At 32.8% G+C, this 72,089-nt stretch overlaps 6 protein-coding genes and 1 pseudogene across 6 annotated transcripts; 1 reads left to right on the top strand and 6 right to left on the bottom strand.

Moving 5' to 3' along the window:
- Positions 1-18,198: 18,198 nt before the first annotated feature.
- LOC114716885 (probable S-adenosylmethionine-dependent methyltransferase At5g38100) lies at positions 18,199-19,120 on the bottom strand. Its single transcript, XM_028901953.1, has 2 exons — positions 18,953-19,120; positions 18,199-18,540 (listed from the first exon to the last, which is right to left on the bottom strand). The coding sequence occupies exons 1-2, from the start codon at positions 19,118-19,120 to the stop codon at positions 18,199-18,201; spliced, it is 510 nt and encodes a 169-aa protein (XP_028757786.1).
- Positions 19,121-19,129: 9 nt separating this feature from the next.
- LOC114716884 (farnesoic acid carboxyl-O-methyltransferase-like) lies at positions 19,130-20,188 on the bottom strand. Its single transcript, XM_028901951.1, has 2 exons — positions 20,153-20,188; positions 19,130-19,618 (listed from the first exon to the last, which is right to left on the bottom strand). The coding sequence occupies exons 1-2, from the start codon at positions 20,186-20,188 to the stop codon at positions 19,130-19,132; spliced, it is 525 nt and encodes a 174-aa protein (XP_028757784.1).
- Positions 20,189-31,564: 11,376 nt separating this feature from the next.
- Positions 31,565-34,115, bottom strand: LOC114716883 (probable S-adenosylmethionine-dependent methyltransferase At5g37970). Its single transcript, XM_028901950.1, has 4 exons — positions 34,023-34,115; positions 32,866-33,522; positions 32,573-32,614; positions 31,565-31,870 (listed from the first exon to the last, which is right to left on the bottom strand). The coding sequence occupies exons 1-4, from the start codon at positions 34,113-34,115 to the stop codon at positions 31,565-31,567; spliced, it is 1,098 nt and encodes a 365-aa protein (XP_028757783.1).
- A 7,488-nt stretch (positions 34,116-41,603) lies between these two features.
- On the bottom strand, positions 41,604-43,206 carry LOC114716882 (probable S-adenosylmethionine-dependent methyltransferase At5g38780). The gene is made up of 3 exons (XM_028901949.1): positions 43,196-43,206; positions 42,409-43,096; positions 41,604-41,882 (listed from the first exon to the last, which is right to left on the bottom strand). The coding sequence occupies exons 1-3, from the start codon at positions 43,204-43,206 to the stop codon at positions 41,604-41,606; spliced, it is 978 nt and encodes a 325-aa protein (XP_028757782.1).
- Positions 43,207-44,104: 898 nt separating this feature from the next.
- On the top strand, positions 44,105-44,999 carry LOC114716912 (F-box protein At5g39250-like; annotated as a pseudogene).
- A 913-nt stretch (positions 45,000-45,912) lies between these two features.
- LOC114716880 (probable S-adenosylmethionine-dependent methyltransferase At5g38100) lies at positions 45,913-56,030 on the bottom strand. Its single transcript, XM_028901948.1, has 4 exons — positions 55,825-56,030; positions 54,541-54,613; positions 47,189-47,848; positions 45,913-46,203 (listed from the first exon to the last, which is right to left on the bottom strand). The coding sequence occupies exons 1-4, from the start codon at positions 56,028-56,030 to the stop codon at positions 45,913-45,915; spliced, it is 1,230 nt and encodes a 409-aa protein (XP_028757781.1).
- A 14,326-nt stretch (positions 56,031-70,356) lies between these two features.
- Positions 70,357-71,327, bottom strand: LOC114716924 (farnesoic acid carboxyl-O-methyltransferase-like). Its single transcript, XM_028901994.1, has 2 exons — positions 71,235-71,327; positions 70,357-70,737 (listed from the first exon to the last, which is right to left on the bottom strand). The coding sequence occupies exons 1-2, from the start codon at positions 71,325-71,327 to the stop codon at positions 70,357-70,359; spliced, it is 474 nt and encodes a 157-aa protein (XP_028757827.1).
- Positions 71,328-72,089: the final 762 nt, after the last annotated feature.

Genomic DNA, 72,089 nt, shown 5'->3' with positions numbered 1-72,089 from the left:
GTCATATTTATGGGAAGAATCACGAATATAGGCCGCTGACCCCCATGGTCTTAGGATGCTTAGATCCGGTTTGCGGTTTGTCCATGATTCATAAGGGGTTGCGGTGACTGATTTAGAAGGCACTCGGTTAAGTATGAATGTGGCAGTTAAAAGAGCATCTCCCCAATATGACGTTGGAAGCTCAGCTTGTGCCATCATTGATCTAACCATATCGAGGAGAGTTCTATTTCTCCTTTCAGCAACTCCGTTCTGTTGAGGAGTGCCAGGGATTGTTAGTTGCCTAACAATGCCCCTTTCTTCACAGAGCTCCTTGAACTGATCAGAGAGGTATTCTCGGCCTCGGTCAGTTCTTAAGGCTTTGATTCTTGAACCTAGTTGATTTTCCACAAGATTGAGATATTTTCTAAAGCACTCTAATGCCTCGGATTTGTGGGAAATCAGGTAAGTATAGCCATATCGGGAAGAATCATCGATGAAGGTAATAAAATACCATGCTCCGTGACGTGCCCTAACACTCATTGGTCCGCAAATATCAGAGTGTACCAATTCAAGAGGATGGTTAGCCCTGGTTGCCTTTCCGAAAGGCTTCCTTGTGCTCTTGCCAGCAAGGCAATGTTCACACAGAGACATTTCCTTTTTGGACACGTTACCTAGCAAACCCTCTTTTGCCAATTTGGTCATGCGTTCTTGACCAATATGTCCTAATCTCGCGTGCCATATATTGTAAATGACATCGGAAGAAAGTGCATAGCAAGAACTAGAAAAATTATCATTGAAATTTTCTAAAACAAAAAAACCATCTGAAACATAACCAGAAACTGAAAAGTTGGTCCCATACGAAATGTCTACTGTGAAATCATGAAAAAAGACATTGAAATGAAATCTAACTAAGGAAATAACAGACACAAGATTTCATCGGATTTCCGGAGCGTAGAGGACATTTTGCAGGACTAGGGTCCTTCCTCCATGCAGGGTCAGCTCACAAGTACTGATCCCTTTGACTTCTACTCTCGCGTTGTTCCCAACATAAAGCCATCTGCTTCTTGCTGGTAACCGACAAAATTCTGTGAAGTTCCCACGATCCTTGCTCATGTGGTCTGTGGCCCCTGAGTCTATAACCCAAACAGGATTAGTTTCAGCAATAAACGCAGTGCTAGAAACATAAGAGAAATGTATTGAATCTGAATCCAATACCTTTTTCTGCCCAAGGCAGTCCTTGGCATAATGTCCCTTTTGTTGGCAAGCATAGCATTTGATGGTTGCTATGTTCCGCTTCTTTGCAGGTTTCTTGCCTTTCTTGAAGGAACTCTTTCCCTTCTTTACTTTAGGGCCGCCTTTCTTATTTTGAGAGCTTTTGCTTCTCTTAGACTGGTTTTGGGAGGTTGCCCCTCCCTTTCCTTCAGTTAAATATGCCTTACTGACAGGCTTCACAGTTTCCATCCGATCATCCTCTAGTTGGAGGTGGTGAGCTACATCAGCAAAGGTTTTTATACTCTCATTATGAGTAATGGTGTGCTTCATGGTATCCCAACTTGCTGGGAGAGATCTCATGACAGCTTGAATCTGTTGCTCATCAGATAAGGCGCCTCCGGCTTCCTTAAGCTCCCTGATTAAGTTCTGCATTGCCCTTAAGTGATGCCTTATGGGAGTGTTAGGACCCAGCTTGAAATTATCAAGTTTGACAGTGAGTCTCCTAAGCCTCACAGCAGAGGTACTGTCAAATTCGGATTTCAGTGCTGCCCACATGGCAGAGGCTGAAGGGTGTGTTTCGAATTGCACCAACACATCGTCAGTCATGGCACTCAACATGGTAATTCTGGCGATAGTGTCCCTTCTTTTCCAAGCCACGTAGCTGTCCTAGTCCCTTCGCGATGCATTCGCCTCAGGCTCTGGAAGAAAAGTAGTCAACACATCAGTGACTTCTTGTTCTTCGAGGACATACGATATCTTACGATGCCACATGCTGTAATTGTCTCCGTTCAGCTTGTCACCTCCTACGAGGTCAGCTATAATGGACTTGATTCCTCTTTGAGACATCGTGCTATCACATAGACAACAATGCATTTTAGTACGGTATGCAACACACACACTTTATTCAAGTAGGTCACAGGTCGTCCGGGTAAGAGTCTCACCATTTTCATGATCAGGAGACAACTAGATTGGCTCCCATCCCATTACTCCTGGTTAGTCTCTTACCTTTCTTATCTTTGACTTTCCTTGAACATATCCCCAATTGGAGTTTTCCTCATGAAACTCCCACTCAAATAAAGCATTTGAAATAAAAAAAAACTTTATTTATCGAAGCATAAATGTTTACAAAAAAAAATTGGATAATCCCAAAAATAAAGTCTCAAGAGTAAACATTAAATGAAAAGAAAAATAAATGTGAACAAAAACTCATTCGTTCATGATATATTTTATCATGGGTTCTCTCAAACTCTCTTTAACATCTTTCCAGCATCTACAGAGACTTTGTTTAAAAAATGCTTCACTAAATATGTGTCCCCTCCTTGCCAATTCCTCTCTGTATTGGATTGCAATATTTGAGAAAAAAAGAGTGCGTCTTGCTCATTGACAATTTGTTTAGCATAATAACTCAATTTTGAAAATAGGCACTTTTGATGCTTGTATTCATCAGCATGCTTTTCTGCTATCTGTTCTATTAAATTTATGTCCTTGGGTCTGCAGACTTCTTCCTCTTGTTGGTCAGGAACACATTTCCTTTTACCACTGCTCCCCTCAGGTACATTAGAGTTTACTTGTGATTGAGGCGCTTTTCTTTTATTTGTACTTTCGGCAGCATAATAATTTGAAGATTTCGGAGCATCAGAAAGAGGAGAATAAGTTGGATATTTTCCAAAAGAGGAGTTAGAATTTGAGTTTGAGTTGGCTATTTCCTAAACCTAGAAATAACAAGTTAAGAAAAATATAAAAATAAATATTCAAAACATTTATTTGCTATTTTTCGTACCCAAAAAGTCATAAAAAATCGGCACATAATATATTAATTTATAGCTCATGATTTTAGAAATATTTTAGGTCAAACAAGGCTCAAAAATAGCCCCTCACGTGCCCCCATAATCATTCCCCCTTTTTTTTTTATAATAAGGGGTAGGTTCGCCCACTCTCGGGACCGGCACGTGTCATACACACGCCGCCTTTCCGACCTCTCGCCGTTATCTGACCTATTCCATCTACTTCCTCGCGTCTCAAGGAGTCTATATATGTGTTTTTTATGACCAAAGGGTCCCTAGGTGGACCCCACGTGCCCACATGGCGCGTCCAAAAAAATTATTTAAATAAATTTTTTTAAAAAAAAAAAAATTCGGTCGGGTCGATCTACCGACCCGAATTCCAGGGAGGATCCGGGTCCACAGACCCGAAACGTAGCGTTTCACTTAAAGTGAAACGCTGCGTCCTGGCCAGCCCAAAACGACGCCGTTTTGGGCTGGTCAGGTCGTCCTTGACCTCCAGCCGGGTCGCTCCAGATCGGGCTGGAGCTTCGGCAGGTCCGTCGCGACCTGCCATTTTCGAACAGTGATTTCTTCCTCCTTCGAGCTCCGTTTTATGCATTTTAGGTGTCTATGAACTCGTATTTTCGTGATCTACAACTCTATGGGTTCATTTTCTTTAAAAAACATCATTTTTAAAGACCCAAAAAAATGGTTCGAACGGCTGACGTTGGAGGCTTTAGAAAGAAGATTTCGGTCACGTTTTTGAATCTTACGGAATAACAGGTAATGTTTTCGAACTTCACTTATATAAACGGAGTGTGTATTTGAGTTTAAAACACAAGCATATAGAGTTCGAATTGCATACGGCATATTCATGATGCAGCGGAAAAAAATGAGCGTGTATAATATATGCATACATATATTGAGAGCCTCAAGAACATCTCGGCTCTGATGCCAATGTAAGAAAAAAAATATCAGAATGGATCGAAAACATACTGGTCGGATCTCGGGTCGGGTCGGTCGGATCTTCTTAGCTCACGCTTAAGCTAGACTATAAAAGTCTAAGCTTTTAAGTGCACAGCAGAGCACCCTTTTGCAAGAAAGAAAATAAGAGAGAGAGAGAGAGATAGTAGGAAAGCTCTACTACTGGAGTGATTTGAACTGACGAGGGGAAGCCTCTATTTATAGCTTTTGTCAGGGATATTTTGGGTAGCATAAAAATATCCACTGAGCCCATCAGATAAAATCTAAGATAAGATATAATATATTCTTATCTCATAATATCATGATATTTGAATTTAAATCCAGAATCAATCACAATTAATTCTAAATATATATACTTAATATATATTTAATCTACACAATATAAATTAATTAATTTAATATAAATTAATTAGATTGATATCGTAACTGATTGGATATAATTCAGGGTGTTTGACCAAGTCAAACATATCACAATATTGCTTGGATATTTGACTGATATATTTTCTTTATATCCGGTCAAATAATCCGGCCCATCAAGGGCGGATCCAAGCCCAAAATCTAACATTTATAAATTAGTTATTTAACTATTACATTTAGGAGCGAGTGAAATACTATTTATAACCCATAAGCAATATAGATTATTTCTCAAAGTTAATGTCCCAAGCAAATCAAAGTCGCGTTACTTACCAATTTGGCCATGTACATTAGAGAGCTTCCCAATAGCTCAAAAAGGGTCTTATATTTAGGACCAGAGGAGTATATTAGAAAAAATTTCAGATAGTCCCCACTATACAGCCAATTAACTTTCATTTGTCCCCACAACAATCAGAAATTTTACCACATATCAAGAACCAAAATGAAAAATGTTGTTGCTGAAAAGACGTTGATTGCCATTACTTTTGTTAAATGATAGGGCGAAATTGCTACAACTTTAAACTTTCGGAGTAATATTGAACTGAAAAAAAAAAAAACTTCCAAGTACTTGGCGTTTCTGAGTAAAACCTTTAGGAGTAAATTTACATTTCAACCTTATATATAGGTGTGTTTGTTTAGGTGTGCTGCTTTTTCAAGGGCTGCTTGAAAAAAAGGTGATAATTATACAAGTAGCTTGGATATTTATTTCTTAAATTTAGTGCTGAGCTTAAACTCTTCAGGTCTTAAATTTTTTGTTTAAGGTGCAACCAACACCCTCATTTTATTTTTTAGATGCATCTAGTATGCGAATTTTTTATAGTGCGTTTAGCATTCTAATATATTTTCCTGTTACATTCAAAATGCTTTATGTTACTACTGACCTTGCACGTTTTAAATCAAAACAACGAAACCAATATTAAGCAAGTGAAAAGAAAAGGTTGTTGTAAAATGTGGGCCTTTGAGTATAACTTTTTATAAAAATGTTTCATATTAAAATTTTTTAATACTACCACTAATTCTGATATATTTTTGTAATAGAATAATTTCATTGATTATAATTTTTTCTCCACTAGTATAAGCTGAGCATAGATATACAAGAAGAATAAACCTTGAGACTATATGTGAAAAGAATTTAAGTAATTACAGAGCCCATAGGTAAGAAAACAAATTAAAGAAAAATCAACAGCGACGAGGCACCTGGATGCTCTAAAGAAGAAAGAGGAAACCCTAATATTCAAATTAACAATAAGTTCAGAATATCCATCCAGCATATAGAAATTTACTTAAGGGTCACTCTTATTGTAAGCATCACTCCGAGACTCACAATTACATGAGAAAATTGTGAGCATACCTATTTATGCTTTTACCCTGCGCTTAAGAACAGCAAAAAGCAAATGGAACTTAAGCTTGGGAACATCCATGATTTCTGGGAATTCTCTAACTTTCTTAGTGAAACGCTCGAAAGGTTCATCAACAATTCCCACTCCAAAGTGATTCTCAATCAATACTTCCAGCACAGCTCGTAATCGAGAAACAAAGGATTCAATGTTTGGTATGACAAAGCAGTTGTTATCCATTACCTCTGATTGTTCTATGCTGAAATCTTCATTAGTTTCTAGTATTTTCATCAAATCCTTCATGTAATATCCCACATAAAACTATGCCATACTTAAACATACAAGTAGTACATGCGTATGTTTACTAAGGTACATAAAAGAAGAATCCTAACTTTCTTTTTAGTTTGCTGAATAACCATGATATATAAAAAGAAATACCATACCCAAGCGCATATCATGGTTATAAAAAAAATATATCATACTTACTTCTTTGCCTTAACCATGTTAGGGGAAAAAAAAGGCTCAACCCCTAACATGGTTATTTAAATCCCCGACATACCCAGTTAACATAGACATTATATAAAATAAATCACAAGAAAAGCATTACTAAATGATCCACTTATTTAGATGCAATTGCCGCAATGTTCAATTGTGGGTCTAAGGCCCTTAGGGTAATTAATAAAAATATCCATAGTCAAAGAAGCAAAACAGCCTAGTAGTAATAACAAGTCCAAAATAAGCCACTAACAGTCTAAAGAACATCATGGCTCCTAGGTGGCAATTAAACGTAAACCAAACATAAATTCTAGAATCGAAGCGTAGTCACTAGTATAAGTGACCTCACGCTTACAGTGCCTTCCCCACTGCGTCTCCCCTGCTGCTCTCATTTGAAATTGATGAAGTAACGGAATGAGACCACTGTCTCAGTAACATAAATCCTACCCACCTTATCTACCAGTACCCTTACGAGATGCTAGGTAAGACTAACAGTTCAAAATCAATAGTTACCAATAGCATATGAATAGCACGCAGACAGGCATATCATTCAATATCACATTATGTCATAATATTCAAACTAAATAAAATGCATCATAATTGTCACATTATCACAATATATTAAATTTCCAGTTCCACCTTATAACCTCCTTATAACTACCGACTGAACCCATGGGCTAATTGCTACCCACATCATAATCGACTCTCACAAGCTTCCCACAAGTGTGATGCAGATCGGCCAAAGTCGACAGAGCAAACAAGGGCCATGGGTTCCTCCAGAAAGGGTTACTGCCCTGGGATACCTCTAGAGTGTCGCAAGCCAAGGGTTACTGCCCTGCTAATATGGGCCAGCCATAGAGTGCCATATGGCGGCCCACCACGTGGTCACAATGTCACACAATTTCCCATCAATCCTCCACCATATTTATTTTCCACAGTTATATTTCATAATCATAAAATATCACAACAACGGCATATAGTATAGTAGTTCATAGGATTAAATCTCATGAATGACAATTTGTAGCATTACTACGCAGCACCTAGCATGCATCAACAACAACCAATAAAACTAATTATAAAACAGTAAGACTCAAATATGGGTCGTTTGCAGAAATCATTCCACAAGGCTAGCTTTTGGATCTAGAAGAATTTTTCATGATTCCTAGCAAATCTTTTCTCAAAAAGATAAATGACATGTCTATAAAGATTCCATATTTATTAAAGGACTCATAGGAGTTACTAGCAAGCAAAGTAGGTAGAAATCTACGTTACCTGTTATCCTTTAGCCACAAGCAGTTAAACAGAAATTTTAACAACCAAGGCTCTCCGTGAGAGGCTACAAGAATCACATATATACAATAATATTAATATATCTATTTATATCAATAGCTTAGAACTAGTAAAAGTCTATCCTAAACCTACACTGAAATTTCTCCAAAGTTATCCTAGTGTCTTATAACTTATCCCCTGGAAACATAAATCTTCTTTTAAATTCATATTCCTTTATAATTTAATTAGTCCACTGTAATAGTAAATTATATGAAGGTCTTGAATTCTTTTTAGAAATTTCCAAACCTGCAGATTTTAGTTTATAAACTAGATTGATGTTGTATATATGTACACATATGTATTGGAGAAAGAAATGATGACCAGCTGAAAAGGAGTAAGTTATCTCTAATCCAAAACCATCAGTCATGTATTTTATTCCATTTGTTCACATTGTGAGTTTGAAAAACGTAATATGGCAAGGTAACTAAATTATCCTAAACATTCATATACATATGTAACTAGATACAAGGCCCAAAACTCTACTAACCTCAAGCCTTTTGATCATCACTCACGTCATGCACGTTTTATTTCATTCATGTGCAACTAAATTATTCACATATATACATGGGTACAATTTGATGATAGGACGGGTACGTAGTGATCAAGACATATCCAAATATATATATTAAAGATGGAAAATTGTGGAAAGGAAGAGAGGGAGCGGTGGGGAGACGCGCATGTGTGTGTGTGTGTGTAACGAGTGTGTGAGAAAGAAAATAATATATATGTTTATATACCTTTGAGAGAAGACCACGCCAGTGATTTGCTGATTGTAGAGAGGACAAGGAAAGCCGGTCAAGATTGCTGTGGGGGGAAAAAAAGAAAAAGAACAAGAGACAAGAGGACTGATGATTTGGCTCAAAAGGATGGAGTACAAAAGAAAAGGAAGGACAAAGGAGAAGGCACCTACAGAGAGATCAGGTTTGCATTGCGGCAGCCACAAATGAGATAGAAATTAGATTCTTGGATGTTTGTAGAATTTATAAAATTTAAACTCCATCCCCTTATCTGATCTTAACTTATTATTCTTATTATTATCAAAATCTTATCAGATATGGTAAATTTAAAATTTAAACCATTCTTTCCTAAATATATATATTTTTTAAATATTTGATCCCCATGTTATTTATCTTTAAATATTTATACATAGCTCTCTTTAATTATTTTAGACTCTTATTTTCTATTTAATATTTACATCTAAATATATTGTTTCCCTTCTCTTTTATTTTATAATAATTTTTATATATAGTACTACCCGTACTAAGTCCCCAAACAAATAAAAAAAAAAGGGATGTTACACTTCACATGTGGGTAAAATACAGGAACATTAAAAGTGTCCACTTTTTCTTCTTGAATCAGTCCCTGCAATGACAAGAAAATCATTTGCAAAATTTTATTATGTTATAGTAATCACAGTTAGTTAAAGGAGATATTTTAGGAAAACCGACATTTTTATAATAAAACAATTAATTTTAACTAATTTTTTTAATATTTTTAAATTAGTTATCTAACTCTTACATTTAGGAACGAGTAAGATACTATTTATAATCCATAAGCAATATAGATTATTTCTCAAAGTTAATGTAACAAGCAAATCAAAGTCTCGTACCAATTTGGCCATCTCTATTAGACAGCTTCCCAATAGCTCAAAATCTTTCCCAAGATACAAGTCCATTTTTAAAATCAATATCACTAACAACATTCATCAAACAAGCCATGATCCCATTGTCCACAAGCTCTTGTGCTCTGGCTTGTAGAAATGCCTCCCAATCCATCTTAAATTGTCTCTTATAAGCATCATAAACTTCACTTGGGGCATTAGTATAGAAAATCCTCCCCTTGTTCAAAGCACCGCAACTTCTATCTGTAAGTTCTTTGGGCAACTCAGATAGCCAAGACAATGCTGCAGAAGTGTGAACTAAATGCAGGCTTTGTTTTGGAAATAAACATCCATAGAAAGAGCCAGGAATTCCAGCTGCAAAGTAGTTTCTATTGGGAGGAAGGTTTTGAAAGAGAGTGTTAAATCGTTTGATGCTTGATCATTGAAGAAGAGTAGGATTTCTGGGGTAGATTGATTTTGACATTAGCATTTGAGTTGTATTGCTTCTATTATGTTTTGAACTGCAATGAAGGTGTTTGGCCCAGTGGAGCAACCTACGTCAGCTATCCAGATTAGGTTTTTAGAGGAAGCAGAAATGGCTTTTAAATCAAACTTTTTGGTAATGGCATTTTGAAGATGGTATTTGGCTGCTTCAATTGCTGATTTCTGCATGTATTTACATCTCTTATAGTATTTGGCCAAAGGGGGCAAAAAAAAACGGATGATAGATCAAGTAATACAAATACACAGTGAATTAGTGATGGAATTTGAAAATTCTTAAAAAGAAGAAGAAGAAGAAGACTGTAACTAATCGATTAGGGACGGAATTCTGTCACTAATTTTTGTGCGTTGTGCGTGTATTGAAAAAAAAAATGTACGCTTGTTGCTGATGGTAAACGTCATTATATATCAGTTTAAGTATTGACCACGCTGTCTGTGAGATACCAAAGGAAGCGAAGAGCTGGAGAGTGGCCGACGTCGTATCAGTTCCAGGTGACTGGGAGTGGGAGAAGTTTCACTCCTATCTTTCGCACTCAGCCTTAAGGCTCATTCGCGAATCAAGAGGTCCGAACAATGAGAGATGTGACCTCCCTGTCTGGTCTGCTTCTCCGGATGGCAACTTTTCTCTAAAATCTGCCTATAGCCTGCTCCCAAACGACGGGCATGAACCACGGTCTTTCTGGAGACATTTGTGGAAGATCAAGGTCCCTCAGAGGTGTCTCACCTTACTCTGGATGGGAGCTCGGAATAAGCTATTAACAAACGAGTCACACTTTAAGAAAGGTCTTCATAATACAGGAAGCTGTGAGATCTGTGGCATCGCTACGGAAACGACGCTGCATGTATTACGTGACTGTGTTACTGCCTCTATGGTTTGGCGACACTGTGTCCCGAGGCGATGGAGAGACCGCTTCTTTCGCACTAAAGAGGTAGATGAGTGGATCCGGCAGAACATATGTGTTACAGCTTCTGTGGAAGGCTTTGCTTGGAAACAATGGTTTGCAATCATATGCCGTAACTTGTGGCTCGCACGAAATGACAAAATCTTCAATGGAGCGACCCCAAACACCCAGGACATTCTAGCTCGATCGCGTGCCTATCTCCTATGGGTTCAGGCGAAACTTGATGCGTCAACAGTTGTGCAGTGCGTCCAATGGAAACCACCTAGAATGGGAACCGTCAAGTTCAATGTGGATGGATCTTTCGATGCTCAGAAGAACACCCGAGGATGCGGTGGACTGGCGAGAGATCATAACGGCAAGACCCTGTGTGGGTTCTTATTCTGCCCCACTCATGGTTCCAGCCTTACTGCTGAGATCTGGGCAATCTTATGGGCCTTGAAGATTGCATGGGATCAGGTTTCGAGAAGCTATCGTGGAAAGTGATTGCTCTGAAGCCGTCAACGCCGTCGCTGTAGGGGTGGAGGAACAGCACCCCGATGTTTATCTAGTTACGGAGGCACAGCAGATGCTGAGGAGAGAGTGGGTAGTCGATCTCACTGTTTGCGACAGAAACGTGAATCATACTGCTGATACGTTGGCAAAGTTTGCGAGCTCGATGACAACGGACCTGTCGGTATTCACTGAGGTTCCGGAACAGCTACGATCACGTGGTCAAATGGTTGCTACTTAGCCTCACGGCTACACCCATTCATAAAAAATAAAAAAAAGTATTGGTTTAAATTATAATAATAAACTTAACAGAAACAATGACACATGATTTTAAAAAAAAATAGAGAAATGTGTGATTGCTTGAATAGAAAGAAAATATGTACTCGGAAGTGACCGTTTATATATCAATCACGAAATAAAAAAAAATCCAAAATATCTTTTATACTGGAATTCTTTGTATTTTTCTTTTGAATAGTCATCGTTAATATAACTTGTAAAAAAATTCATTTTGTGAAAATTTATTTGTACAGTAAGAAAGTAAGTAATATCATCGACTGGACCAAAAATAAAAAAACAAGAGAAATATTGAGATCAAATACCTGACCACTTGAGTTTTGAGCATAGCTATGAGGACCTTCTCCTCCGTTCATCACATAAGATTTCGGAAACACGCTGCCAAATTCATTCTCCATCTAATTTCTCTTCTATTTCTCTGCATCGTTCAAATATGTATATTAAACTTATATAGGAACACACACACACACACACATGTAACAAAAAGGAAAAGAAAATAAATAAATGGATATTGACGACTTGCCCTTGATTCCATATGAAATATGATCGAAGGTAAGAAGAATTTGTTGGCGAGATGGAAGGGTAGAATTAGAAATTAAGGATTGAAGCAGAGAGAAAAGGTGATCGGAACTCTTATGTATATAATTGGAGTCATAGATAGATGAGGAGCCATTTGATACAACTATTAACTTGCACTCCACAATATTTAATTAATAAGTTCATTTATAGTTGGCATAAAAAAAGTGCATCTATAATTCTCATCATTTGATACGCCTACATTTATTATACTTCCTAAATCGTTTCAATTCTTTTTTTTTTATTTAATAATTTTGCACACATATTTATAAAGGGTTAAGCTGAATCTAGCATTCTAACTAGAGTTTTTTTTTTTTTTCCCTTCCTCATTTTGCAGAGAGAAATTTTCCTTCTTACTTTTAAAAGCAGTGAAATTTTAATATCCTCGTTATCTCCCAAGCAGTCAGTTAAATAAGGCCTCCCCAAATAGTCAGTTAAACAAGGCCTGTGAATTGAAGGTTAATCTGCATTTAGTAAGTATTTTTTTTCCAACAGCACTCAGCACCGTTTTGGTGCATTTTTACTCTTAAAGCATTTCTCGAGTTAATCTTTTTATTAATCTCTTTTTATATTTTCAATACTGATCTTCATATTTTTAATAATCATTTTTAACATTTTTAATGATCAGCTTCTCAATTTTTCTGTAGTCATCTTAAATGTTTTTTAGACTTATTTTCTATATTTTCAACCTTAATCTTTAATTATATTTTTAATACTAAAAATATGGAAGACAAGTACCAAAAACATTTAAAATTACTATTAAAAAAAATTTTAAAAAAAAGGAAAAAAATTCCCAGTGGTCATTTTAAAAGCTTTTAGCACTTAATTTTTTATGTTTTTTGTACTGAAAATAATTAATAATCGTAATTAAAATTATGGAAGATAAGTCCAGAAAATATATAAGATGGACGCTGAAAAATTTGAAAATTGATTACTAAAAATGTTAAAGATGATATTGAAAAAAAAATTGAAAGACGGGTACTAAAAATATAAAAAGAGAGTGATAAAAAAAAATTAACTCAGGAAATATATTAAGGCCAAATTGCAGCTTTACTTTGAAGGCGTGAAATGCTGTTGAAAAAATCCGTTAGAAACATTGAAACTAAATTTATGGGAGAAGGCTGATCACTGTGATGAAATCTGCACGATACCAAATTTCGTAATTTCATCTAAGACCCGACACCTTGCCTCCTGAAAAACAAGTGAGAATCGAAAATCCCATGGCTTCAACAGCATACATATACATATACATATATGTGTGTACGTGTGTGTGTGTGTGTGTGTATATATATATAATGCTCTTATGAACTTATTATAAGCATCCTCTATTCTCCGCTACTCTTAATCTGCAAAAAATTTCCACATGCACTAACTGATTCACACACGAATCATCATCGATCAGCTTTCTGATCTCCCTCGGCAACTGAATTAACTAACCAGATCAGATGAAGAAGATGAAGATGGGAGAAGGTTTAAGAGACTGACCTTAGTCCAAGATCAGTGTTGCATGTGGCGCGTAGAGCTCTCTTCCTCTCCTTCGCCTCACTCTGTTTCTCTCTTCCTTACTCTGTTCTGCATCGGATGAGAGAGGGGATGGGGGTCAATGACTATGGTTTTATTGAAGCCAAAGGACCGTTCGATCCTTCACTTAATCTTTGTTTTCAACTTCGTCCCTTGTTAAACAGTCCCAACAAAAGCTTTTCCCTCTTTGAAAATCTCCTCTTTCCCGAAATATTTTTGCATTTCGAACTTCTTGCTATGTTTTCGTTGGGATTGTTTCACAAACGTTTTTGTGATTTCAATTTCCAAAGTTAGTAATCATCTCGTGTTTGGATTCACGTTTTCAACAGGAAATGTGGCGCACGTTCTTCTTGGCAGGTAGAGGCTTCAACACATGTTGGGATCAGCCTTTCTTTTTTTTTTTGGATCAGCTTTAGGTAAAATGCCATTCCAACGCTGAGGTAAATCCAAGGAGCTTTTACCAACGCATCGTGGAGAGATAAAAGATGATCATGAGAAAAAGACAAAATTACTCCTAACAAATTTAATGGGAGAAATTGTAATCAATTCCCACCTAAGAGAATTAAATACAAAAATGTCATTTAAAATCATCAAATTATTCTAAAGTCATAAGGGACCTCGTTACAAGATATTCCATTTATTAATTACCAAATTGCCCTTATCCTTTCTTAAAGTATACATTGACAATTGAAAGTGCAATTGTTAACAATTTAACGTGTAAGGATTAACAACTATTACGGCAGTTATTGACAACTCATGCATTATATTTTTATGATGCGTTGAGAGAATGTGTTGTCAATACCTATTGCGATAGTCGTTAATTGTTACACCTTAAGTTGTTAATGACTGCTCTTGCAGTTGTCAATGCAAAATTAAAAAATAATAATAATAAGGGCAATTTAATAATTAAACAAATAAAATATTTTGCAATGAGGTTCCTTAGGATTTCAGAACAATTTGATGATTTTAAGGGATTTTTTTGCATTTAATTCTCTTGGGTAGGACTTTATTGCGATTTTCCCAATTTAATAATTTGATGCTTCTCTGATCCTGTTTATAAGGCACTTCTAGCATGTTTCACACAGATTAAGAAAAACCTTAAACTGTATTAACTCTTCATTAAAAAATATAACAACTTTATAACTTTATCCTATTTAATATATACATATTTAAAAAAATAACTCTCTACACTATAATAAATTAAAGACAAAATAGTATATTTATGCTAAAAATTTAATGAAATAACTTATAAATAGGACCAAAAAAAATCTTCTCTCTTTGCCTTATAAATAGGACTAGAGGAGTATTATCTATCCTTCATAAAAGAACTAAATATCTAATTTGAAGATATTAAAAAAATCAGTTAAGTTAGTTATTGGTAATAAATTGATGTTGTCTTGCCTAAAATATCATTGTTAATCGCATGCATTGAAACTACCCATTAATGAAACTTCCTTAATATGTGTAATCACTAAAAATTATTCAGGAATAAAATGGATAAATAGTCTAAACAAAATGGATTGAGACCTTTATATTGACTATTTTTGTAATTTTAATTTAATTTTTTCTTAGAATTATCACATTATATACATAATTATTTAACAAAACTTATACCGTTTTTAGTTATTTTATATCTAAACTTACTTTTTTTATTATCTATCTAAACAAGTTTCAACTTTTTAAATTACCTTTTTATAATCGTCAATCCAAATGTAAATTACATTACAATAACTGACTTTTACCCTAATTTAAGTTTGCAAAAATCAATTGGAATAAATATAAGTTTTATTATCGCTAATCCAAACACACTCTTATTAATTTATATTCTCTTCATTTTCTTGCTTTTGAAAGTACAAGATTTTGGAGCGTACCTAAAATTTGATGATTAATCTGTTATGCCCATACAATGTAAAATCAGTTTATGTACACTGCATGATTATACAGCAAATACCCGTCTTAAATGAAAGAGGAGAAAAGCCATTAGAGACGATTTGCGGGCGTCATTCTTCTGTGTCCAAAACTGGCTCTCTCAATCGTATATATTTCATGTCCCAAATACAAGTGGTTATTAGAATTGGAATTATAAAACATACGGGTGCAACTCTCTATTTGGATCTATGCTTTGTCCTTATTCACATGGTAGCCCATTTATATTGGGCTCGGGCTCTAATCCAGCAGTCGTGAACTAGGTATAACCCAGTGGAAAGATTTTTGATTTTGAATGTGTGAAATAGAGTAGAGTTAGAAAGGATTGAAGTGGATTAGAAACATAACCATACTTCCTCTGATTCACAATATAGAAGGAAATTATGGTCCAAAATATAAGAAATTGTTAGGATAATTGATTATATTTTTTCACTTTGCTCCCATTAATTACAACAGAGTATTTTAAATATAGGAGAGAGATGAGAGATAATAAAAACTATTTTTTTAAAAAAAATATACTTTATTACTTTCCAATCACATTCATTAAGTGTAAAATAAGAAATTTTATCATTTTAGAACACATTTAATGACTTAACTACCAATTCTCGATTTATGAAAAAATTTAACCAACTTTTTATATTATGGAGTATGCACAAGAGAGAGTATATAGATGAGGAAACACATCTAATACAACTCTTAACTTTCATGTAACATGTTTAATACCGATTTGATACTTATTATTTGTTACTTGTAAGAGTTTCTTATATGCTAATAAGAGCATTAAATAGATAAAATCTTTTACTTTTACGCTCACCAACGAGAGCATTAAATACTAGTATATTTTTTCTCACTCATTCTTCTCTCTTCACCTTTACTATAATTAATAGAGGCAAAATTAGAAATAAACCATTAAAAAAAGGTACAAATGATAAATAAAAAGGATCAAAATCCCTTCCTAGGACTAGAGTGTTGGATTCATTTTTAATCCTAATCATTTAATACACCTACGTTTATTATCCATCCTTGATAATTTCAATTCTTTGATTATTTAATAACACTCCTTCAAGTTGTTTTTTATAAAATACAAATAATCAAATTATGTCTTTATAAAATTCAAATTTATCTTTTTTTAAGTATGTCCTGGTTATAAGAGAATAAGTGAGAGCGAGAAATAATTTAAAAAAAAAGATGAAAAAATGTATTAAAACAGAAAATGAAAAATTAGTGATAAAATTGATAAAAATGTATTTAATATTGAGAGAACCACAAACTATATTATATAAAAATTACCAGATCTATTCAAAAATTTAAATCTTATAAAAAAATGAAAGGAATAATAATCAGTGACATTAAATATTATTCTCTTGGGTCTTAAGAGCAGCGATCTGAGAACCCAACCGAACATTGAGGTTGGTTTTAGTTAAATTAATAAGAGTAATGGGAAAGTTGTGATATACTATGATAATTGCAGCCATCATAGTTTAAATTTTGAAACTTTTACGGCATACTTATTCATGGAAAAATAATCTGCTGCGTCGCTAATAACATAAAAGTGGATAAAGCAGCATCCATCCATCATCCAGAATTTATGATGCGCCCCAAAAAAAAAAAACATCATGAATTCATGATGTTATTTTCTAAGGAAAATTGGTTAAAAATCCCCACATGCAATTAATAGTCTTTTTGCTATCATATTTATTAAGACTTGTAGAGCCTACACTTTACATTTATTGCAGATTCTATTCTGAAATTAATTTGTCAAATAGGGATTTTTTTTAAAACCATTTTTTCCTATTTTCTAAGCTCATCCAGCACTTTAATTTTATCTAGAGTGCATCTAGCATCTTGATATTATTTTTCTGCTACTTTTAGCATCCTAATCTTATAATAAATTTTAACAAATAACATAATAGGAAAATATTTTTAAAAATATAATAAATTAAATATTATATGGATATAAATTATAATATAATATAAAACATAAAGACAATGAAAATATTTCCATTTAATATTTATTTTCCTAAGAAAAATATTTACTAAAATTATAACATAAATATACATTAAAATAAAATAATTTACATTTTAATAAATAAATTAATATTAAATAATATATTTGTTACTGATATATGCATGTGGAAATATTTAAATATCATAAAATTTCTTAATAATTAAAGACCAGATATTCCTTTCAGCTCAACTAATAACAATAATAAGATGGACACAAACATAATATAAATCACTTCATAATTAATGTAAAAAGAGTACATTACCACAAAATCATATACTACCCCCGATCTTTAATATAAGAGCTTGTTTAACTTTTATTTTGGCCCTAAATATAAGACCCTAATCTATTTTGTCTCTCATATTTATTAATTTTTTCTTAAGGTAGTCCGTATAATAATAGTAATTATAGCCAATAAATTTGATTTGCAAGAATATTTTAGGAAAGATAACACTTATTTATTACAAATAACTAATTTAACTAATTTTCTTAATCTAAATATAAAATTCCAATATATTTTGTCTCTCATATTTATTAATTTTTTCTCAAGATAGTTCATATAATAATAATAATTCTAGCCAATAAATTTGATTTGCAAGGATATTTTAGGAAAGATAATACCTATTTATTACAAATAACTAACTTAACTAATTTTCTTAATCTACTCAAATTAGTCAACTACCTCTTATATTAAGAACCAGGGGTAGTAACAAACTTTTAAAACACTATATCAATATATGTTACTTTCACTACCGTTCATGATAATTATTAAGTTCAACAAGCGAATAAAAGCAGCATTGCATTATCATCATAATTAAGTTCATCATCGTCATGAGAGAATAACTAATATCCTAATCATCCATATCTATGCTCACATCTTGCGCTTGAGAACAACAAAAAGCATGACAAGTTTGAGCTTCTGGGGATACATCATGAGTTGTGGGGATTTCATAAGTTTCTGAGCAAAGCGATCAAAAAATTCATCAACAATTCCATCACCAAAGTGCTTCCCAATTAGCACTTCGAAAGCAGCTCGGCATTGAGAGACATGTCTGCCTAAGTTCGGCTCAATTACCAAGTTATTGCCATCTAATGGATCCATTTTCTCCACACTCAAATCTTCATTACTCTCAAGCATTTTCTTCAGATCCTTCAGCCGTGGAAAATATGTGGGCACATTAAAAGTGTCCACTTTTTCTTCACTTATAAGTCCCTACAATCACGAAGGGGTAAAAAAACTATTAGCAAATTCTTAACGGGAAAACTGCTGAAAAGTCTTTCCGTGCAAAATTTATTGTCCAAAAATACACATAAGTCTTAATTTTTGCACATAGTTAAGGATAGATTGCACATAATTAAAAATAAAACAAATTGCACTTACTAAACATATGTTGCACCTTAGTCCTTAAAATCATTTCATATACTTAGGATAATAAACTTTGCAATGAGGGATATTCAACAATTCTCTCAATCTTAATTTTCCTAGTCATGCTTGATTCTATCAAATTCTTATCATCAGTAATTTGCTAATACTCACTTTGATTCTAAGCTTAGGAACTAAATAATTAATTTATAGATATTAAAAAAATTAGTTAACAAAAAAAACAAACAAACAAACTGCTCACCAGTTTCGCCATGTCCATTAGACAGCTTCCCAAAACTTCATAATCTTTTCCACCATACAAGTCCACACTAAAATCAATCACATCATGAGCAGCAGGTATCAGAAGTATCATTATCCCATTGCCCACAAGTTCTTGTTCTCTAACTTGTAAAAAGGTCTCCAAATCCATCTTAAACTGTCACTTATAAGCATCTTCAACTTCTTCTGGAGCATTAGTATGGAAAATCCTTCCCTTTTTCCAAGCACCACAGTTTCTATCGGTAAGCTCTTTTGGCATCTTAGATATCCAGGACAATGATGAAGATGAGTGCACTAAATGCAGGCTTTGACTTGGAAATAAACGTCCATAGAAAGAGCCAGGAACTCCAGCTACAAAGTAGTTTCGATTGGGAGGAAGTTTCTGAAAGAGAGTGTTGAAATCATTGGACGCTTGATCATTGAAGAAAACAAAGAACTCTGGGGTGCTTTGATTTTGAGATTGAGATTGGTATTTGAGTTGTACTGCTTCTATTATGTTTTGTGTTGCAATGAAGGTGTTTGTTCCGGTGGAACAGCCAAGGCCTGCTATGCGAATTGGGTTTGCAGAACAAACACAAGTTGTTTTCAAGTCAAAGTTATCAGTTACTGCACTTTGGAGAAGCTTTTTGGCTGCTTCAATTGCTGATCTCTGCAGATATCATGTGGTTTATTAGTTAAATGGGTTAAAAAGCAAATTTGCCAAGAAGCTTCTAGCAATGTTGTCCCAGAAGTTTTGTTGGGTTCAAAGTTGTCACGCAAGTGTTAAAATGAAATAAAGTTGTTTGTTACCGTTAAAAATATTAACGGTCAATATCAATATTTTAACAGTCAGTATTAATTTTTTAATAATGTGGAGCAACATTATTATGTTTCAAAACTTTCATGATGATATTGAATCCCAATAAATTTTTGAGACAACATGAGTCCTAAATGAAAACTTTCAGAATAAATTTACATCTTAATCTATAATTAAATCTCGGGATAAGGTTCAATTTTGCCTTGAATGTCTTTGCTTAAGAGCTACGAGTATTTGAAAGTTTTCTTAGTAGTAATGTCACCCCAGAAATATAAAAAACGTAGCAATCACACCTCACCCGTTAGAAAAGTTAATTTTGACTGTTAATCTAACTTATATGGCACAGTCAGCACAGCCATATCAACATCATTTTAGCCATATCAGCACCTGAATCGCTTCCTCCCTGTCTCTCTTCGTCGCCATCATCACTGCCGTTTTCTTCTTCTTCAAAGACAACCTCCTTCACCCTTCCTCTTCCAGTCCCCAAAGCCTTCTCCTTCTCTGATCACCTTTCCTCGCCTCCACCACCATCCTCCTCACCGCCTCCCTCGATACTCCCCCTCTCTGTTTTTTTCCCCCCTCAAATGAAAAGTTGACATATCAGACATCTATTTTCTTCCACTTCCAACTCAAACAGGATCCATATTTTTTCAGTGATATAATCTTTGGTTCCCAATGATTCGAAGAAAATATATTTTGATATGCCGAGTTATCATTTTGAGCATCTTCAAATGTGAATGTATGAGTTCACGGGAATCTCTTTTTCTATGAAAGAGTGGTTTTTGTTACTGCATTATTCATGGTTTTAATTCTAGAACCAAGATAATAAAATGCTAAAGTCCAATTGTTAAGATATGGAGAAGGAATTGACTGGGAGAATTAATTCTAGAACCGAAATAATAAAATGCTAAATTCAACATTCAGCATTGGAGAAGGGGCACAACGGTTATCAAAATCATGAATGAAGAACGTCTCAAAGAAAGACAAGAAAATAAACAAAAGAGTTAAGATGTGGAGAAGGAATCGCCTGGGAAACAGGCTGACGAGTCCGGCCATGGCGAACAAGTGACCGAAAATTGTCAAAAGGCAGCAAGCGGTCGTCGAAGGTCGCATGAGCGTGGATCTTACAAACAGGTCGCATAATTCCTAAGAAAAAATCCTCAAATTTTCTTCGAAGCTGCTCGATCTAGATCTGGATCTGAATAAACTTAAGAATAAGAGTGAATAGGAACGATGGGCTCCGGGGCAGGATGGAAAAGAGGTCGACACCTCCAGCAGTAGAAGATGGTCTCAGCAACGGCGGCGTTGATGATGGAAAATATGGAGGGGGGTTGGTGACCATTTAAGTGGGTTTAGAGGGATGGTGACCGACCTTTGAGGAAGAAGAAGACGAAACTCCAATGGAGAGGAGGAGAGCGGCAATGCCGAGAGTGGGAGTGGGTGGAATGTTTTTTTTTTTTTCCCTCCCGGCCACATGTCATATTAAGTCCTTGTGGTGAGAAGTGGGCAATGACCTGGCATATTGAGTGCCATCTCAGAGTGCCATGTGTCTTTTAACAGTCAAAATTAACATTGGGATGACCGTGGGTGACATTAATACGATTTGAAAACTTCTGCAATAACATTGATTTTAAAAAAGACTTCTAGACACTCATAACTCCTAAGCAAAATTTTGAGGACAAAATTGAACTTTTAAGTCAAGAAGATTATTCATCGAATCAAAATTAAAAGTAAAGATTTCAGGAGACAAAAGAGTGTTTGGGTAGAAATAAAATCATAGTTTTGAAACTACTTTTACAATATACGAAATAAATATATGGAGGAGTTTGCTTTGATTTGCGGAAAAATGATTTTGACATAACCCAAACACCTCCAAATGAAAGTAAGAGATAAGACTAAAGATTAATTAAATGCCTGGAAGGTTGAGTTTTGAGCATAGCTGTGAGGATCTTTTCCCCTCCTTTCATAGCACATGATTAAGGAAAAGCATTGCTAAATTCGTTCTCCATATCTCTTTTCGATATCTGCATGATTCAAATATGTATCAGATCCAGAAACATGAGAATGTAACCAAAAGAAAAGAAGATGAAGACGAAGAAGAAAGAAAATGAACAAGTAATTGGAGAGAGAGGGTACGTGTCTTCGGGTTTATATGAATGAGGGGAAGTAAGGAAATGTGAAAGCTATATTTCCTCGGGTCCTTATTATGGGATTCCTTCTAGTTAGAAGGTTTTGGTAATTTTCATATGACATTTACTAGCTTTAAAGAATATTAAATATTCTTTAGTATTGAATATTCTTTTTCATATGCCATATTCAATAAGAGTAATGAAAGAGGAAGTAAAACTTGGTATCATGTTGAAATTTAGTTTAGAAATGGCTTGAATTTTATAACAGATTTAATGTTTTTTTGAAAGCAGCAAGAGTATAAACAATATAATGCTCACTCTGGTTCTTTTTATAAAATCTTAAATTTGAATTGATTTAGTCTTTTTATAAGATTATATTTAAAAATATATGAACATTAGATGTGTTTTTACAAATATTTTTGGTTAACTAATTTTCTATTTTGTCTCACTATCTTTTTTCTTATACTACATCCTCTTTCAACATTTATCTCATTACTAGTATTTTTTTTCTTATTTACCCTCTTATTAAATATTCCTTTCAGTTCAAAATATAAGATAAGCTTTATCTATTTATGTTTATCAAGAAATTAGTTAAAATCAGCTTAAAATAATAAATATGCAAGGCATATATTTAATTTTTTAAATATACAGTTATTAATAAAAAAATAAGTAAAAATGCAATAAATAAATAAAAAATGAAAGAAAATATATAGGGTTAAAATTGAAAAAAAAAACTCATTAAATATTTGGACAAAAGTAAATATTATCTTATAAAAAAACCAAGCCCATCCAACAAAAATTATCTTATATTTTAAACTAAAGGGAGTAAGGGCATATTTAAAAAAATAAATAAATTTTACTTGTTTTTAAATAATTTTAATCATTTTTTTTAAAATGCTCTTAAAAGGATCTTATAAAAAACCCGAAGGAAGTAAATCAAAACCCGGACGTGTTTTTTTTTTTTTTTAGCTGAATCTTCCGAGGCATTTGATATGCAGGGTTATAAATAAATTAAGGCATTGAACGGAGATGGACTTGGAATTACGGGATCTCGCTTCCCCACCGTCAACCGACCAGCTCTGGGCCTCCTAGTATGATCGTTTTATTTGACCATTACTCCAGTGACCGTATTTATAAAGTATTTCTATCATATTTTACATAGACTAAAAAAATTTTAATATATATTAATCTTTTTAAAATATATTAAAATTTTAAATTTATCCTTATTTAATATATATAATTTTTAAAAATAATTATTTATATTATAATAAATGAAGGACAAAATAATACATTCATACTAAAAATTTAATAAAGTGACTTATAAATAAGACCCAAAAAAATTCTTCCGGTGCCTTGTAAATAGAACTACAAAAGTAGTATAAAGTAAGAAGGCTTTTTGCATGGAATCAAATTATGGTTTTAGAAATAATTTTATAGTATAAAAAGTAAGTATGTAAAAAGAGTTTTATCTTAACTTATATTCAATGAAGAAAAAACCGAACCGGACCGGGTGAACTGGCTCCTAATTCGGTCTGGTTTGAACAATGAACCAGTTTCGAATCAAACCGAAATGAATCGTAAAAAACAGGTAAAAACCGACAAAACCGTTCGTCTGGATGGGTTACCGGTTTTCTTTTCCTCTCCTTCTTCTTCTTTACTCTTACCGTCTCACCGTTTGCTAGAAAAGACATGAACATGATTGAGAGAAGTGGTAGAAGCAGAAAAAATCATGAAAAGAAAAATCCATTTGGAAGCTCTTGTGTGCCGTCTCAAACCTGTGCTCGTGGAAGAGTGGAGGGCAAGGAGGAGGATAAATAGCAGAGTCGAATGGATGTGCAGAGAAAGAAAAAAATGTCACTGTTTATCTTCTCTATCTGAGAAAGAGAGAAAAATGAAGAGGGAGGAACGACTCTCACGATTTGAATGAAAAGGGGAAGAACCAAGATGCTTCAACTTCAAGAAGTATTCGGCGCTCAAGAGGAGAGAGGAAGAAAAAGCCAAAAAGGTGACCTTGTGATGGACATTGTGATGATCTGATGGACATTCACGTGAGAGAGAGAAGGAAGAGATAAAAGTGTAAACTATAAAATAATAAAAAAGAGGGGATTGTACTAGGCTATGAGGAAATCAGAAAAAAGATAGGAAAAAAAGAAAAAAGAAATAAGAATAAGAATAAAAATTATATACATAAATATTTTGTAATTAAATCATATTATTTTAATTATTACCGGTTTAACCCGGTCTAACTCCGATTTGACCTATTAACCCTTAACCTACTATCTTGACCGGTTTAGTGTCTAGTTCGGTTTTTTGTTCCTTGCTTATATTATCTCCGGTCCTATTTATAAGACCTCGTATGTAGATTACAAACAAGATCTTATAAATAGGACAGGAGGTAGTATATTTTTATTTGCTTTTTGGATAAACCAAACACTCCTTTACAAGTATGTTGCGTGGGGTCATTTTTTAGCTATTTTCTAAAATCATCTGTCATTAGTGTAATGCCATTCACAAGCAGATTTAAGCATAAGCTCCAGTTCAAGAAGAACGTATCATCCTTGTGGTGGGTTTTTATCAATACCATCCAGCTGGAAAGATGGGTGCATCAGTTCATCATCTGGGTCAATGTTGTTGGCAAAGTACAAGGCCTGAGTCCTCTCAAAGCATTTGATGAATCCACAAACGAAAACCAGAAGCCTATGAAATGTCATCAACGTCGTCATCCACTGGTCTTCATTGTTTTCGCCTTTTATTATCATTACAAAGAAAGCGTGTGTTTTTAATTGGTTATGTGAATAAAAACCAAAAAGAAGAGAGAGAATTTTTTTTTCTTTCGTTGAATGTTTACCTTGAACATTGAAAAAGCCTATGAATGTAAGAGAAATGTATTTAAAAATAACTTTTTTCATACAAATGCTTTAGTAAGAGTAAAGAGGAGACACATCGCTCTTTTTTTCCCTCTTCTCCATTGTTGTTTTCTTGTCTCTTCTCCATCGCTATTGAGTGTGGTTCCTCTTTTCCTTTGATTCTCGGTTGTGTGGGAACTGATAAGCTCAAGATTGTCATTTGGATCCTTTCTCTCTCTCTGGACTCTCCCCTCGATCTCTTCTCATGTTGCTGATGACTTGCTATTCCTAATTTTTGCCTGTTTCTTTTCTATAGCAGCTGTGTGATTTAGGACTACCTAGACTGGTCTGATGATCTGGTGGATCGAACCCAGTTTGGCCTGATTTTGGGTTCATCTCAGACTAGACCAAACCACGGACCATCATATCCAGCCTGAAGTATATTTATAATAGACCTTGGGTTAGGCACTAACTCGATCTGGTCTGGTATATGTACGCCCTTACTTTTCATATATACAAAAGTAGGGTCTTTATTCAGTGCTCATCACTGTAATGCAATCTGAATCATCTAAAATTTAATATGGATGGTTAATATTTAAAATTTTTAATATACAATTTTTTAATGATAAATTTATTTTTTAAAGATATGTTAAACTCAGTATCTATTAAAACAAATGGTTGATTAAAATATATAAAAAATTTAAATTTAATCTGAACCATCTAAAATTGATCTGGATGATTTAAATTGCGATAAGCACATTATATGCTCATCATTGTGATGAGCATGTAATGTGCTACCACAAAAGTATCCATAAAACCAAGTTAAAATTGACGCAACTGTTAAGTTTGCCTAATGACTATTATTCTTGCGGTAGGGTTATCACTAATATTATGAAAGTGCCAAAATACCTCCAACTAAAAAAAAAAACCCAAAAAGGATAAAGTTATAAAAATACCCATAAATTTTAGCCAAAATACATTAAATACCACGTGCTTTTCTAAGGTGCAAAAGCACCCATGAACTTGCAAATGAATCAATTCTTTTAGTTTTGACCAAAAAAAAAAACTTTATTAAATTTTATTATACTATTATAATAATATTATTATGGTGAATGTATACATTTGGACCTAAGTTTATATTAAGCTTAATTTAGTCCATGAAATTTATAAATTTTATTTTTAGTCTCTTAATATATTAGCACCATTAGTCTCATTAATAGAAAATATTGGCTTTACTATAATCATTTTTATATTTTAAAATTTAAGTATTTAAATAATTAGATATATGATAAAATATTAATAATACCAAAATATATAAAAATTTAAGCATTTATAAACATAGTTATATTAACGAATTATAATTTAGAGCATCTTTTGTTTTGCGTCGGGGAAAAAAAAGAGCATCTTTCGTTAGCATTGAACTGTAGAGTTACTATTTGAATTTGTCGAGTCAATATTTTCAATTAAATCAGACTAATAGTGTTAGGCTAAAGAACTAAAAATACACTTTTTAAATTTAAGGGAATAATAACTCAAACTTGAGATAAACTTAGAGGACTAAATATATATTTTAGGAAAAAATTATACACTGATCCCTAACAACATAATTTATCAATCTAAAGTTTCTTAAAATCTCAAAATAAATAAGAGCTCCCATGGGACATGAGAATAATACATTTTGAATAAAAAATTACATCATCATCTCTGTTCCTAATTGACAAACTCATGGGTGTGGATTAACAAGTCAATGGGAAGCTATTAACAAGTCAGAGAATGTCAATTGATAACTAAATTTGTAGAATAATATGACCTTCACATAAAATCAAATTATAACAAAAAAGCATTATATAACAATCTTTAAGTTGAAATTATATGTAACCAAATTTATTGATAAGTAAGAAGTGTCATCGGTTGACAACTAAATTTATGAGATGATATAACTTTCACATAAAATCGAGTTATAGCAAAATTATATAACAAGCCCTTGCACTTATCAATGTTATATAAGAATTTTTCCTAATCTGATCTATTATGAAGTTATATTACCCTATAAATTAGTTGTCACCTGATCCAAAATTAGTGAGGTTTTGGGTATTTTAACCTATATTATTTGATGGTGAATAATGAACTACACCATCATTTATAAGATGAATCAAAATATCAAATCATTGGAAGAGCACCGTTCACGATAGAAGGCCAGATCAAGGGCGGCTCTAACAATGAAAATAAGTTCTCCACCTTTAGAAAGATGTTTGGCATGAATACTTAGGTCACAATGAGCTGCAGCAAACATCAACATCTGAACCCATATCTTGGAGATAGCTTCCTATTTACGGTCCAGCTGGAATTTTTGAAGGTCTTGGGCCATGCTTCATGCCAAAAATAACACAGTTGGGTATGGTGGCGAGGCATTATCATCATAACCTAGTGGACTGCATAGAACACATCGACTAGCCTCTTCTTCATCATGATCCTTTGATGTTACACCATGCTGTTCAAAGAACTCAACAAATTCAATATCAATGGATCCGTGGACCATAGTTTCTTGTTACCAGCCTTCTTTAATTCCAGGCACTTTAGACAACATATCTGGTTGCATACGATGAAGGTACATCATGTAATCTAAGAGAAGTTTACTATACCGATGCGAAGGACCACTAAAATTATCACGTGTATCAGTGTGGCAAAGAGTAGTTGCAATATGCAACAATACGAGGGTTCTAGCAAAAGGGTAGTGGCCGATGTCCCTATAATCCACAATGAAATTTATTGTATAATGCATTACATTGTCCACGACATCTTCTACACCTTGTCTTGCAAAACTTATTCCCTGCTTCAAAGTGGTGTGGAATCTTGAATCGAAAGGAAAGATGCCACCAAAATATACAAAGTACTACAACTTATGATCACATGGAGTCTTGGTTTTATACTTGGAAGGCTCTAATAGTTCTTTGATTCTAAGGGAATATGCAATTTGATCCAAAGTTGCTTCTACAAACTTCACTAGCTTGAAGATCGGCTCTTGTCGTGGCTTCTTGGGCCGACATTGGCTCAAGTAAAGCCTTATCAAATTGCATCCCGATATTGAACGGCTCCATGGGCGAAATAAAATTGAGAAGAGCCCACCATCATCACAGTCCCTAGGTAATGATTTTTGCAAGAGAGAGATGATTCAAGCAAGAGGGCCCCACAAAAGAGTGTGTAGGTTATTATAACATCAACATTGTCAAACTTGACTGAACTGGTAGTTGTAGAATTTTTTTCTGTGTTGTGGAAACAAGGGAAAGGGCTACCACCATGGAGCCGAGGGCCACCAAATGAACAAGGCGTCCTACTTTGGTCCACCAAAAAGCTGAGATCTTAGTGTAATACCATTCGTAAATAGATTTAAGCCTAAGCTCCACTGCAGAAAGAATGTTTCCTTCTTCTGTTGGTTGTTTAATAATACTTTCCAGATGGAAATATGGGGCCTTTGATTCATCATCTAGGTCATTGTTGTTGGCAATGTACAAGGCCCGAGTCCTCTCAAAGCATTTGATGAATCCAGAAACAAAAAACAGAAGCGTGGGAGCCCACAGTGTGTTTCGTGGAAGAGTGAGAACAAACACATAAGCTGCCGCCCCCACCTGGAACAACAACCTAGGTATTTGCCTCAGCCATAGTTGGTTGTCCTCCATGGAAAACGTAGTGATCGTGTCGGGGCCTCCGAAGTGTACCAGAACAAATGGGGCCCACAAAGCCCTCAAGATTTCCTTTTTGCCACCATCGTTGTTGTCAATTGCATTGTTGGTGATGAGTCCCATGGTGAAGTTGGCAGGCCAATTGGCAAGCATGTACGCTGTCCAAATGAGGAATTAGAGCAGCAAGTTGTGTGAGCATTGTCTGAAGGGAGCAAATAAGACCAGAAACACTTGAACCAAGAAGCTAAACATGATAGCTCCTCGGACATTCCAAATGTCCCATATGTGTTCCACTCTTTTAGGGATGATTGTCACCATCTCTCTCACTTCCTTACTTTTGGCTTTCTACAAGGCAACAATAAACTTTTAGAAGCTAGTGAAATGATACACACATATATAGAACTAGTTTCGTTACTCATTACTTTGATGAACTCATGACACCTATATATGGAGCCTTTTGCATTTCGTGGCATATTTGATCTCAATCTTCTAAGGCTTACAAACGAATAAAATAATGTGTTACTTAGGACCTAAGGTCACTAACATCCCAACTTAAAATAGTTGTGTCTCTCTAGTTTCAGATATCATAAATTAATAACAAAAGTATACATCTGGTCATATAACTTTATATAATTTGTCATTTTGATCATCTAACTTTATGAAGTGTTTTTTTTATTCATTTTAACACCATTAGTTTTATATGACAATTTTTTTACCAGTCATTATTATTGAAAAAAAAAATTCAGAATATTTTATCAATTTTTGAAATTTCAATATTCACATTTTTGCTTAAAAAAAATTAACAATGTAAAGTTTAGAGGAGTGAAAGACACTACAAATAAAACATTGAAGAAATAAAATAGTTAAAACCTTCTGTCAAAATTAAAGTGAAATGTCTCCGTTTAATCTGCAGGTGGCACTTATAAAGCGTGCTTAAAAAATAAATTTGAAATGAAAATTATATAGTGCTTTTACGTTGAGCATATCAGATTTCGGTACAAAAGTTAAATAAAATTAAATTTAAAACACGTGCGTGTATGAAATAATTCATGTGTTTTTATATATAAATAAAATATAAACTCCAAGCATAGCAATTATAATAACATAATATATATGATAACAATTCGATTGTAAAAAAGCTACAAGCAACAATATTCTTTGTGAGTGAGCAAAGCGGAAGACATTTGTGATGCCAATCTTCGAATAAAGTATAATTTGGACTGACGAATCAATATAATAAAGAGATTCAAAAGGAGGATTTATTGCTTTGCTCAACATAATAGAATATACATTTCTTTCTCAAAAACTGCCAAAATTAAAGTTAATTTTCTTTATGAAATTCTATATTCTCTCATTCTTCATAAAATAGGGATTTAAGGTTAATTTTCTTTATGTTTTGATTTGTTAAAATCAATAAAATAAACTACTACTCCTCCGGTCCTTAATATAATACCCATTTAACTAATTTGATTAGATTAAGGAAGTTAGGTAAGTTAGTTAATTATAAGAAATGTGACACATTTTTCCTAAAATACCATAATCATCTTTCTTAATACCTCATCTTCCTCTTCTACTTGATTATGGTTGAGGGAGTATCTATAGGGGTAATTTAGAGAAAATTGATAAATATGAGAAATGGGTCTTATATTTAGAACCAAAACCAACTCAACAATTGGGTCCTATATTAAGAACCGGAGGAGTACCATGCATATAATTTCGATTTACTCATATCTAGGGAGCAACAAATCCTTACAAAATTATGAAGAAATCGATTCAATCTATACAAATCGTCTTTTTAACTTCATACCAATCACTAATGAATGCTAAAGCATACGTTTAGTTCACTAAATTTATATCAAATTTTTTAGTTTCTCAAACTTATGAAGTATATTTTCAATCTCTTAATGTTAATACTATTAATTTTATTAATAAAAAATATTGACTCAACAAATTTGAATGCAACTCTGTAATAAATTTCTAATATATCAATTTTTAATTTAAATTTTATAAATTAAAAAATATTTAAAATAAAATCTAATAAAGATGTGTCTGCAATGTCAACAACTCACTTTTCAAAATATAAAAATGATATATTAGAAAAAATTTCAAAAAGTCCCCACTATACGGCCAATTAACTTTCATTGTCCCCAAAACATTCAGAAATTTTACCACACCTCAAAAACCAAAATGAAATTAAATGTTGTTGGTGAAAACACGTTGATTGCCATTACTTTTTTTTTTTTTAAATGATGGCAGCTAAATTACTACGATTTTAAATTTTTGAAGGAATATTGAACTGAAAAAAATAACTTCCGAGTGCTTGACGTTTCTAAGTAAAACCTTTAAGAGTAAATTTACATTTCAACCTTATATATGTGTGTGTTTGGGTAGGTGTGCTGCTTTTTCAAGCAGCCCTTGCACTATTATTTTAAAACATTATAATTTTTTGAAAAAAGTTGATAATTATACAAGTAGCTAGATATTTATTTCTTAAATTTAGTGCTGAGTTTAAACTATTCAGGTCTTAAATATTTTTTTTCAAAGGTGCAAACAACACCCTCATTTTATTTTTCAGATGTATTTAGTGTGCTAATTTTTTATAGTGCGTCTAACATTCTGACATTATTTTCCTGTTACTTTCAAAATGCTCATGTTACTACTGATCTTGCACTTTTTAAATTGAAACAATGAAACAAATACTAAGCAAGTGAAAAGAAAAGGTTGTTGTAAAATGTGAGCCTTTGAGTCTAACTTTTTATAAAAATGTTCCATATTAAAATCTTTTAACACTACTACTAATTCTAATATATGTTTTTGCGATAGAATAGTTTCGTTGATTATAATTTTTTTTCTCCACTAGTATAAGCTGAACATAAATGTAGAAGAAGAATAAACCTTGAGACTATATGTAGAAAAAAAATTATGTAATTACGGAGCCCATTGGTAAGAAAACAAATTAAAGAAAAATCAATAGTAACAAGACACCTGGATGCTCTAAATAAGAAAGAGGAAACCCCAATATCCGAATTAACAGTAAGTTCAGAATATCGATCCAGCATATACAAATTTACTTTAAGGGTCACTCTTATTGTAAGCATCACTCCAAGACTAACAATTATATGAGCAAATTGTAAGCATACCTATTTATGCTTTTACCTTGCGCTTAAGAACAACGAAAAACAAATGGAACTTAAGCTTGGGAACATCCATGATTTTTGGGAACTCTCTAACTTTCTCAGTGAAACGCTCAAAAAGTTCATCAACAATTCCCACTCCAAAGTGATTCTCAATCAGTACTTCCAGCACAGCTCGCAATCGAGAAACAAAATATTCAATGTTTGGTATGACAAAGCAGTTGTTATCCATTACCTCTGATTGTTCTATGCTGAAATCTTCACTAGTTTCAAGTATTTTCATCAAATCCAGATTTGATGAAATGAGAGAACAAAGCTTCAAAAGAAGTCTCTCACCAGTTAAAAGTATCTTGATGGAGTAAATATAGATTCTTTCCCGCCGTAATAGCGTCACTTAGCTTCACCTTCAGCCACCAGATCGAAGCAACTAAGATTTAAAAAAGATAAAATCAAAGACTCAGATCTGATAAAATCAAAGACTCAGATCTGCTAAAAATCAGATCTCTTTAAACTCAGATTAAACATCATATTTTTAACCAAAGAAAATAATCATATCAAACCACAAAAACTATGAAATCCACGGAAAGAATGGAGGTGAAAAACTCACAAATAAGAATGAAGAGGATGAGGCGATGGTGACGGCAACAGCAACAGCGACGGTGATGGAAGAACATGGCGGAAATGATAGAAGCAATGGATAAACGCTGACAAATGTAGGAGGAGAAAGAAAATCGAGTAGGGATGGTATGGGGGACTATGAGCTCTGACTCTGAAAAGTGAAAATTATCGCGTGATGGATTTTAAAATCCTGATAAACTTTTTACAGCGGTTATTTAAAAAACCACAGTTAAAAGTATTTTTTACGGTGGTTATTTAAAAAACTGCCGTTAAAAGTACGCCTATAATTACAAAAATGTCACCGTCATATTTTTTACAACGTTTTTTCTAATAACCGCCGTAAATTAGCGTTGTGAAAACTCTTTTTTATAGTAGTGTCCTTCACATGTGGGTAAAATACAGGAACATTAAAGGTGTCCACCTTTTCTTCTTGAATTAGTCCCTGCAATGACAAGAAAATCATTAGCAAAATTTTATTATGTTATCGTAATCATGGTTAGATAAAGAAGATATTTTAGGAAAACTGACATTTTTATAATAAAACAATTAATTTTAACTAATTTTTTAATATTTATAAATTAGTTATTTAACTCATATATTTAGGACCCACTGAGATACTATTTATAATCTATAAGCAATATAGATTGTTTCTCAAAGTTAATGTGCCAAGCAAATCAAAGTCTCGTTACTTACCAATTTGGCCATGTCCATTGGACAGCTTCCCAATAGCTCAAAATCTTTCCCAAGATACAAGTCCACTTTGAAATCAATATCATTAATAACATTCATCAAACAAGCCATGATCCCATTGTCCACAAGCTCTTGTGCTCTGGCTTGTAGAAATGCCTCCCAATCCATCTTAAATTGTCTCTGATAGGCATCATAAGCTTCACTTGGGGCATTAGTATAGAAAATCCTCCCCTTGTTCAAAGCACCACAACTTCTATCTGTAAGTTCTTTGGGCAACTCAGATAGCCAAGACAATGCTGCAGAAGTGTGAACTAAATGCAGGCTTTGTTTTGGAAATAAACGTCCATAGAAAGAGCCAGGAATTCCAGCTGCGAAGTAGTTTCTATTGGGAGGAAAGTTTTGAAAGAGAGTGTTGAAATCGTTTGATGCTTGATCATTGAAAAAGACTAGGATTTCCGGGGTAGATTGATTTTGAGATTGGTATTTAAGTTGTATTGCTTCTACTATGTTTTGAATTGCAATGAAGGTGTTTGGCCCCATAGAGCAACCCAAGTCAGCTATGCAGATTAGGTTTTCAGAGGAAGCAGAAATGGCTTTTAAATCAAACTTTTTGGTAATGGCATTTTGAAGATGGTGCTTGGCTGCTTCAATTGCTGATTTCTGCAGGTATTATATGATTATATGTATTCGCATTTCTTATAGTATTTGGCCAAAGGAAAAAAAGGATAATAGATCAAATAATACAAAAAAACAGTGAATTAGTGATGAAATTTGAAAATTTCTTAGAAGAAAAAAAAAGTACGCTTGTTGCTGTCTTGCTGATGGTAAGCGTCATTATATATGAGTTTAGATATTGGTTTAAATTATGATAATAAACTTAATAGAAACAATGATGCATGATTAAAAAAAAAAAGTTGAGAAATGTGTGATTACTTTAATAGAAATAAAATATGTACTAAAAAATGACCGTTTATATATCAATCACGAAATTTAAAAAAAATCCATAATATCTTTTATACTGAAATTCTTTGCAATTAATATAACTTGTAAGAAATTCAAATTCATTTTGTACATTTTTCCTTATGAAAATTTATTTGTGAAGCAAGTAGTATCATCAACTGGACCAAAAAATAACAAGAAGAAATATTAAGATCAAATACCTGACCGGTTGAGTTTTGAGCATAGCTATGAGGACCTTCTCCTCCTTTCATCACATAAGATTTAGGAAACACACTGTCAAATTCATTCTCCATCTAATTTCTCTTCTATTTCTCTGCATCGTTCAAATATGTATATTAAACTTATATAGGAACACACGCACATATGTAACAAAAAGGAAAAGAAAGTAAATAAATGGATATTGACAACTTGCCCTTGATGCTATATGAAATATTATCGGAAGTAAGAAGAATTTGTTGGCGAGATGGAAGGGTAGAGCTAGAAATTAAGGATTGAAGTAGAGAGAAGAGGTGATCGGAACTCTTATATGTGGGCCAAGGGTGTCTCCATTTCTTTTACAAACTATTTCCCTCCATTTCCCGTAAACTGTGTCGTTCAGTTTTTTACTAATGTCCCCATCCAAAATTAAAGAACAAATAGGCACCGCAATAGGATTTTAATACTCAAAACAATCATTGCAATAGGAATCTCATACTCAAAAATAAGGATTTTAATTCTCCGTTGTGCTATAAGGTTCGTATTCATCTGCAAGTGTCGTCTTCTTTTTTTCCGTAAGTTCTTTTTAATTCGTTACTAATTCAATATCTACTTGATGCAGCAAGTTTAAAAAATATATAAGCTTTATTTCACAAAGGGTATCGTTGGATTTGGCATTGGTGAGTGTAGCAAGTTTAATATTTTTTATGCTTGTTTTTCGTCTGCGCACTCATATATTCGAGTGCCTTTTTTTTTTTTTTCAGAGTCTCACTTTGTCCTAAATAATGAATACAAATATGACTCCCACACTTGATCTTGAATTTGATAATTTAGAAGAAGCATGGCAGTATTGGATTGGCTATGGCAAAAGAATGGGAGTTGGTGTTAGAAAAGAAAACTCTAATAAAAGCAAGAAAGATGGTTCTATCATATATATTATAAATATGTTTGTCACAAGGAGGGAGTGAGAAAACCAGATAAAAGAGATTTCAAAATTTAAAAACCTTGATAGAAAACAAGAACTGGGTGCAATTTTTTTATTGGGTAGGAACATAACTAAAAAGAAACGGCATCGTTTAAAAGAAATGGAGAGAAATGGTTCATAAAGGAAATGGAGACACCCTGCGCCCCTTATATGTATAACTAGAAATTTTTGCTGATGTACACAATCTAATATATATTTGATTAGATTTGAAATCACATTAATAATACTTTTCATTTAATTCATTATATTCAAATCTCAATATTATTCAAATCTCATTAATTGAATATATTTAGATGTCATAATATCATACTTGACCTATTTCTAAACTAATCGAGTATTTCAAGATTTTAAAAATATAATCGATTGATTGATGATTGGAGTCATAGATAGATGAGGAGCCATAACTTGCACTCCACAATATTTAATAAATTCATTTATAGTTGGCCCCAAAAAAGAGTTCCTTTATAATTCTCATCATTTAATACGTCTGCATTTATCATTCTTCTTAAATCGTTTCAATTCGTTTGTTATTTAATAATTTCGCACACATATTTATAAAGGATTAAGCTGAATCTAGCATTCTAACTAGTGTTTTTTTCCTTCCTCATTTGCAAAGAGAAATTTTACTTCTTACTTTTAAAAGCAGTGAAATTTTAATATCCTCGCTCCTTCCCAAATACTCAGTTAAATAAGGCCTCCCCAAATAGTCAGTTAAATAAGACATGTGAATTGAAGGTTAATGTGCATTATTACTCTAAAGTATTTTTTCCCCCAACAGTAGTCAACATCTATTCTAGTGCAATTTACTCTTAAAGCGTTTCTTGAGTTAATCTTTTCATTAATCTCTTTTTATATTTTCAATACTCATCTTCACATTTTAATAATCATTTTTAAATGTTTTTGAACTTATCTTCTATATTTTCAATCTTAATCTTTAATTATTTTTTCAATATTAAAAACATTAGGGGTGTTCAAGACCGGTCTGTCTTGGCCCCAGCCGTATTGGGACGGGACAGGCTCGTCCAAAAAATTTTCAAAACAAGACAAAAAAGGGGACTGGGACGAGACGGGACACGAGACGGGATTGTCCCATCCCAGTCCCTTTATTTTTTTATTTTATCATATTTATAAAATATTATTTTTTCATATTTTTTTAAGATTTGAGACTACTGTATGAAACTATAAATCCATTTATTTAGAGCTTTTATATTTGCTGATGATTTCAGACTATTGATGATTAGAATTTTCAACAAGTTTTTATTGTGTTAAAAGCTTTTATTTAGAGTTTTTAATGACCATTATGTGTAATATTTTAAACTTTTGTTTAAGGGCGCCCAAAGAAATAAAAAAGAAAACAAAAGATGTTTTTACAAGGGCTAAGCCCAAAAAAAACTATAACTAGAAAAAAAAATCAGATTTTATTATAACAGGCCCAATAACTCAAAAAACATTAAAAAAAATCATATCAGAACGACCCCGTTTCGTCCTGACTGGGACTAAGACAACATCGGGATGAGATGAGGTATAAGACAGTTTTTTTGTCCTGTTACTGTTTATTAGAATGGAACCGGGACAGGATCTGTCTCATGAACAGTCCTAAAAAAATGGAAGAAAACATTTAAAATTACCATTAAAATTTTTTTTAAAAAGGAAAAAATTCCCAGTGGTCATTTTAAAAGCTTTTAGCATTTAATTTTTCATTTTTTTGCACTGAAAATAATTAATAATCATAATTAAAATTATGGAAGGTAAATCCAGAAAATATGTACGATGGACGTTTAAAAAAAAAAAATGAAAGACGGTTACTAAGAATATAAAAAGAGAGCGATAAAAAAATTAAAAAAAATTAACTCAACCAACAGGATTGAGTCTAGCTGAAGGGGCTAATCCCTCACAACACGACGAACTAAGGTTCGAATCCTCACTGTAAGAGGTACCCACATTTAGTGTCTGACAGTGCTTTGAATAGAATTGCCTCCACTAGAAGGATATTTATGTTTTAATTAAAAAAAATTAACTCAGGAAATATATTAAGGCCAAATTGCACCAAAAAATTAAAAAGGTGTGAAATGCTATTGTAAAATCCTTTAGAGACATTACAACTAAAATTATGGGCCCTCATCCAATGCTCATCAGGTCGTGCATGCAAGCAATGTGTTCAGCACTGTGATAAAATCTGAACGATTCCAAATTTCATAATTTCATCTAAAACCCGACACCTTACCTCCTGAAAAATAATAACTGAGAATCGAAAATCCCATGGCTTCAACAGCAAACACGCATATATATATATATATATATATATAATGCTCTTATGAACTTATTATAAGCATCCTCTACTCTCCACTACTCTTAATCTGCAAAAGATTTCCGCATGCACTAACTGATTCACACACGAATCATCATCGATCAGCTTTTTGATCTCCCTCATCAACTGAATTAAGTAACCAGATCAGATGAAGAAAAAGAAGATGGGAGAAGGTTTAAGAGACTGACCGTAGTCCAAGATCAGTGTTGCATGTGGCGCGTGCAGCTCTTTTCCTCTGCTTCGCCTCACTCTGTTTCTCTTCTCCTTGCTCTGTTCTGCATCGAATGGGAGAGGGGCTGAAGGGGGTCAATAACTCTGGTTTTATTGATGCCAAAGGACCGTTCTATCCTTCACTTAATCTTTGTTTTCAACTTTGTCCCTTGTTAAACAGTCCCAACAAAAGCTTTTTCAAGTAAAAATCACATGCATTGAAATTACTCATTAGTATGTCTAATCACCATAAAAATTATTTAGGGATAAAATGGATAAATATTATAGATAAAATGAATTGAGACCTTATATGGACTATTTTATAATTTTAATTTTAATTTTTTTAGAATTATCACATTATACACATAATTATTTAACAAAATTTATGCTTTTTTTAGTTATTTTATATCTAAATTTACTTTTTAATTATCTATCCAAACAAATTTTAACTTTTTAAACTGATTTTTTATAAACGTCAATCTAAACATAAATCATATTACACTAACAGATTTTTACTCTAACTTAAGTTTGCAAAAACCAGTTAGAATAAAAGTTAGTTTTAAAATTTAATGAGTAATATGTTATGCCCGTACAATGTAAAATCACTTTATGGACGATACATGATTATACAGTAAATGCACCTCTTAAATGAAAGAGGAGAGAAGCCGCTAGAGACGATGCACGGGCGCTATTCTTCAGGGTCCAACACTGACTCTCTCAATCGTATATACTACCTCCGATCCTAATTATAAGACCCAGTTGACTAATTTGAGGAGATTAAGGAAAGAAGTTAAATTAGTTATTTGTAATAAATATGTATTGCATTTCCTAAAATATCCTTACTAATCAACTATATTGGTTAGGACTATCATCATTAGAAGGACTATTTTGAAAAAAAATACATAAATATGAGAGACAAAGTGGATTGGGGTCTTATATTTAGGATCAAAATAAAAGTCAAACATGATCTTATATTAAGGACCAGAGGTAGTATTTCACGTCTCAAATACAAGTAGATGTTCGAATTTGAATTATAAAACACAAGGGATATATTTATATTGGGCTTGGGATCTAATCCACCAACCGTGGACTAAGTATGACCCGGTAGAAGGATCTTTGGTTTTGAATGTGTGAATTAGAGTAGGGTTAGAAGGGATTGAAGTGGATTAAAAACATAATCGTACTTCCTCTGATCCATCATATAAAAGGAAACTATGATCCAAAATATAAGAAATTGTTAGGATAATTAATTATATTTTTTCAATTTGCCCCTATTAATTACAACATAGTGTTTTAAATATAGGGGAAAGAAGAGAGAGATGAGAGATAATAAAAGATGTATTTTTTAAAAATATATATACTTTATTACTTTCTAATCACATTCTTTAATCTTAAAATACAGAAATTTTATCATTTTAGAACATATTTAATGACTTAACTACCAATTTTTTATTTACGAAAAATTTAACTAACTTCTTATATTTTAGAGTTTGCACCAGAGGGAGTATATAGATGAAGAGACACATCTAGTACAATTCTTAACTTTCATGTAACATATTTAATATCAATCTATACTTATTATTTGTTATTTATAATAGTTTCTCACTCACTAATGGGAGCATTAAATAGATAGGGACAAAACTTAGGTCCAGTTAATTAGATCAAGTTGGTCCAGTTAACCAACTAGCTTCTGCCACATATATTAATTGGACACATCATTATTTAACACTGTTAATGGCTTCTCCTTATATGCCAATGTTGTCCCCTTCGCCTGCCTCCACCTTGCCCCCTCATTTTCATCTCTAAATCCTAATTAATTTCCACTCAATCTCTATACGCTCACAAATTCAACACAACAACCTAAGAAGCTTCTAAATTAACATTTTCAACAATGAAGACTATGTCGATACAGAAGGGACTAACTAATTAATTTATATTTAACACCATAACTCCTTCGGATTGTAAGGGAATATTAGCCAGGACCAGGAGGGGATGAGGCTCCGTCAATCATCATTCATCAGGCCACTTGTCTTCATGCTGAATGTTAGGCCCTCTCCCATCGGAGAAGCAAGCATTGAGTTGTAGAATAGACATTGCTTCTACTTCCTATCTAACCCCTCGAAGTCAACTCTAGCGCCATCGAGGCACGCAGTGATGATGGAGAGCGGCCCAAAGCACATCAACTCTAGCACCAATCTGTGTGCTTTCTTCCTAATTGAAGCCGCTGCTAGCGTCACCGCCTTCTAAAAAGGTTAAGGAAATTAAGGTAGGTCAATGGTTCCTTGAGATACAAAATGGCAGTGCCATAAACCCTTGTATCTTCTCCCTCCATCAAGTTCAACAATCCCTCTTTTCCCGGCTGGCATCTCTCTACCTCTCCCTCTGCTTTTTGCTATTTCACCGTCCATCCCTCTCTTGGCTAGGTTAGCCATTCAACTTTGGACATTTATAGATATGAAACAATCAACTGCATTTCCTTGGTCTAAGGTCGACTTCGAGGGAATTTCACTGCCTCCTCGCATGATCGGTCAATCCTCACTAACGAGTTAATACGTGTTAAACAATGATGTGTCCAATTAATATATGTGGCAGAAGCTAATTGGTTAACTGGACCAAATTAACTGGATCTAAGTTTTGTCCAATAGATAAAACCTTTCACTTTTATGCTCACTAATAACAGTATTAAATACTAGTATATTTTTTCTCACTATTCCTCTCTCTCTTCACTTTCACTATAATTAATAAAAATAAAATTAGATATAAAACATTAAAAGAAGTACAAATGACAAAAAAAAGGACCAAAATCTCTTCCTAGCACTGGAGTGTTAGATTCATTTTTAATTCTCATCATTTAATACACCTACATTTATTATCCATCCTTGATCACTTCAATCTCTGATTATTTAATAATACTCCTTCAAGTTGTTTTTATAAAACACAAATAATCAAATTGTGTTTTTACAAAATTCAAGTTTACTTTTTTTTTTAAAAAAAATGTCCTGTTTATAAAAGAATAAGTGAGAGAGAGATAATAAAAAAGAAAGATGAAAAATGTATAAAAAAAGAAAATGAAAAATTAGTGATAAAATTGATAAAAATGTATTTAATATTAAGAGAACCATAAACTATATTATATAAAAACTACCAGACCAATTCAAAAATTTAAATCTTTTAAAAAATGAAAGGAATAATAATCAATAGCATTGATCATCATTAATTCATGGTGCGAGGCCAAAAAAAAGGTGAATTCATGATGTTATTTTCTAAGAAAAATTGGTTAAAAATCCCCGCATACAATTAGCATTGATCAGAGTAACATGGTCTTTTTTCTATCAAATTTATTAAGACTTGTAGAGCCCACACTTTATATTTATTGCAGATTCTATTCTCAAATTAATTTGTTAAATAGGGATTTTTTTAAAACCATTTTTTCTATTTTTTGGGCCCATCCAGCACCTTAATTTTATCTAAGGTAGATCTAGCATCTTGATATTATTTTTCTGTTACTTTTAGCATCCTAATCTTATAATAAATTTTTAACAAATAATATAACAGAAAAATATTTTAAAAAATATAATAAATTAAATATTATACGGATATAAATTATAATATAATATAATGAAAATATTTCCATTTGATATTTATTTTCCTAACAAAAATATTTATTGAAAATATAATATAAATACATTAAAATAAAATAATTCAGCATTTTAATAAATAAAATTAATATTAAATAATATATTTATTACTGATACATGCATGTAGGACTATTTAAATATTATAAAATTTCTTAATAATTAAAGACCAGATATTCCTTTCAGCTCAGCTAATAATATTAATAAGATGGACACAAACATAATAAAAATCACTTCATAATCAATGAAAAGAGGAGTACATTAACACAAAATTATATAACAAACTCTAAAAACATTAGACAATATATGTCACCTTCACAGTTTCACTACCATTCATGATGATTATTAAGTCCAACAAGCGAATAAAAGCAGTATTGCATTATCATCATAATTAAGCTCATCATCATCATGAGAGAATAACTAATATCTTAATCACCTATGTCTATGCTCAGACCTTGCCCTTGAGAACAACAAAAAGCATAACAAGTTTGAGCTTCTGGGGATACATCATGAGTTGTGGGGATTTCATAAGTTTCTGAGCAAAGCGATCAAAAAGTTCATCAACAATTCCATCACCAAAGTGCTTCTCAATTAGCACTTCGAAAGCAGCTCGGCATTGAGAAACATGTCTGCCCAAGTTTGGCTCAATTATCAAGTTATTGCCATCTAATAGATCCATTTTCTCTACACTCAAATCTTCATTACTCTCAAGCATTTTCTTCAGATCCTTCAGCCGTGGAAAATATGTGGGCACATTAAAAGTGTCTCCTTTTTCTTCACTTATAAGTCCCCACAATCACAAAATTGAAAAAAAAAAAAACTATTAGCAAATTCTTGACGGGAAAATTGTTGAAAAGTCTTCCAGTGCAAAATTTATTGTCCAAAGTACACATTAGGTCCTTATGTGAGTGTAACCATTCTTTAGTTGTATGTAACATATCGTTAGCTATATGCAAATATCTTTCTTTTTACACATAATTAAAGATAGATTGCGTATAACTTAAAAGAAAAAAAAAAGGCACTTGCTTGCACCTTGGTGCGTAAAAACATTTCATATACTTGGCATAATAAACTTTTTGCAATAAGAGGTATTAAGCAATTCTCTCAATCTTAATTTTCGTAGTCATGCTTGACTCTATCAAATTCTTATCAGTTATTTGCTAATACTACCTTTGATTCTAAGCGTAGGAACTAAATAATTAATTTATAGATATTAAAAAAATTAGTTAAAAACAAAACAACAAATTACTCACCAGTTTCGCCATGTCCATGAGACAGCTTCCCAAAACTTCATGATCTTTTCCACCATACAGGTCCACACTAAAATCAATCACATCATGAGCAGCAGGTATCAGAAGTATCATTATCCCATTGCCCACAAGTTCTTGTGCTCTGGCTTGTAAAAAGGTCGCCAAATCCATCTTAAACTGTCCCTTATAAGCATCTTCAACTTCTTTTGGAGTATTAGTATAGAAAATCCTTCCCTTATTCCAAGCACCACAGTTTCTATCAGTAAGCTCTTTGGGCATCTTAGAGAGCCAGGACAATGATGAAGATGAGTGAACTAAATCCAGGCTTTGACTTGGAAATAAACGTCCATAGAAAGAACCAGGAACTCCAGCTGCAAAGTAGTTTCTATTGGGAGGAAGTTTCTGAAAGAAAGTGTTGAAATCATTTGACGCTTGATCATTGAAGAAAACAAAGAATTCTGGGGTTTTTTGATTTTGAGATTGAGATTGGTATTTGAGTTGTATTGCTTCTATTATGTTTTGTGTTGCAATGAAGATGTTTGTTCCGGTGGAACAGCCAAGGTCTGCTATGCGAATTGGGTTTGCAGAACAAACACAAGTTGTTTTCAAGTGAAAGCAATCAGTTACTGCATTTTGGAGGGGCTTTTTGGTTGCTTCAATTGCTGATCTCTGCACTTCTATCCAGGAACACCTAAAGGTGGAAAGATAATGAATAAATCATCATTTCCTTTGCCACAATTTAGATGAGTGGGTGATGATCCTAACAAAAGTTAACAGCCAGTGTATGAACTGTTGCTGCATTGTATTAATCAACAAGTGGGAAAAAATGTGATGGATATATTTATAGATTAGTGAAAAAACTGATTATGTTGCTTGATTTTGTGGTAACTAACTTGATAAACAGAGGACTTACTGGCCTTCCGTAAGGTTTTGAAGTGGATGATTTTTTATATTCCCGTGAATTGTGACTGGCAGGGAAATGTGTCTCTGTTCTCAATTTATTTATAGTTGGGTGAGATTTGTTTATTGTTTGGGGTTTTGAAAGAAACTATACTAACTCTTGTGTAGGGGATTGGTGGTAAGATATTTGTGCATATTGCTAGGTTAGAGTGATAGCAATTTTAAGATTTAAACGAGCCATGTAAATTGCACTGGATGTAGTTTTTCGTTTGATTTGATTCATGGTCTTTCTTGGTGGTTTCTCTGATGGATATTCAACGGAATTTGAATGCGTTATTGTGTTGACTCTTTGTATGTGTTTTTATAGACGTAATTACTCCATTTTTTTTATTGCGTCTTCAAATTTGTAATTAACCGACTCTTGCAATTTCTTTGAATTAGGAGTTCTATGTGGAAAATACATACATTTTTTTAATTCATATTAGGAGGGTTTTAAGTCTAAATCTCTACACGTACTCCACCTCACCTTGACCACATGAGCTAATCTGAGGTGGCTGGGATTGCATACTATGCATACTTGATTGTGTGATTGAACAACGTTATGCTGCTAATATTGAAATCAAGCATGATATGTTTGTATTAGCTATCTCTATAAATTAAGTGTTCATGTCTTTACACATTTTGATAATTTTGTCACTCTTTGCATATTACATTCTCATAATATTCTTAATGTTCAGATCCTTAATGCAGTGTATTATTATCGGTTCATTGTGTTTTCAACTGTAATAGGAAACTAAAGATGGTTCCTGAAGAAGTTATGAAAGCTGTTTTCCCTTTGCTGGAGGGCGTTGATCTTGCTTCAAAATGGTAGTATGTAAGCATTGGAGGGACATAGCCCGATATGATTACTTTTGAAAATGTCTTTGTGCCAAGAGATGGCCCTCAATCAACAAGCGACCTAATCCTCCAACTGTGAGCTACTATAAGTTATACCAAAGCTTTTATAAACGCCAGCGTCGAAAAACTCTTCTCCCTCCCAGAATTTCTTTTGAAGATTTGGAGTTCTTATTTGACATTTGGGCTGAAAATAGATTACTTTTCTCGGAAGCGGTTCCTGGCTCTGTGCTGTGGCAAGGAGTTAAAATTCCATCTCCTGGAGTTTGTGAAATGCTTAAACATCACTTGGATGCCCCTGAATTTAAGATGACATTCCCTGTTGAACCTAGGATTACCGTATCTTCGAACCAGACTGCAACAGTTAGTGTCTCTGTGTTGGCTGGGCAGAGGGATTCAAATAAGGTTGCTCGCATCATTATTAAGTCTATGTTTGATTACATTGATCAGTCATCTTACAGGCCCCTGGCTTTTGATTATCTCGACATATCTCCTGCATATCCCTTTTTGTCTGGCATCCGGGCATGGATCTCTCTGCTATTTATGGGAGATGGAAATGATGGAGCCATGGACGTGTTTGGTATACAGATGGATTTCTGTGATGTGGCAAAAACCAAGGAAGAAGTCCTGTGGCTATTGGACATGCTTGATTGGAAGTAACAGGTTTGAAGTGTGATGATAGATCCCTAAACTAAAATAACTGGAAGTAATGCCAACATTCTGCTCTGATCTTCATAGAGGTTTCACATAATTTCATAATTGATATTATACCTTGAATGTTCGCATTCTGTAAATACTTTATAATCGTAATGAGTACAATCTTTTATTTATTTATTATTTTTTGGCTCAGATGCACTAATTTGGCCAAGTTAGAATGTTCCAACAAGATTGTGAGGGCTTGTGCTTTGTATAAAATTTAGGGTCAGTCCTATGTTTAGGACTTATAAATCATATGTTTTCTTATAAATTTTATATTATATATAGCTTTGGATAGATGTTGATACACAAATATATAGCTTTTCATTCATGCTTTTTTAACAGAAAACTTGCATGTGTTTAAATAAAGCTTTTTTTATGAAGATAATTAGGTTGTGAGAAAACATAACGCCACCCTTGTTCAAATGACAAGAGCCACATACGTAGTGCAACTATGTGAGGGTTTTTTTTTTTTTGGTAAAGAACTATGTGAGTTTTTTAAACCAGCAGAAGTTGATAAATTTGTTGGTATTTTTCAATGGCATGCTTAATAAGTCGAGTTAGTTTCAACATCCGTTAATTTTTTTTTTAACCTTTTTGCAGTGGTAATTAAGCACTCATCTTAAGTTGAGAGAGAACACAATACAAAATTAATAAAATGAGGGAAAGCATTAATAAGCATCACCACGTCTCATAATTTATTAATTGGCTTATTATTGCCACTGACAAAAGGGAAGAGCTGTACCGATGCATAGGTTCTTAACATGAGTTGAAATCTGTCAACTTAGGGAGAATTATTGAGGTTTGAAAAAATATAATTACTAAAAAGTCTTAACGACAAGTGAACAGTTAAAACTTGTTATTACTTTGTATGTTAGAACTTATTATTACAAGCTGCTCATTTACTATGGAACTTTTGAATGAATAAATTCTTTTCTTGAGACCTTGTAGTAACTATCCCTTGTATCTATTCATGCATGCAACTTTCATCGGACAAGAATAAAAAGTCTATGCTGTTTAATGTTGCGCAAAATTAATGATTTCTGGGAATTCCATAATTTTCTCTGCAAAACGTTCAAAAAGCTCATCAACAGCTCCATCTCCAAAATGCTTCTCGATGAGCACTTCATGCACGGCCCTCGCTGAGGAAACATAAGTTTCAATGTTTGGTAGAAACTTTCTATCCATTGCGACTATTTCCTCGAGGTTTAAATCTTCGTTACTTTCAAGTATTTTCTTCAGATAATTCAGGTGTGGGAAATATGTGGGCACATTGTAAGTGTCCATTTTTTCTTCACTTACTAGCCCCTGCAATTATAAGAATCGTTTCCAAAACCAAAACCTTATTTAAGTTCTCTTACTTAGCAATAAATGACAATAATTAACAGATGTCTTAGTACTCAAAAGCTTACATAACAAATAGAGTGAATTTCTCTAATTCCCCCCTGCATTTTGTCTTAATTAAACATGCTTCTCCTCTACTTTAAAAACATACACTTAAATTCAAGCTACAAAAGAATATTTACTAATTATACCTTTTATCATACTAAATTCCTAATTTTGACTAAAATTATTTTGAAGAATAAAAGTTTTCTCTAACTTTTTTATTTTTGCAAATAGTTATCTATTTATTGTTTTTGTTATATTGGGACAGAAGCTCAAGTAATCTAGTTAACTTAGACATAAAAATCTTGATTAAAAATTTGATTAATTATACTATTAAATATATATTTAACTAAATATTTTTATGGATGTTTGTGAAAAAAATTTGTGTTTAAAGGCTTTAAATTATATATATAATATATGAGTATCATTTACGTTACGCACGATGAACAAAAATATGCGTTCAAAGTATGTTTTTAACCATTTCAAAGAAATCTAAATAAATAAGTTTCAATGGATGTGATGAAAAATTAAAATTGTAAAATTTTATAATATAATTAAAATTAACAGTTTTTATAACATTAGTATAAAGTTTGAAATTTTTTGGTTGTATAAAAACTATTTTTTGGCAAACATAGATGTTTAAATAATTCTCATGTTAAATAGGACTACATTTGTCAAAACAAAAATTTAAGAGTGAAGCTTAACGTTAATTAACAATTGGATAGATGAAAATAAAATTTCAAATATATAAGGGAGTTTTGTATAACATACATTTTAATTTTAATGGAGGCTTATATATGTTTTCAAAATAGAAAGAAACTTTTTGTAATTTAAGTAACACAAAGAGCTTATTAATATATTTTACTCTGATGAATGTTAGTAGAAAAAAATATGCGCAATTACGTACCGATCTCGCCATGTCCATTAGACAACTTCCCGAGAGTTCAAGTTCTTTGCCAGCATACAAATCTGTATTAAAATCAATCACGTCATGAGCAGCACATGTCATAATTGCCATTAATCCATTGCTCACTAGCTCTTGTGCTCTGGCATGCAGAAATGTCTCCAAATCTATCTTAAACTGTCTCTTATAAGCATCTTCAACTTCACTTGGAGCATTAGTATAGTAAATTCTTCCCTTGTTCCAAGCACCACAGCTTCTGTCAGTAAGCTCTCTGGGCAACTTAGATAGCCAATTCAGTGCCGAAGATGAATGAACTAGATGTAAGCTTTGTCTTGGAAACAAGCGTCCATAAAAAGGGCCAGGAACTCCAAATGCAAAGTAGTTTCTATTGGAAGGAAGCTTTTGAAAGAGACTGTTGAAATCATTTGAAACTTGATCGTTGAAGAAGACTAGGATTTCTGGGGTAGATTGATTTTGTGATTGGCATTGGATTCGTATTGCTTCTACTATGTTTTGAACTTTGATGAAGGTGTTTGGTCCAGTGGAGCACCCCAAGTCAGCTATGCAAATTGGGTTTGTAGAAGAAGCACAAATGGTTTTTAAATCAAATTTGCTAGCAATCGCACTTTGGAGAGGGTTCTTGACTGCTTCAACTGCTGATCTCTGTACACATTATTGTTTATATGATTATGTGGTTATATTTAATTTTTTTTGGAACTTTAGTTGTGGCTAGGTAAAGTTGGCACAACAATTTAGATTACTTTTCTTCCAATAAGGGATGAAACCTTTGGCCAGAGAGAAAAAATTGACAAAACCAATAACGTGTGTGTGTGTGTTTGTGAAGGAAAAATGTATAACTGTAGCTGATAATTAATATTTTGCATGTCATTTTTAATATGTTTAAATAGATATAATAATAAACGTTATAATTATAAAGATAAAGAATAAAATATTAGAGAAAGGAATAATCACTTTAATAAAAAGGAATTACATGTGTAAAATGACAATTAAAAACCATCTAACAAATTTAATGTAATATAAGGATTTATATGCTATTTAAACTTGCATATGTATGAATGATTGAATTACACAGATTAAAAGTAGTTAAAATTGATTAAAAATAATAAATATGTTAAAAATATATAATTAATGTAGTGGGACTAACTAATGATTAAAAGAGATAAAAATTAAAAATAGTACTAAAATTTTTTAACAAGTTATTAATATCTCTTATAAATAGTAGCATCTTATTCTTAAAAAAACAATTTCTTTTATATAGAAGCTGATGGAGTAATATTGGATGAAACTAAGATCACATGCCTGAGAAGTAGAGTTTGCAGCATATAGCTTTGAGGACCATCTCCTCCCTTCATAGCAAATGATTCAATGGATTCACTCTTCATCTCTGTTTTTCTTCTTTTAATTATATCTGCATGATTCTAAGATGGTTAAAGTCGGTAACAATAGTTTTCTGAAGAGTATAAGAAAAAAAGACTAAAAAAAAAAGTTATACATAACGTTTTTAATTAAGAAGTGAATGATCGATCAATACTTTCATCCCTTCCCACCTATTTCAGTTATAGGATGCAAATCGGGTTGATGTGATTTTTTTTTTTTCAAGATACAGTTGGCGAAAACTCTTATGCCCCTTTTGGTTCATGGAATCTATAGGAATGTAATGTAATATAATAGTTGGGAATGTAATGGAATGCAATGTGGATTACAAGGGTTTGTTTGGTATGTCATGGGATGAATATATTTTTTAACTAAAAAATTACTCTTTTACCCTTAATCACAACAAAAACTCTCCCCACATGATCAACATCATCATCATAGATCAAGCACAAACCACAACATAATCAAACCCAAAGAAAGAGCCACAATCTGACCAATGAGTTTGAAGATGAGTATTCGAAAATAAATATGGAAAAATGCATAAGTTACTACTAATGTGAAGATGAAGATGAGGATCAGAAGAAGATCTAACTAATAAATATTAACTAAATGAGTGTTCTAATTCAAATTAATTTCAGATTTGAGACTAGGAGAAGAACAAAGGTGGTGTAAGGAGGAAGAGGACGATATCTTAGCCAAATCTACAACTAGGAGGAACAATGGTAGTGCAAGGAGATGAATGACGGTGGAGCAAGATCTATGAATAGGTGTGAACTATGACAAAGAGAAAGACGCTTTTGAGCATAAGAGAAGATGGTGAATGAGGTTCGTGGTGGAGGACACCAGTAAGGGGATGAGGAGGGAGGAAGGGCACACGAATAGAGATAGGTATTATGGGAAAAAGACAGTGGGAATAGGGAATACATAGGTTTATGAATGTACTCCCCATTACAGCAGTTGATGTAATCTACATTGCATGATGTAATCTCTTTTACCTTACATTGGACCAACCAAACAAAAGGAATAGTGAAATGCATTAGGATAAGAGGCAATGACATTACATGTAAAAGAACCAAACCGGCTATTAGGGTAATAAGAATTTGACTTTATCTTTAGTGTACTCAACAATAAATGCAATGCGTTTGATGTTTGTTATGTTAATTGTAAATATTTATAAACCATGAAGTAATGTCATTGAAATTGTCTCTTGACACAACATATCTCAAGTCATAATTGTGTTATTTCATGAACCGACAAATTCTTAAGTCATAATCATATGTTGTTTCATGAGCTATCATATCTTTAATAGACAAAGATTATTGAAAATAACTTTTTCATGAAGAGTCATATCCTTCTAATATATAGGATTTCCTATAACACAACTTTTCACCAAATAGTGATTATCACACCTTTAGTTGTAACCTTTTTATAAGGTGTCCCTAAGAATCAAACACACATAACCTACTTTTTGTACAGCTTAAAAGAGAAGTTGTATTGGGGGAAAAAAATTCTATCAGAGAAAATACATGGCTATCATAACGGACAGAGGATGAGAAAATACATATCGCAGGCATAAGATACAGAGAAGTCAGAAAAGCATCGAGCCAGCTTTGCTCAGAGAGCCAGAGGCATCTGGACTTTGTGAATTCCATATATATTAATGCAAAGCGAGTAAAATGGTGACAAAAGACGATGTCATAATCACCCAATTGACTAAAACTTGAAATCAGATAACTGAACTGAAGGTATATATTATTCCAGAAGACAGATAAAACAAAATCAGAAGAGAAGCATGAATGTAATTTAGGAAGATATAGGAATGAAATTGTAGAAACTGAACCGAGCATGAAAGGCTTCTTCCATTAATATGTCGATATGAGTGACACATGGAACAGCCATTGCTACTAGAAAAAAGGTCAAAGTTGAGGGAACTTGATGATGTATTTTGGTGACGCTAGAAGACAAAAGAGAGAAAGGAGAACTTCACCACCATGACCGCGCCAGAATAGAGATGTTTATTGGTATGATATTAACAGTTATCTCTATAAGGTTTCATCAAACTATGAACTACCCATTCTTACTAAACAACCCATATGGAAAAAAAAAATATCAATTCTAAATGATGAGATTGAATGAAGAAATAGAACAGTGATTTCTACCTTTCTTTCTCTTGCTTCACCCTTCTTTCTTTCAATCTTCCCACTCAATTTTCTTTTTGATGTGTGTTCTATCATTCTATATTCCCCCCTTATATACATAGACAAAAATGAATCATCCATATCAATGACTCAATCAATTCTCGAGAATTGATTTGCACGTCAAATCTAAATTATTCATTATTTGCCTTTTTTAGAGATGCCCATAAAATTTTACCTAAAGTGTGTTCAATACTATATACTAACTACTATACACTTTTCGTTAGGGATGTGCATAAAACTTGGAAGTTTAATCTGACCCTTCTTAACCCAATTTGGTCTGGTTTAATCTATTGAAGAGAAAAGCAGCTTGATGAGACAAGTGGACTAACAGGATCAAACTAAGTTATTAGTCTAATTCAGTCTAGCCCGATATTTTTATATATATTATATTATAATATATTTATTAAATTTATATTATAATATATTTTACCATTTCGGATTGGGAGGTGAGTTTCTAATATACTTCCTCCTGTCCACATTATAAGGAGCTTCTAGAGGAATAGGATATTCTAAAATGTAAGTCACTTGCAAGATAATTAATTTTTATTCACAAATTGAACCCCTATAAAAAATATTCATTTCCAATTTTGCCAATTCTTTGTATTTTCTCTCTCTTCAAAAAAATATGTCCCGTGCAATTAATCTAATGAGAGTTCACTCTTCTCTCTCCTTCTAAACATCATTTCTTATGAAAAGAATTTGATGAAATGACTATTCTGTCTCCTAGTAAATATTATTTTCGATGGTTAGAATAATCTCAATTTTTTACAAAAAATGAAGGAATAATAGACCTTTTTATTATCACAACCCCCTCATCCACTAGTCTTCATTGTTTTCACCTTTTATTATCATTACAAAGAAAGCGTGTGTTTTTAATTGGTTATTTGAATAAAAACAAAAAAGAAGAGAGAGAATTTTTTTCTTTCATTGATTGTTTACTTTGGACATTGAAAAGGCCCATGAATGTAAGAGAAAATGCATTTAAAAATTATTTTTTTCCTTACAAATTTTTTAATAAAAATAAGGAAAAAAGACACTAAAACACTCTCAAAAATACTGAAAGACAAATGAGGGTAGGTAAATTTCAAAATGCCAAATCAGACTCCAGGTACTATTTTGGAATTTTAAAATATTGTGAAATGACAACACTGTCCTTACTCTCAGTGATTACTTTCATATAACTATTAACTACTCTTGTTTTCAAAGTTCTGGTGACAATTTTTATATAGGTATTGATTGCACAAGAGTAGTAAATAACTAAATAAAAAGTAGTCACTAGATATACAACAACACTTAGTGCATTTTTTGAATTTTTGGAACAAAAGTAGTCAATAGCGAAACTAGAATAGTCAATAGCTAAATAACATTAGTCACCAGAATTTTAAAAATGAAAGTAATCAATCACAATATTAAAGTAATCAGTAGCTAAACAAGAGTAGCCATCAGAGTTTTAAAAACAAATGCAATCAATAATTAAAAAAGAGTAGTCAATATATAAGAAAAAGTAGTCACTAGAATTCTAGCGACCAGTAATTAGAGTTCCAATGATATGCCGCTAGAGCTCCAGTGGCCAGAAATGCTGAGGTGGTAGTATTTAAAACAAATAGTAAAAAAATAGTAAAAGGGTATTTGTGTAATTTCACAAGATTTGAAAATTCCAAAATGGTACCTGGGGTTTGAATTGAAATTTTAAAATTCACCTATCCTCATTTGTCCTTTAATATTTTTGAGGGTATTTAGTGTCTTTTTCCATAAGAGTAAAGAGGAGACACATCGCTCTTTTTTGCCTCTTCTCTATTGTTGTTTTCTTGTCTCTTCTCTATCACTATTGAGTGTTGTTCCTCTTTTTCTTTGATTCTCGGTTGTGTAGGAATTGATAAGCTCAAGATTCCTCTTCCTCTCTGTCATTTGGATCCTTTCTCTCTCTCCAAACTCTCCCCTCGATCTCTTCTCATGTTGCTGACGACTTGCTATTCCTAATTTTTTCCTGTCTCTTCCCTAGCGGCTATGTGATTTAGGACTATATAGACTAGTCCAATGGTCTAGTGGACCAAACCTAGTTTGGCCTGATCTTGGGTTTATATAGAACTAGGCCAAACCACGGACCATCTCATTTAGCCCAAAGTAAATTTAGAATAGACCTCAGGATAGGCACTAACTCGGTCTGGTCTGATATATGTATACCCCTATTTTTTGGATATACAAAAGTATCCATAAACTTGTAAAACAAAATTAAAATTGACACAGCTGTTAAGTTTGCCTAATGACCATTATTTTTGGTAGTGGGGTTATCACCAATGTTATAAAAGTACCAAAATACCTTCAACTCAAAAAAAAACCCAAAAAGGATAAAGTTATAAAAATATTCATAAATTTTTAGCCAAAATACTTTAAATACCATATGATTTTCAAAGGTGCTTTGCACCCATGAACTTACAAATGAATTAATTCTTTTATTTTTGACAAAAAAAACTTTATTAAATTTTATTATACTATTATAATAATAATTTCATGGTTGATGTATACATTTAGTCCTAAGTTTATATTAAGTTTCAATTTAGTCCATTAAATATATAAATTGTATTTTTAGTCTCTTAATATATTAACACCAATAATCTCATTAATAGAAAATGCTGGCTTTACTGTAATCATTTTTATATTTTAAAATTTAAGTATTTAAATAATTAGATATATGATAAATACTTAATAATACCAAAATATAAAAAATTTAAGCATTCATAAACATAGTTATATTAAAGAATTATAATGTAGAGCATCTATTGTTAGCATTGATCTGTAGAATTACTATTTCAATTTGTAGAGTCAGTATTTTCAATTAAATAAGACTAATAGTGTTAGGACTAAAGAACTAAAAATGCACTTTTAAAATTTAAGGGACAAATAACTTAAACTTGAGGCAAACTTAGAGGACCCAATATATACTTTAGAAAAAATTATACACAGATCCCCTGCAACACAATTTATCAATCTAAGGTTTCTTGAAATCTCAAAATAAATAAGAGGTCTCATGGGACGTGAAAATAATATTTTTTTAATAAAAAATTATATCATTATCTTTGTTCCCAATTGACAAACTCATGGGTGTGGATTAACAAGTCGATGGGAAGCTATTAACAAATCAGTGGATGTCAGTTGATAACTAAATTTGTATAATAATATAACCTTCACATAAAATCAAATTGTAACAAACAAAAAAAACATTACATAACAATCTTTAAGCTGAAATCATCTGTGACCAAATCATGCAGACTGATATTAGATGAAATTATGAGTTTATATCAAAATCTTGCGATGGAAAAAGGATAATGTTAATTTTCCATTGGTTGTATGTGTTTGGTTGGAACATTTCTTAGTAACCTTTTTTTTACTGCTGCAGATTTTTTAGTGTATAAGGGAAGATCAGTTGCCACCAATTTTGGTGGGAACCAATTTTCCATCACACGTGGGAAAATGTCAAATATCATATTACCTTTGAAATTTGAATAAAATGCTGGGCATCTAATCTATGACCTCTATGAAAAGCATAAAAGCTGGTTATATCCCTTCTGAGCTACTCTCTCCTATGAATATTCCCTTCCAAAAGCTAGTTATATCCCTTCTGAGCTCCTCTCTCCTATGAATATTCCCTTCCCCTTATTCCACCTCCACGTCCTTTTCTAATTTTAGACTATTACTTTTCATCTGGATATCCATATCCACATTACTGGATTTGCTTATGTATTTTGGAGATGATGAGACCACCTGATATGCAACTAATTTTAATGCTGCATCAAAACCCATTTTAGGCTTGAACAGTCGAACACCCAGCTTACGCCTACATATAACAGCACCACAATGACAATCCTGATCTACACCAAATTATCTGATGCAATCCTCAACTATAAAAATGCTACTAAAAAGTGAAACAATTGCTTATACTGGTAATCAAGCGTCTCTCACATTTTCGGTTAAGAAAAACATAGGCAAACAAAGGATGTTAAACAAGAATTTGGAAAAGGCAAATTTGAATTTGATCCAATTATATTCATTTTTTTTTGCATAAAATGCTAATTTGTTTGAGCAAATTTGAAAGTAATGTAAGAAATTCAAATTTTCTTCAGCAAATTCAAATTTGATGTGTAAGAAAATTTGAATTTGCTTGCTTCTTTTCTTGTCATATTAAAGCTTAAATTTCATTCAACATAACTTTAAAAATAAAAATTGCTTTTGAATGGGTCTTACTGCATTAGATATTAGGTTCAATGAGCTTTATAATGATATATCATTTGCCTAATTTGTAATTAAATTAAGAAAGATATGTCTACTAAAAATTCATCTTTAAATTGATTTTGTTTATGTGAGTTTGTTTATATTCTATTCAACACGTGAAAAATAGAGACAAATAAATTAGACTATAGAAAGAGTTGTGATTCTTTGATTTTTTAAATAAATTTTATATTTTTTTGTTATTTAATGGTTTTTTAATCAGTTGATATCTAAAGTTATTTTACTATTTCTATTGAATATTTAGATTTAAGTATTTATTTAAATTATTATTTATTATAACTTATTTTTAATTATTATTTTTTTAATAATATGTCATATTTAGTATAATATTATTATTTTATTTTTCTTAGTTGAAAAGCATTTTTATCTCATAATATTATATTCTTTCATTAAGAGTGATATGGCAAAATTGTACAATTTTCCAACCCATTTTCATTCAACCAAACATAAAATTTTTTATTAACCCATTTTTTATTATTTCAATACTTACCAGACATTTCATTACTAAAGAACTTTCGATTTCATTGCATTCCATTCACTCTCATCTTGATCTTTTTGATCAACGCAGAGTCCCTACTGACGGCGACTCTAACAATGGAAATAAGTTCTCTACCTTTAAAAAGATGTCTGACATGAATACTTAGGTCACAATGAGTTGCAGCAAATGTCAAGATCTAAACCCATATCTTGGAGATAGCTTTCCATTTGCGGTCCAACTGGAATTTTTAAAAGTCTTAGGCCATGCTACGTGCCAAAAACAGCACAGTTGGGTATGGTGGTGAGGAATTATCATCATCATAATCTAGTGGATTGCTTAGAACACATTGACTAGCCTCTCCTTCATCAAGACCTTTTGATGTTACATCATTATGTTCAAAGAACTCAACAATTTCACTTTCAATGGATGCGTGCACCATAGTTTCGTGTTCCCAGTCTTCTTTAATTCCAGGCACTTGAGACAGCATATCTGGTTGCATACGATGAAGGTATATCATGTAATCTAAGAGAAGTTTACTATACTAACGCAAAGAACCACTGTAATTATCATGTGTATCAGTATAGCAAAGAGTAGTAGCAATATGCAACACCACAAGAGTTCTACCAAAAGGGTAGTTGTTAGTGTCCCTATAATTCACAATAGGATTTATTATATGATGCATTACATTGTCCATGACATCTTCTACACCTTAAGTTGCAAAACTTATTCTCCGCTTCAAAGTAGTGGCATCAGATCTTAAATCCCAAGAAAGGATGTCAGCATAATATAAGAAGTTCCAACAACTCATGATTCAATGGAGTCTTGGTTTTATACTTGGAGTGCTCTAATAGTTTTTTCACTCCAAGGGAATATGCAATTTGATCCAAAGTTGGTTTTAGAAACTCTACAGCTTGAAGCTCAGCTGTTGTTGTGGCTTCTTGGGCTGATATTGGCTAAGGCAAAGCCTCATCAAATTGCATCCCGATATTGAATGACTCCATGGAAGAAATAAAATTGAGAAGAGTCCACCATGCTCACAAAATCTAGGTAATAACTAGAAATTTTTCTCCCGTACAATACACGGACTAGAATATTTGATTAGATTTTAAATTCTAATCAGTGTTCGCTTCTTATAAGAGTATGATTTTTTTTAATTCATTCACATGAGATTTGAATTAGATATGCGAAATTTAGGGAAAACATATGAAAATTTAAATTTATTTATTTATTTATCGATTTAGGCCCTCAATTGACATACTATTTAATTATGATACTTTCTATTTAATTCAATATATTCAAATCTCAATTAAGATATTATTCAAATTCAAAATTAATTATTAGTTTCTTAATTTACGCTAAATCTATCTATGTTTACATGATTCATGGTTTGGTTAAACTCTTTTAGTGTAGCTGATTGCACCTTACCTTTTGCTATTCCAAACTTTGAATAGGTTGATATTCTTAGAAGACTCTATGACTGTTTGGGTTCATATAGCCTGAAACTATTTAGAGAAGTAGAGCTTTATGGATTGTCAAATGATTTCGAAGAGGAACTAGAGGAGAATGTTAGAATCATGGAGAAGATTAGACACCACGTAACTTGGATTGAATCTGAAGGAAGAGAAGATAAATCATTGTATGAAGAAGAGCACGCTCTAAATGCAGAAACTGCATCCTTTGTTCTTGGTAATAACTCTTCATCCACTGCTTTAAGTGATGAAGAGGTGGATGAAGAAATTAATGCTGAATCCCCTCACATCTTTGAGCTTAATAATGACATATCTATTACTTCTGATGGTTGTAGCTTAGAAGAGCATGAGCGTGATAGCAATATTGTACCTTTAGATGTAGATTTGAGTAAGAATTATGCTAACCTTAATCCTTTGAGCAATAATTCTTGCCAAGATATTGAGCAGCTTTCTGCTTGTATGAACTTAGATAATCATTCTAACCACGAATTGCCTTTAGGACCTAGTGATAAGCATGATATATGTATTGATGAGACATCTTCTCCTTCTTTATCTTCTTCTTCTATTCTTCCCCCCATTTCTGAAAGTGATGTGATGCACTCCAATTTTAGATTGGATTCTGCATCTTCCACTTCACACAAGAGTGAAGATAAAGATGATGCTTTGAAATTGGCCACTAGTCTTAAAGTCAATTCATGTTTTCATGAGTTTGATTCCCCTATTCTTGACTATTGTGTTGACTTGAGCATGCTTACTACTTCCATTGACAGTGCACTCCATATTGCTAGTCACTCTTTAGAATAATTTGAATTCCTTGAGCATGATTGTGTACCCAATGATCACACACTCTTGCTAGATGATGTCAAGCATGTTCATCACTCTTACTATCAAGTCTTATCAGGTAATTTGCCCCCTGATGTACTAGGATTGGACATAGATTTGGATTTTATTGACTTAATTGATGTTATTAATGAAAGAGTGTTTCTTGACTGTGATGTTACCATTAATGACAACCAAGTTAATTGTGTGATGCCTAAGGTTGCATGCTATATGCCTACGGATGACTTGATTGACTTTGTTAGGTGTGAGAAGTACCTGTCTTCTTTTGAATCTCATTTTAGACTTCTCACATCATATGCTTTGAAGTGCAATTCCATACATATGAGTTGCTTCCACAGATTTAAGCATTTTGATTCATACATTATACTTGGTGAAGGACAAGATACTACTATGTTCTTGTTGAATTCTTTACAGGATAATCACTTTAGGAGTTTCCATGATGATCACTCTCTACCATACATCTTGGAGCCTTTACCGATCGATCCAAAACCACCACCAAGGAAGAAGGAAGAAGGAGAAAGACTTATTCTAAAAAAGTTCATGATTCTCATCCAAGATGAGAATTTTTATTTCAAGAGCTTAAGGAGATTTCGTTGCAAGGTTGTCCCTTTCCTCCCTCTACTTTCTTGTGACCAAATAGGCCTTTAGAGTGGAGATGATGGTTTTTTCTATTATGTGTGATGCTTTTCTAAATTAGAGGACTTCATTGACATGGGTGTGCCTGACGAGGACATGGCTCCTGGCAGCATCTAATGGATCGACTGCCGTTGTAAGCATACTGCCGTAATAGAAGTCATGCCTGTTTCTTAGTATGACCCCCTGTATGATTCCCAACCTCAATTGTTTAAGGCCTTAGGCTTGGAAGATCATTTCCCTCACTGAAGAGATGACCCCTCGGTTCTCGATGATTTTGGACGTTCGAGTAATACAAGAGCTCTAAGCTATGAAGATTACTACAATAGCATGAGGTTCAGGTATATAATGGGCTCATAGATTATGTTGCAACTTCAATACAAAACATTAGTAGAAAAGTTCAAGGTGAATCCTCAGATACGTAATTTAGTTGCAGAATATTGGTTAAAGTATGTAGAGAAGATTAATATTTTGGGTTATGATAGGGCTGATGTAGTTGTTCACGAGTTTGAAATGCAACAAGTTGTAGGTAATACTTATTTTTACAGCTACACTTAGATTGAGTGAAATAATATGTCTTTAGTGATATCATAGTGTTTGTCACATTCTTGTGTAAGCTCTTTAAACCATTGAAACACCTCATCATGCATGATATGTTGTAGCACACTAATTCTAAATGATTGAATCTTGATTTTTGTTTGGGGTTTGGATCTCCAAATTTCTTTAGCTTAATAAGAATGACACCATGCATACTCACTTATTATCTCATTGGTTGGGATGGGGGAAGCAAAATCTACTTTAGTCTTTAATACATTCACACATATACATGTACATAGCTACGTTATACATATAGAAAAGAAAGAGTAGTTGGATTGAGCAGATCAAAGTTTTAAGTGTGGAAGTGTTTGTTTTACCGCGTGTATATAACGGATCTACTTTCCCTCTTTTTATACAAATGTCCCCAACATGCAAAAACTCCCTTCTATCCAATAATGACTATATTACACATACTAACCCCATGTTGTTCTTTATTTCTATTTGTGCCCTACTTGAAATAGGCTTAAGTTTATCCATCAAGATTGGACTTATAGGCTTTTTCTAACCGTTTATGATCATTGATTATTAAAAGTACTAATCATTGGATATAATATGCATATTTTGCAACTATATCAATTGCTTTCTAATTTTCGAGGCTTCCCTATCATTGTGCATATCTATGTTTCTCATTTTCATTGCTTATTTAGGGTTTGAAGACAACATTCAAAAGCTATGTGTGAAACATAAAAGAAAATTTCACAATTTATTTGGTAAATATGCTGTAATGATATGATACAAATCTTTAAGAAAAATGATTCCATTGGATTGTACTATGGCAATTTCATTCTTGGTTTGCCACATGAATAATGAGGCAGTGTTGCCTATAGACATATCACAATGGGCTGTTGAAGGAAAACTTCCATATTTGTCTGCCTATGTTGAAATTGAGAAGCGTATGGGGCCATCTAAAAGTTCATGCCCTATAAATTCAGATTAAATGTTCAAACCTTCACGACATGTTTTGCCACAAAACATTGAGACTTTGACTGCAACAATTGTTGATTCAATAGGCTTGGAGATGCCTCCTGTGAACTTTTTTGAGATAGCTAGTCGATATATCCGATAGTTAAAGCTTCCTTATGAAAAGATTCTTCCTAAAGCAATGCTTATCTATGAATGGTCTTTGTCCCCTGCTTTATGGTTATCCATAAATGAGTCAAGGTTTCCAACTCGCTTATGTGTTCTCTCAATTATAATCGTAGCCATTCTGATGTTGTATAATATTAATGGTTTTGGATTCTGGGAGAGGAGTTTGCCTACTAATGTGGCTACAAGTGGTTCTATAGGCAAAAAGAAATGTTCAATGGATTTAAATCTTGAACGAGATCAACTTGAAGAGGAAGCTGCCAAGTTGCCTTGCCACCTTCATTCCTTATACACTGGGGTTCCAAAATGATATGATGTGAACTTCTTGAAGCTTTTATTTTAGTTTTTTATTTCATAAACTACTTATAAACAAAAGTATGCATTTAGTTTTCTAACAAATTAAGTTTAATTTTAAAAAAAAAGCAAAAATGATTATATTAAAATATCATTATTTGAGAACTTTTTGTCTACATTTAACGGTATAGTGTTAATATTTTTGGGGTAATAAAACTAATATTGTTAGGGTTAGAAGATTATTAACACTATTTTTTGTGAAACCAGTGGATGGAATGTGCACTTTTAGTTTATTGATATATGAATTTTCCTTCTATGGTAACTTTGTTAAAGAACTTGATGTTTTTAGGTATATGGAGTTAGAACATGTAAAGGACTGGCAAACATATCTCAAATATTGTGAGGATTCTGTCTTTGCTAGATTGGAACCCTTTTTGAAGATTACGAAGAGAAGAGGATGGTGGAACACTTGGAAAATTTTTATCTGAAATGGTTTAAAGATGGAAAGGTAAAATAAAATCCTTAATATTCTTATAAAGTTTATTCCCAATTAAAGACAATTCATCCAAAGCTTATTCTTCCTCAAAAAATATTCCAAAGAGCTTCCAATAGAACTTGGAATCACTCAATTTTGGTTTTTCTAAAATTAGTTATGAATTTTCAAAATTTGGCCAATTAATAGGTTACTGTGAATAGTACCCATGAGCAAAATTTTTCAAAGTCCAATTTTTTAAACTTTTGGCCATAAAATGTGATTCCATTTAACTCTATTTGGATGGTTATTTGGTAAAAAAAATAAAAGTGTTATATTTTTAGTATCAGAGCAAAGGTTCTGGCATTAGCTGGAATGCTCTGATTTGAGGAAAATGCTACTGTTCATTCATGGGATAGTTTTGGTCATTATGTGCAGGAAAAAGTATAATGGCTTGTTTTAGCTATAATAGTGATTCAAAGGGTTCAGTTAACCAGAGGAGAGTGGGAGAACATTTTCCTTGGTGGTTTGATGAGGATGAGGATTATAACCTCCTAGCATACTTTTATTATGATACTTTATGGGACAGTAACCCTCCACCTGACATAGCCACAGCTGCTTCCAATGATCCTCAGAGAATTGAGGTCATTCAGATATCTGATAATGGAGCCGGACGTATGAGGTCAAACTACTTCCTATCATGAAGGAATTCCACACCATAGAGGACCTAGTCAAGGATTTTAGGGAGAGGGGCTGGTGTATTAAGCCCGATAAGAACCAGTATGCCCATATATACCTAAGATATCTGGAGGATATCCGAAAGCTTCACTATTATGTGACTGGGGAGGATTATACCCTAGAGACTACTGATTGGGCATTAGCACTGCTTGGAGTACTCCCTAGGACCTGGCTTTGGAGGGAAGGTGTGAGAGATATTTGAAACTGCATGGACACCAGCAGCTTCAATGATCTCATAGACACCCTTGAGATCTTCATGAGGAATACATTTTCTTGAGTTAGATATACTTAGTTAGATGTACTCTAACCTTGGAAAAGTATAGTATTAAACCTTTTGGACTGTAAATGTATGTGACTGGTTAAAGTATGTACTCTCTTGGCTACTATATAAGGTATGAATGTATAAAAAGTACATGGTTATGAGAATCATTATTCTTCCGTTCCTCTTGTAGTTAAGTAAAAGTGTACACTATGGTAAGAACATAAAGAGGAGGTCGAGTGAGTCAGGAGGAATAGAGAACACTAACCTTATTCAAGTAATTATAAATAGGCTAGATGAGCAACATGTGTTGCAACAATTGCAAGCTACGCATGTAAGGCAACAAGAGGAAAGGGACGTTGCCATAGCAGCAATGGTGACAACAGCAATAGCTCAGTTTAGACTACCTAAGCAAAGAGAACCAGTTCAACCTTAAACAGTCCAACCACAGCAACCTGTGGTAGAACAATTAAGGCCAGTTGCAGAGCAGGATAACCTGCAGCAGTGGATTACTCACTTCTAGAAGCATAATCTACCGGCATTTGAAGGAAGAGCTTGAAGGAAAGGCCAAAGGCTTGAAAGAGGTAGCTAGCATTTACTTTCTAAATGTTATATTGCATTGTATTTATTACTTTATATTGTGCTATGTTGCTCTGCCATGAGGTGGATGAGAAGATGATGTTATGTGATGTATAACTCCATACATGTAATGCCTTGGCTTATACTATGTTGAGTGTTGTGAAAGACAAGTATGTTATGTCCTTTCCATGACAGATGCATTAAGTGAAAGTATGAATTAGCAAATTCATTTAGCATAAAATGCTTTGCTTGTGTGACATTATAAATGTGGTGCTATGCTACCAAGGTTCCTATGAATCTTACCCCATGTTTAACAAAAACCTAGGGCCTTCAACATCACAAGGAAAGGGCAAAGAGATGGTCAATGCATGAAGAAAGCATAGCTGCAATGGCACTTTATGATCTTTAGTCATTTCATGCATTTTTGAGGAAGAATATAAATGAATATTTTGTGATGACTTTATATGACTGCTTTATGCAATTATATGATAGAGTATGTTGTGTAAATCAATTATGTGGTTGATTAATTGGTATGTCAAGCTAGAGAATTAATTGTGGGAAGAATTGACACTTAGGGGTAAAAGTCAACTATTTGAGAAGTTTTGACCGATGTTAATCTTAGCTATTGTGGGAGTTAATTCACGAAAATTTTCAGATCAATAGATATTATTTCTCCCTTTAAAATGAGTGGTAATGTCCTTAAATGAATAATCATGCAAGAAGTTATACCCACCCAAAGTTAGAAAAAAAATACTGGAAAAATTTAAAAATAATCAAATAAAGAGTACTTTTTGAAATTAAATCCGGGCTCGAATTTGAAGAAAATTTGAAATATCCTTCCTTTAACTCCTTAAAGTACATGTTTGGAAGCATTACAATTCAAGCAAATCACGAAACAAGCTGGTAGATTGAAAATTTGTAATTGGTTCTCGGATTACTGTTCACTGGTTAAATTCCATATTTTTGGTCTAACTTTGAAAATCATAATTAATTATAGAAAAATTGTATTGGGTGGTTTAAAATTTTATTTGAAGCTCTTTTGGTTCTCTATAGGAAATAAAAACAAAAACTAGACTTATTCCTTGTCAATTCGTATAGTTTATTTGTGAAAGTTTACTGTTTATTTGGTCAAAGCTATACTTTCTAGTTTCTCTACCCTGACTTTGATTAAACATAACTCTTACTACACACATCTTACTTCCACTCTATCAATATTTTGTGACTCATTTAAGGATAATTTATCCCTTTTTCTTGCATTAATAAATCATAATTAATTCCATCCATGCATAATGTCATTCCATCCATGCATAAGCCATTCCCATACAACATCATAGCTAATTATACAAGCCATCATTATCATTTATCATTACATACAATCAATGACGCATTTATAACATACATTGGTATAAAAATTGTACAATTTAATACAATGGATTTCTTCAATTCATTTTCTCTTTCCTTGCTTCCACTTCATGCATCCTATGCTTGATCATCATTACCTATTATGCTTGGTTAAGGGAGAGTGAGATTTGGGAGAATCTTAGAAGCAAACACTACCATTTATGCATGCAAGATGGATGCAAGTGTATAACATGCTTGCTTAATTTAACTCATACTTACGTATAACATATTCTCATGCTCAACGTTTCATATTAACATGCTTGGTCATGAAAAACATCAATAAAACAGAGCATCATACTAGCATTAACATCTCATAACATCATCAAATCACATAATGCACATCAACACATAAACATGCACATAAAGCATATAAGAAAGGAAAGTTCACTACCTTGTATCCTTAAACTTTCTTCTTCTCCCTTTTGCTTCCAACCATTAAGGTTGTTTGCTCAACCTTTACCATTCATTTTCCTTGATATCTCATGGCTCTAAATGAATCAACACATCATTTGCCATTCATTCATTAGAGCCATGATAATCAACAACATTAATACTTTGTTTTCTTTGAACTATATTGACTTCTAACTTTTAAGCTTGATTTCCAACCTTTCTAAAATTAATTCCACATGCTATTCCCACACAATTTCTCATGTAGAATCCATTTCCAAGCTAAAAATCATGAAAATCAAACTTCTTCCCTGTAAACCAGCCTTGACCGAATAGTAAGAACTTTATGGTCTAAAAATTCCATTTTCAATTCTAATGCTTCCAAAATTGTTTTCTCACTTTTAACCCACATAATTTTTCATTTTAAACACATTGGAAGTATCAAAATTATTAGAATCTAATCCTAGTCCCAAGAACTAGCTCTGGCCAAAATGTTACTCAAGTACATAATCATGAAATTCAATCAATTTCAACATAAAACTACTGGATTCTTATGCCTTTCAAGCCTTTAAATATTATTCTAACATCAATTTTGTCACACCTTCTTTATTACCTCATTATATAACAATTGAAACCATTCAAAAGGCTTTGTTTAAGCCCAAAAATTGAAACTTTTTCAAATTTCAGTCCAAGTCGGAACTTGGTACTTCCAAGTCACAACTTGAGGTCATGGAAGCAACCTTTGCTGCTAGGTCGCGACTTGGGATTTCCAGGTCACAACTTAGGATCACAGAGAGCCCTTAGGTACTATTCACTGAGCATTTTCCAGATTGCATGTCTAACTTTGAAAATTCATAACTAATTATAGAAAAATCGAAACGGAATGGTTTCAAGCTCTATAGAAAGCTCTTGACATGTCTTTAAAGAAAAAAATACTCATTAGTATCCAGATCTCATGCATTCGTCTCAGAATCCATTCAAAGTGGCACTGTTCATTTGGTCATTTTTTAATTTTTCAGAATTCATGCCCAACTTTGGAAGGACATAACTTTCTGCACAAAACTCTAAATTTAGTGAATTACCACTTATTTTAAAGTTAAAAATGAGATCTATAAGCATGTCAAGTTTCAGATTCAGACTCATCCAATTGCTCAAAATCACGTTGGTCAAACTTGACCCTTAAAAAGTTAATTTGTATCCCTTAAGTCACCATTCTTGATTTTTCCTTTCCCTTTCAATTCATACCATTAATCTACTTATAATCCAAAGCTAAAGCAGAGCTTTTAATCAAATATTCACATACACATTTTCATAGGTCATTGATACAATTGTTCAACATAATTCACAATAATCCATAATAATTACAAACATAGTTCAAACAGGCACATAAATCAATTTTCTACAAAAATGATTTGCTTCCCCTTGTCCTTGCTTGATCTAACTCCTAAGTGGTAAATTTTGAACATAAAGAGTGAGATTTCATAGAAATCTCAGTAGCAGAGAACCATAATCATCATGCAATTCATGCTATGTAAAAATGTGACATGTATACTTAAAATCAATGTCATTATGCATCATTCCATGTGCATACCGTGTGCCATGGAAAGAGAGCAAAGAATCATACCATTAAGCCATTCCTCATACATATTGCCAAAGCATATTCAACATATAATCCCATGTATAATCACATAAATTGCTCAATCACATCATGGTAACATAAATCACATAACACATACACATTTAAATAAGCAAGAAAGCAATCAAATTATGAGTTCAATGCTACCTCTTGGTTGATGAACCAACTCGGCCTCCCTGTGAAAGTTATGTTCCTTTTGATTCCTTGCAATGTGCCTATCAATCTATGCATAAACACATGCCAAATTATCGATAATTCAAGTATAAACACAATTGCTTGAAATTAAGCTCAATTAAACATTTTTTCTTGATTTAAGCCTCTTTGTTTCCATCAATCTCTTGGCTCATTCCCACATAATTTTTCATGTAGAATCCAAATATCAATTTAGATTTAACAAAATCACATTCCTTCCCCTTTAACTAGACTTGGCTGAATAGGGTTAGTATATGTTTCAAAAAAAAAATTTTGATTCCAATGATTTCAAACACTTTCTCTTAGTGTTTTCCTACATAAAAACACCTTTTGAACTCATTGGAATCATCAAAACACATCAAAACAAACTCCTACCCCAAGAGCAAGTCATGGCCGAATAGGGTGCTATGAAACCCTAGCTTTGATTTCTCCCAAAAATCAATCCAAACATCACTTGAACATGATAATTCTAACTCATTTTTAAAGCTTCTATCCTTCCCTAATCCATACATGTCTTGACCAAAATATGGCAGCAACATCACCTTGAATTATAATTCAATTATTCAACCAAAACAAGTTTTAATCTCAACCATAATAAAGCTTACACATACCTTGATGAATCCTTGACTAAAGCTTGATGATTCCTTATCCAAAAACACTAACTAAAATCAATTCCAAAGCTCAAGAGAACACTTGGACAGCATCTCCCCTCTTTTGTCAATTTTTACCTATTCTTGTGTATTTTAGATAGGTATTTAAAGAAAAATTTTCTGCCTATGCCTTATGAGGTATCACCCTCTTGACTTAGCGTCTTCCTTTTTAGGCTTGGTCTTCCTCCAATTGAAATTCCATTTAATAATGATGTTCTCATTTAATTTAATATACCTAGATTCTAATCAAAGTATTATTCAAATCTTATTAATTAAATATATTCATATCATAATGTCATGCCCGACCTACTTTCAAACGAATTAGGTATTACAAGTTTTCAAGAATTTAGTTGACTTTTGCAAGGGAGAGATGATTTCAAACAAGAGGGCCCCACAAAAGAGTGTGTAGGTTATTATAACATCAATGTTGTCAAACTTGACCGAACCAGTAATTGTAGAATTTTTTTGTGTTGTAAAAAAAAAAAGGGAGAGGGCTACCACCATGGAGCCAAGAGCTACCAAACGAACAAGGCATCCTACTTTGCTATGCCAAATAGTTGAGGCCTTAGTGTAATGCCATTCATAAACATATTCAGGCCTAAACTCCACTTGACGAAGAATGAATCGTTCTGTCATTGGGTCTTCAATAACACTAAGCAGATGGAAATGTCAAAGCTTCAGTTCAACATCTGGGTTAGGGGCTTAGGGCTGCTGGCAATGTACATAGCCCGAGTCCTCTCAAAGCATTTGATGAATCACAAACAAAAACCAGAATAGTAGGAACCCACAGTGTGTTTTGTGGAAGAGTGAGAACAAACACATAAGTCGCCGCTCCTACCGGGAACAACAACCTAGGTATTTGCCTCAGCCATAGTTGATTGTCCTCCAAGGAAAAAGTAGTGATTGTGTCCGAAGTATACCAGAACAAATGGGGCCTACAGAGCGCTCAAGATTTCCTTGTTGCCACCATTGTTGTTGTCACCTGCATTGTTGCTGATGAGTCCCACGGTGAAGTCGGCAGCCCAATTAACAAGCATGTACGCAGTCCAAATGAGGAATTGGAGTAGCAAGTTGTCTGAGCATGGCCTGAAGGGAGCAAATAAGACCAAAAACACTTGATCCAATAAGCTAAACACGATGGCTCCTCGGACATTCCAAATGTCCCATATGTGTTCCACAAGGATGATTGTCACCATCTCTCTCACTTCTTTACTTTTGGCTTTCAACAAGGCAACAATAAACTTGCAGAAGCCAGAGAAATGACACATACATATGGAGCCAGTTTCGGTACTTATCACTTTGATGAACACATGACACCTATATATGGAGCCCTTTGCATTTCGTGGCATATTTGATACTAATCTTGTGAGGCTTACAAACAAATAAAATAATATGTGTTACTTAGGACCTAAGGTGACTAACATCCCAACTTAAAGTTGTTGTGTCTCCCTAGTTTCAAATATCATAAATTAATGACCAAAGTACACATCTAATCGTATAACTTATAATAAATATTACAACAATTCAATTGTCAAAAAGCTAAAAGTGGAAAACATTAGTGATGCCAATCTTCAAATAAAGTATAATTTGAACTGACGAATCAATAAATAGAGAGATCCGAAAGGAAGATTTATTACTTTACTCGACTGAATAGAATATACATTTCTTTCTCTAAACTGCAACAATTAAAGTTAATTTTCTTTACGAAATTCTATATTCTCTCAATCTTCATGAAATAGGGATTTAAAGTTAATTTTCCTTATTTCTTGATTTATTAAAATCAATAAAATAAACTACCACCATGCCTATAATTTCGATTTACTCACGTCTAGGGAGCAACGAATCCTTACAAAATTATGAAGAAATCGATTCATCTATACATATAGTCTTTTTAACTTCATACCAATAACTAAGATTTACTACGTAAATATTTGACGGTTAAATTATCTTAGGAATAACAGTTAAAAGATACCATTAATGAATGATAAAGTATATGTTTAGTTCACTAAATTTATATAAACTTTTTAGTTTCTCAAACTTATAAAGCATATTTTCAATCTCTTAATGTTAACACATTTAATTTTATTAATGAAAAATATTGACTCAACAAATTTGAATGCAACTCTGTAATAAATTGCTAATATATCAATTTTTAATTTAAATTTTATAAATTAAAAAATATTTAAAATAAAATCTATTGGAGATGTGCCTGCAATGTCAACAACTCACCTTTCAAAATATAAAAATAAAATATTAGAAAAAATTTCAAATAGTCCCCACTATACGGCCAATTAACTTTCGTTTGTCCCCAAACACATTTAGAAATTTTACCACACATCAAGAACCAAAATGAAATTTAATGTTGTTGGTGAAAAGACGTTGATTGCCATTACTTTTTTTTTAAATGATAGCGGCTATATTGCTATAATTTTAAATTTTTGAAACAATATTAGACCAAAAAAATAACTTCCGAGTACTTGATGTTTCTGAGTAAACCCTTTAAGAATAAATTTGCATTTCAACCTTATATGTGTGTGTTTGTGTAGGTATGCTGCTTTTTCAAGCGCCCTTGCACTATTATTTTAAAACATTATAATTTTTTTGAAAAAATGGTGATAATTATACAAGTAACTAGATATTCATTTCTTAAATTTAGTGCTGAGTTTAAACTCTACAGGTCTTAAATATTTTTTTTAAAAGGTGCAACCAACACCCTCACATCTAGTATGCTAATTTTTTATAATGCGTCTAACATCTTGATATTATTTCCTATTACATTCAAATGCTTATTTTACTACTGACATTGCACGTTTTAATTCGAAACAATGAAACCAATACTAAGCAACTGAAAAGAAAAGGTTGTTGTAAAATGTGGACCTTTGAGTATAACTTTTTATAAAAATGTTCCATATTAAAATCTTTTAATACTACTACTAATTCTAATATATTTTGTAATAGAACAATTTCATGGATTATAATTTTTCTTTCTCCACTAGTATAGGCTGAACATGGATGTAGAAGAAGAATAAACCTTGAGATTTTATGTGAAAAAAATTTATGTAATGACAGAGCCCATAGGTAAGAAAACAAATTAAAGAAAAATCAACAGTAACGAGGCACCTGGATGCTCTAAAGAAGAAAGAGGAAACCCCAATATTCAAATTAAGAATAAGTTCAGAATATCGATCCAGCTGCATATGCAAAATTACTTAAGGGTCACTCTTATTGTAAACATCACTCCAAGACTCACAATTACATGAGAAAATTGTGAACATACCTATTTATGCTTTTACCTTGCGCTTAAGAACAACAAAAAACAAATGGAACTTAAGCTCGGGCACATCCATGATTTCTGGGAATTCTCTAACTTTCTCAATGAAACGCCCAAAAAGTTCATCAACAATTCCCACTCCAAAGTGATTCTCAATCAGTACTTCCAGCACAGCTCGTAATCGAGAAACAAAAGATTCAATGTTTGGCACGACAAAGCAGTTGTTATCCAGCACCTCTAATTGTTCTATGCTGAAATCTTCATTAGTTTCAATTACTTTCATCAAATCCTTCACATTCCTTGGGCAACTCAGATAGCCAAGACAATGCTGCAGAAGTGTGAACTAAATGCAGGCTTTTTTGGAAATAAACGTCCATAGAAAGAGCCAGGAATTCCAGCTGCAAAGTAGTTTCTATTGGGAGGAAGGTTTTGAAAGAGAGTGTTGAAATCGTTTGATGCTTGATCATTGAAGAAGACTAGGATTTCTGGGGTAGATTGATTTTGAGATTGGCATTTGAATTGTATTGCTTCTATTATGTTTTGAATTGCAATGAAGGTGTTTGGCCCGGTGGAACAACCCAAGTCAGCTATGCAGATTAGGTTTTTAGAGGAAGCAGAAATGGCTTTAAAATCAAACTTTTTGGTAACGGCATTTTGAAGATGGTGCTTGGCTGCTTCAATTGCTGATTTCTGCATGTATTATATGATTATATGTATTTGCATTTCTTATAGTATTTGGCCAAAGGAAAAAAAGGATAATAGATCAAATAATACAAAAAAAAAACAGTGAATTAGTGATGAAATTTGAAAATTTCTTAGAAGAAAAAAAAATGTACGCTTGTTGCTGATGTAAGCGTCATTATATATGAGTTTAAATATTTGTTTGAATTACGATAATAAACTTAATATAAACAATGATAGATGATTAAAAAAAGAGAGAGAGAGAGAAATGAGTGATTACTTTAATAGAAAGAAAATATGTACTCAAAAGTGACCGTTTATATATCAATCACGAAATTGAAAAAAAAAATCCATAATATCTTTTATACCGAAATTCTGTGCAATTAATATAACTTGTAAGAATCTCATTTTGTACATTTTTCCGTATGAAAATTTATTTGTAAAGTAGGTAGTATCATCGACTGCACCCAAAAAAAAAAAAAGGAATAAATATTAAGATCAAATACCTGACCGGTTGAGTTTTGAGCATAGCTATGAGGACCTTCTCCTCCTTTCATCACATAAGATTTAGGAAACACACAGTCAGATTCTTTCTCCATCTAATTTCTCTTCTATTTCTCTGCATCGTTCAAATATGTATATTAAACTTATATAGGAACACACACACCCACATATGTAACAAAAAGGAAAAGAAAGTAAATAAATGGATATCGACAACTTGCCCTTGATTCTATATGAAATATTAAAGTGAGAAGAATTTGTTGGGGAGATGGAAGGGTAGAGTTAGAAATTAAGGATTGAAGTAGAGAGAAAAGGTGATCGGAACTCATATATATAACTAGAAATTACACAATCCAATATATATTTACTTAGATTTGAAATCTCATTAATAACACTTTTCATTAATCCAGTATATTCAAATTTCAATTAAAATATTATTCAAATATCATTAATTGAATATACTCGGATTTTATAAAATTATACTTGACCTATTTTTAAACGAATCGGGTACTACAAGATTTTAAGAATATAATTGATGATTAGAGCCATAGATAGATGGGGAGGAGGAGCCATTTGATACAACTCTTAACTTGCACTCCATAATACTCCATCCGTCCCATTTTATAAGCAACAACTTTTATCTTCTTCTTGTTCCTAAATATAGGCAACATTTACAAGTTGTATTAAATTTTTACAACAAATTTTATATTTTACCCCCATTACTTACTTATTTTAATACTCAATATATTTATTATCTTATTTTCTAAATCATCATCTCTCCATCACACATTCTCTTTCTTCCATAATTCTCTTTATTATAATAATTTTCTTATTCTCCCTCTTATACTCTCTCTCCCCTA

This window comes from Neltuma alba, unplaced genomic scaffold, assembly GCF_004799145.2.
Source record: "Neltuma alba isolate B1F8T4 unplaced genomic scaffold, ASM479914v2 tig00011698_pilon, whole genome shotgun sequence".
NCBI lineage: Eukaryota > Viridiplantae > Streptophyta > Magnoliopsida > Fabales > Fabaceae > Neltuma > Neltuma alba.
This window is presented reverse-complemented; position numbering and strand designations above follow the sequence as displayed.

Excerpts from the sequence above, each read along its gene's own strand:
- LOC114716885 (XM_028901953.1), bottom strand. The coding sequence starts at position 19,120 with ATGGATTTGGAGACCTTTTTACAAGTTAGAGAACAAGAACTTGTGGGC. Across the intron at positions 18,541-18,952 it reads TAATGGACATGGCGAAACTG|GGACTTATAAGTGAAGAAAA; the intron begins GTGAGCAGTTTG and ends TCGTGATTGTAG.
- LOC114716884 (XM_028901951.1), bottom strand. The coding sequence starts at position 20,188 with ATGGCGACGAAGAGAGACAGGGAGGAAGCGATTCAG. Across the intron at positions 19,619-20,152 it reads ACAGGGAGGAAGCGATTCAG|AGATCAGCAATTGAAGCAGC; the intron begins GTGCTGATATGG and ends TGATATCTGCAG.
- LOC114716883 (XM_028901950.1), bottom strand. The coding sequence starts at position 34,115 with ATGGAGAATGAATTTGACAGTGTGTTTCCTAAATCTTATGTGATGAAA. Across the intron at positions 33,523-34,022 it reads CTCAAAACTCAACCGGTCAG|AAATCAGCAATTGAAGCAGC; the intron begins GTATTTGATCTT and ends TAATACCTGCAG. Across the intron at positions 32,615-32,865 it reads CAATGGACATGGCCAAATTG|GGACTAATTCAAGAAGAAAA; the intron begins GTAAGTAACGAG and ends TTGTCATTGCAG.
- LOC114716882 (XM_028901949.1), bottom strand. Across the intron at positions 41,883-42,408 it reads TCATGGACATGGCGAAACTG|GATCTGAAGAAAATGCTTGA; the intron begins GTGAGTAATTTG and ends CCACGGCTGAAG.
- LOC114716880 (XM_028901948.1), bottom strand. The coding sequence starts at position 56,030 with ATGCTGTCTCAAGTGCCTGGAATTAAAGAAGACTGGGAACACGAAACT. Across the intron at positions 47,849-54,540 it reads TAAAATTAGTTGCATATCAG|AGATCAGCAGTTGAAGCAGT; the intron begins GTGGTCTCATCA and ends TAATGTGTACAG. Across the intron at positions 46,204-47,188 it reads TAATGGACATGGCGAGATCG|GGGCTAGTAAGTGAAGAAAA; the intron begins GTACGTAATTGC and ends TTATAATTGCAG.
- LOC114716924 (XM_028901994.1), bottom strand. The coding sequence starts at position 71,327 with ATGGAGAAAGAATCTGACTGTGTGTTTCCTAAATCTTATGTGATGAAA. Across the intron at positions 70,738-71,234 it reads CTCAAAACTCAACCGGTCAG|AAATCAGCAATTGAAGCAGC; the intron begins GTATTTGATCTT and ends TAATACATGCAG.